The sequence below is a fragment of the Periplaneta americana genome, unplaced genomic scaffold, assembly GCF_040183065.1.
Source record: "Periplaneta americana isolate PAMFEO1 unplaced genomic scaffold, P.americana_PAMFEO1_priV1 scaffold_26, whole genome shotgun sequence".
NCBI lineage: Eukaryota > Metazoa > Arthropoda > Insecta > Blattodea > Blattidae > Periplaneta > Periplaneta americana.
Window position 1 is genome coordinate 3,644 of NW_027185507.1, and position 72,089 is coordinate 75,732.

At 34.9% G+C, this 72,089-nt stretch overlaps 1 protein-coding gene and 1 non-coding gene across 2 annotated transcripts; both read right to left on the reverse strand.

Moving 5' to 3' along the window:
* Nucleotides 1–4,222: 4,222 nt before the first annotated feature.
* On the reverse strand, nucleotides 4,223–48,198 carry LOC138693958 (uncharacterized; the record flags this gene model as incomplete). The annotated part of the gene is made up of 9 exons (XM_069817689.1): nucleotides 48,154–48,198; nucleotides 43,269–43,349; nucleotides 30,522–30,596; nucleotides 28,019–28,063; nucleotides 21,617–21,661; nucleotides 17,416–17,490; nucleotides 14,911–14,955; nucleotides 8,427–8,471; nucleotides 4,223–4,297 (listed from the first exon to the last, which is right to left on the reverse strand). Coding segments are annotated over exons 2-9 (437 nt in total), but the record flags the coding sequence as incomplete, so codon positions are not given.
* TRNAS-GCU (transfer RNA serine (anticodon GCU)) lies at nucleotides 47,758–47,831 on the reverse strand. The gene has a single exon. It is a non-coding gene; the product is annotated as a tRNA-Ser (tRNA).
* Nucleotides 48,199–72,089: the final 23,891 nt, after the last annotated feature.

Consider the following 72,089-nt stretch of genomic DNA (forward strand, 5'->3'; position numbering starts at 1 on the left):
TTTAAATAACACAATACGTTTAAATGAAATAATACTTTATGCTATTTATGATGTTATTCAGTATCCAGCTTGTCGAACTTATTACATCAGTAATGAAAGTATTTAATGAAGCTTAGTAAATAATATGTGATTGCAATAAAATAACAGAGATTTTGTCATGCGTCTCAAATTTATTCAAAAGCAGAGGCAGGGGCAGAGAAGGCCTGGCGGTCATATATCTACCAGGTTAAATAATTAAACACTAACGGTCTTATTAATAAAGACTCTATATGCAGACGTTTAACTGTCTGATACAATGAGCAGCGCCACCGGCGTGGCTCAGTCGGTTAACGCGCTTGCCTGCCGGTCTGAAGTTGCGTTCGGGCGCGGATTCGATCCCCGCTTGGGCCGATTACCTGGTTGGGTTTTTTCCGATCTTTTCCCCAAACGTAATGTGAATACAAGGTAGTCTATGGCGAATCCTCGGCCTCATCTCGCCAAATATCATCTCGACATCACCAATCTCATCGACGCTAAATAACCTAGTAGTTGATACAGCGTCGTTAAATAACCGACTAAAATAAAAAAAAAACAATGAGTAGCTCGTTTATAAGTCGTGTGTAAATTCCTTACTAATATTCACTACATACGTCGTGTATAACAGTATAGCTGTTACACAGCTACGTCATTACTTCATTACGAAAGTAATAGAACATCTGAGGTTCTCTATTGAATCCGGTAGAGCGCTCTAGTGTGCCGTGTTAAGTATCGATAGTACAACTAGCTCTGATCGATTACCACACTATATTTTGGTCAAAGAGTACAAGCTACAGCAATATTATTCCTATTATTCTGTGTTCTTTGGTTTGTTCTTCTGCGGTTACAAGGCAACCATCATCATTAAATGACTGTCGACACGAACAGCTGTTAGAGGGGCGGCCAATTTTTCTCTATATACAACGCTTAATCAAGGGGTTTTCGTGTATATAACTACTGAAAAGGAATTCCCATTGTATAGTTACAGCATGTTTATACATCCATCGCTTATGCAAGGGTTATTAGTAACGTTTTCTGTCTCAATTCTGCATACGCCTAGTTTAGAAACTACACACGGTTTATTAGTAAGACCGTAATACTAATACAAAAACACTAATACTAATACAATCTATAACTTATCTGTCACATTATTTAATAAAAATAAACCAAATCTACACGTTCTCTTCCCTTAACATTTTTACCATAATGTAGGCTATATTAAGAGATGCTTAATAACAGACAATGATTCACGTTAGAGATATTTATGGTAAGGTGGATATACATTCTATTATTCCACATTCAACGATCTTATCAAGAAATATCGAGGATGGAGAAAGCAAAACACGTGCTGAAATTATTCCAAAATTAAAAGAATCAATGGAAAAATTGTCATTTCTTTATAAAATTAATATTTTTTAATCTTATCTAGAATTTACACCTTGGTTTCTTTCATATATTTAAAAAATGAGACAATTACTCATTGTATCCATTGTGGAGACTGAAAAAAAAAATTGAGATTTTTCAAGTAAGGCATATAATCCGAAACCAGTATCAACACCCGTGTTCTAAAATGAAAATAATTTTGAAATTTTTTCTTTCAATAGACCCATTTGGTATGGGAGCCAGTGGTACTAATATTAAGGAAGAGCCTCTAAGCTTTATAATATAATACTGCTTGAATACATATATAGTTACTTACATCTTCGAGCAAGTTTGTTTCTCCTTTTGATCGATGTAATTTAACCTAGAAAAGGAAAAAAAAAACTATTAAAATTAATGTTAAAAACATATTACTGCGTCGGTAATTACCAGCAGTACTTATTGATTTATCACTAATGCTAATAAGAACAAACCAAGGAAACAATGTAGGCTACTGCCATGTTCGTCTGACAAACTGTCAAGAAATCCTTACATCTACGCATATAACATATACATCCAGGATGAATACTAAATGCCGTCTTCGAAGACTAGGTCGTAATAGGCCACATCAAAGCATTCATAAATAAGATAGGAAGGTCTTTTCCACTCCGATCTCACAACTAACACTCTGTATGCATTTGTGGATTCGCCCATACGTGCTACATGACCTGCCCATCTCACACGACTAGATTTAATGTTGCTATTTAAGTCAGGTGAAAATACAATGCGTGCAGTTCTGCGTTGTAACTTCCTGTATTCTCCTGCAACTTCATCCCTCTTAGCCTCAAATATTTTCCTAAACCCTTATTCCCAAACACCCTTAATCTCTGTTTCTCTCTCTAAGCGAGAGTCCAAGTCTGACAATCATACAGAACAGCTGGTAACATAACTGGTTTATAAATACGATGTAAGAGTAATGGAAAGGAGAAAAATTCTCTCCGGCGCCGGGATTTGAACCCAGGTTTTCAGCTCTACGTGCTGATGCTTTATCCAATAAACCACACCGGATACCACACCGACGTCGGAGAGAATCGTCTCAGATTAAGCTCCAACTCTTGGGTTCCCTCTAGTGGCCGCCCTCTGCACTACGTCATAAAGTCTATGAACGTAGGACCGAAGTCCACACATGTGTTGAGGTGCACTCGTTATGAGTGACTAGTTGGCCGGGATCCGACGGAATAAGCGCCGTCTTAAATCACGAAGTGATTTACGCATATCATATATATTATTTTAATGTACCGAAGTGCATATGATATTTCCATGCAGATATTCTGCGTCATCATTCGATGTAAAAGTAATGGAACGGAGAAAAGTTCACCTCAACACATGTGTGGACTTCGGTCCTACGTTCATAGACTCTATGACGTAGTGCAGAGGACGGCTACTAGAGGAAACCCAAAAGTTGGCGCTTAATCTGACGCGGTGGTATCCGGTGTGGCTTAGTGGATCAAGCATCAGCACGTAGAGCTGAAAACCCGGGTTCAAATCCCGACGCCGGAGAGAATTTTTCTCCTTTCCATTAATCTTACATCGCATGATGACGCAGAATATCTGCATGGAAATATCATATGTACTTCGGTACATTAAAATAATACATATGGTTTATAAATGCTAACTTTCAGATTTTTTAGACTCAGACGAGATGACAAAAGCTGCTGAACCGAATAATAACAAACATTTCCTATAATTTATTCTGTGTTTTATTTCCTCTCGAGTGTCATTTAAATTTGTTATTTTCTCTAAGATATTTGAAACTTTCCACCTTTTTCGGAGAATAAATCTCCAAGTTTTATATTTCCATTTCGTGCAATATTCTGGTCACGATACGTATTCATTCCCCTTGTCTTTTCGGGATTTACTTCCACACCTATCGCTTTACTTGCTTCAAGTAAAATTTCCGTGTTTTTCGTAATATTTTGTGGATTTTCTCTTAACATATTCACGTCATTCGAATGGACAAGAAGCTGATGTTACCCGTTCAATTCCAAATCCTGTATGTTATTCTGAACTTTCCTCTTGGAATATTCTAGAGCGAAGGAATATAACGCTTCTATTGCACTCAGATGAATTCTAATCTGCCTTTTTCGTGGCGCACATCGATTTGTTTAGATAGAACTTAATCATCCTTTATCACAAGCTCCAGTTGATTGCAGTAGCGGGGTTTTGAGCAAGTAATCTCAACTAGTTTTATTGATCACTGATATGACTCTGCTTAAAGCTGTGTATTTGGCCTTTGTGGAGGTAATTTTTCGAAGTATTACGAAATCCACGATTTCGTTATTTATACCGTATGTGAAGTACTAGTTCGTTACAATTTATGACATCGATAGAAATAACCCCATACAACTAAAAATTATTCATGCAGTTTTTTTTATAAGGCAAATATATGTCTTAAAATTGCACCTCTTGTTGTAATGATTACGGCATTAAATGTATCTTTTTTCAAATATATCTCCAAAGAGGTTTGCCCTTGAAATCATTACTCATCATCAATATCATCAACAGTATGGCTTTGGCCTTTGGCTCTTCCGGCTTCAAGTATTGTGCTTACATGAAATATTATAGTAATATGGCCTATTATAATTGTACTGAGTTTTTATAAAATGTTAAAATTTACAGTTCAAAAGACTGAAATATTATTCAATATTAATTAAAATTGATCTCTCCATCGTTTACATGGACGTCCTTGGTCTCTTCTGCCCTTCTGCCGCAGGTGAATTCTAAATGATTCTCCCAAACTATACGCATATTCCACGTCAATTCATGTATATATGAAAAATTTACTTACCCCCTGATCACTGGACGTGGACGCTCGCTGGTCAGCGTATTCTGTCGCTTTCTGATGTCGCAAATTGGGGGATTGCTGCAAAACGAAGTGAAGAATATCAGGCATTGTACAAAAACATGAAAAACGTCTTCAGGCCAAACAATTTTCCTGACCGAAATATAAGTACTCATTGTGGTAAAGTGGAATGTAGACTTCAGCGTTCTCAAAAAATATCTAATGACCAGAAAAAAGGTTTTATTGGGAAAGTGCTGGTGCATTCAATTAATGCCATAGTGTTTTCTCGTCAAAACATCTTACGAACAAGATGATATATGCCAATAGTAAACAAAAAGAAACCTCAGTCTCAGCAACGAAACGTGTCATGCAAATTGAAGCAAACACATCACAGAAAATGAAATCATCAAATAGCAAGAAGTCTCACATCATGACTCTCACAGACATTGATCAAATACATAAAACATACTGCATAAAGACTTTCAAGCCATCCTAGCATTATAAACAGATTGTTACTACGTCGAAAGTTGTGCGTAATTGCCTTTATGTGGCACGCGTGCCGATAAAAGCAATGTCGTATTTGCTATAATGTAATACCGGAACGCTTGCTATCTTCGTTTTCCATTCTACGCGCAAAGTAACAGGAAATGAATTGCAGGACAGAAAGTAACGTAACATTTATTTTCAATCTTTAACACTTTTGTATAAATTTTGTAATATCACATAACACAGTTCTGTGGGTCCGACAATTTTTAGTAGCTTATTTTACGACGCTTTATCAACATCTCAGGTTATTTAGCGTCTGAATGAAAATATGATAATGACGATAAAATGAGTGCGGAGTCTCGCACCCAAAGTTACCCAGCATTTGCTCATATTCGGTTGAGGGAAAACACCGGAAAATAAACTCAACGAAGTAACTTGCCTCGACCGGAAGTCGAAACTGGACCACCTGATTTCGTGGCCAGACACGCTAACCGTTACTCCGCGGTTGTGGACGAGAATCTACATTAACAAAATAAAGGAACATTTGTGATGTAACCTACAAGGTCGTCCATTACTCTTTGCTGCATGTAAAAGCGAGGTGTAACTAATCGATAACAATATATTATTTCAATTTGTCAGCTATGGATCCCGAATAGAATATCTTTCATATGTTTTTTCCCACAATTTATAATGCTAAAATGCCTTAAATGTATTGTATCAACTCGTAGATAATCTTATTATGAAATTCATGAATATTGTAGCACTCATTATCGTTCGTGCGACAAACATTCATCATGCCATAAACATCAAGATTACCCATTTGTTGCATAAATAACTATTATATTTTATTGTTCAATATAAGAATCTTCAAATTGAGTAACGTAAAGTGTTTGTTATTGATATTTATATTTTTCAATTACAATTTGCTTAAAATTTACAACTCAGACTATCTCTAAGTATTTCGGTTCAAATAAAGTTGAAGAAAAAGGAAAATCATTCCGCTATAATTATATTGCAGTAACCAATACAAAATACAAATGATATTAATATCCCTAAACACGACAGCATAGGCATATATTGCGTTGTAAAGAAAAACATTGGAACTGGACGAAGGGCTTGAAAATTTGGTTGAAAGCGAGGCAAAAGTGATTACCGGGCTAAAAAGTATCATACTTCAAATTTCTGTCTCAAGATAAAATTGAATAATTCATAAACAACGAGCACCAGCCAAAGAGAATTAAAAAGGAAGCACAGATTTAGTACTGTTATTATTTTATTATTATTATTATTTCTATTATTATTTTTATAATGTATTATTATTATTATTATTACTATTACTATTTTACTTTTTGTTCGTTGAGTGGAAGAGAAGACCTACGGCAGGTATGCTCAAAATTGTAAAAGCGCCGATTACACGGATGATGCTGCACTGCATAACACACACAGCGTACGGACTGGGCTCCGCAACTATATTGCAGCACCGACCGTGGCATAGCTCTCACTGTCTTACAAATACGGATAAGAAACTGAATTTGAAAAAGGAAAGAGTATACACTGCAATATTCAGTTATTACATTATTTATTATATTTTATACAGTTATGATACTATTATATCATGAATAATGTTATTTTCATATTCCACATTCAACATGTGTATTCTTTTCTGCAAGTAATCGGAAATCTATTTCCAACTAATTTACTGCAATGCACAAAAGATTCTCATCTGTTAATCGGGATCTACGTTTGGATTTTTGGATTTAGCAACCTTCATTCTCGAAAATAATTGTTTGCACACATATTTCGAGTGACAGCGAATAAGCTCATCTTGGGATATTGCGTTTTGTTCATTTTTTAACACTTCTATGCTTGGCAAGTCATATTCTCTGCATTTAGTTCAGAATAATTCTGCGTTACTTTGTAGATCAATTAACTCGTCGTGGAACTGCACTCTCACAGATTGTACTAAATTTACTATGAAATATTAACAAAAAGATTAATATCACTTTCCGTACGTCTAAAATCATTAAATCTATGTTCTGTGAATTCACATTTGTGCTGTTCCAGTACAGAGATGTAATTAACTATATTTTGTTCAGGCACCATACATCTCTTTAGAAGTTCACCATCCGTGAAGGCTTTTTAGTGCCTTAGCTAATTCCCAACATACTACATAACTTGCTCCTAAACAAAGACTCTGAACTGTTCGACTCTCTTCAATGTTTGGCCTATCATGAAGTGCTTTCAATTTTTGAAACTTTATTGCACGTTGGACCCCTGAAAAATTATTTTATCATAACATATATTTCTATTGGAATAAAATCACCACAATAACAATAGTTGTAGTAGTAATAACAATAACAATAATAATAATAATAATAATAATAATAATAATAATAATAATAATAATAATAATAATAATAATGTTGATATATGAATAGGCCTACATATTACAGAAAACAGCTTCCCTGTCACTTCGGCATGTTCTGGATGGCAGAGCGTATAATGTTTTATGTTGCTCAGTAGTATTCCTGACAATACCTTACAACATAGTAAACACTTTACGTTTTCACAACAAAAATAGTCTTCCTCCCACACTGTACGGAATGATCGTTTGCTTACAGAAGGTTTTGACTGTGTCATTGTCCCGCACTGTTCGTGCGTTCACTAAGTAATTGAACTGCCTTCCGCAGTCATCCGTCGAGCTTCGAACGGGGAACAGCACGCTCTACATTCGAAGGTTGCGCTTACAGAACGTAATCGGGAGTCAGAGAATGAGCATACCTGGGCTACGGCATTAACACTGCTAGCTAAAATAAATTATTATTATTATTATTATTATTATTTATTGTTGTTATTGGGCACTATAAATTTGTTTTACGCATAATCGAACGGCTATTAGTCAGATTCTTTGTTTTATTCCACAGATCACGAAAATTAGAAAGTAATATTGAACAATGCAACAATAAAATTTAATTTTTAAATAACACAATTCTTTAAATCAAGTAATACCTTATATTATGTATTATGTTATTCAACATCCATCTTGTCGCACTTGTTACATCAGTAATGAAGATATTTAATGAAGCTTAGTAAATATGTGATTGTTTATAAATAACAGAGATTTTGTGATGCGACTCAAATTTATTCAAAAGCAGACAATCTGTATCAGTCACATCGTTTAATAAAAATAACCCAAATCTACATGATCTCTTCCCTTAACATTTTTACCATAATGTAGGCTATTTAAGAGATGCTTAATAACAGACAATGATTGACGTTAGATATATTTATGGTAAGGTGGAAGTACATTCTATTATTCCACATTCAACGATCTTATCAAGAAATATCGAGGATGGAGAAAGCAAAATACGTGCTGAAATTATTCCAAAATTAAAAGAATCAATGGAAAAATTGTCATTTCTTTATAAAATTAATATCTTTTAATCTTATCTAGAATATACACCTTGGTTTCTTTCATATATTTAAAAAAAAGAGACAATTACTCATTGCACTCATTGTAGAGACTGAAAAAAATTGATATTTTTCAAGTAAGGCATATAGTCCGAAACCGGTATCAACACCCGTGTTCTAAAATGAAAACAATTTTGAAAATTTTTCTTTCAATATACCCATTTGGTATGGGAGCCAGTGGTACTAATATTAAGGAAGAGCCTCTAAGCTTTATAATATACTACTACTTGAATACATATATATAGTTACTTACTTCTTCCAACAGGTTCGTCTCCGCTTTTGTGCGGTGAAGATGAATCTAGAAAAGGAAAAATAAAAACTATTAAAATTAATGTTAAAAACATAGTACTGCGTCGGTAATTGCCAGCAGTACTTATTGATTAATCACTAATGCTAATAAGAACAAACCAAGGAAACAATGTAGGCTACTGCCATGTTCTTCTGACAAACTGTCGAGAAATCCTTAGATGTACGCATATAACATATACATCCAGGATGAATAATAAATGCCTTCTTCGAAGACCAGGTCGTAATAGGCCACATCAAAGCATTCATAAATAAGGTAGGAAGCAATACTCTATTTTGCTATTTTCCCCAATTGTCTATAGGATCAAATATTATTTCCGTGTGAAACGCTTTTGTATTGAAGCTTTCAGTTCAGACTGTGACTCCGACTTGTCCATATCAAACATCCCGCACTTCGAAATTACACTTTCTTGCTCCAAGCATGACGCACACAGTTTTACTAGGATTCAGTCCACATCAGAAGCTGATTAAAGTGAGCTATATCTTGAACTTTTCCTATTGTTGGTTTGGAATATATTATTTAATTAAAAAACACATAATGCATAGTATATTGTTTCTACTTTGATAATAGAGACGTAAGTAGTTTAACAAACAGCCATGTCTTCACTCATGTAAAATTGAACAAGCACGTTTAACCATATGTTTGAAAAAGGCATTCCCTGTCAAAACTGGATATGGTATTGAACATTTTTTTAAACAAAAATGAATGATAAAATTGATCTATTATTATTATTTGCGGTTTGTTTAAGAAATAATTCATAAACACACTCTAAATCTGAAAATTTTTAGCAGCACGAAGAGGTTTTTCGGAGCTTGCGTAACTTCCAAAACCTTCTCATGTAAAGACGCAAACTTGCATACATATCAGCTTATGGCTCCCCATCACAGAGAGTGCATGACCTGTTATATCCTCTTCGAGGAGATTCGATTTTGTAAGTTGTAAGTATTATTATTATTATTATTATTATTATTATTATTATTATTATTATTATTATTATTATTATTAAGAAACTAGTGAAGGGCTTTGTGTGGAGTGTGGTATTGTATGGGGCAGAAACATGGACATTACGATTAAGAAACAAATAGAAGCATTTGTTTGAAATTTGAATATCTACAAGAATGAAGAGTGTGAAGTGTGTAGACAGAATAAGAAATGAAGTTGTGTTGGAAAAAGTGGGTGAAGACAGACTGATACTGATACTGATCAGAAAGAGAAAAAGGAATTGGTTGAATCACTGGATGAAAAAAAAAACTGGCTACTGAAGGAAGGAATGGGGAATGGGAAACGGGAAAAGAGTTCGGGGCAAATGAAGATTTCAGATGATAGACGATATTAAAATATATGGATCATTATGCGAAGGCTAAGAGGAAGGGAGAAAATACGAAAGATTGTGGAATGCTGGGATTGCAGTGAAAGACCTGCCCGGAGTCAGAACATGTATGTATGTATGCATGTATGTATGTATGTATGTATGTATGTATGTATGTATGTATGTATGTATGTATGTATGTATGTATGTATGTATGTATGTATGTATGTATGTATGTATGTATGTATCTATATATATATATATGTATATAAGTATGTATGCATGCAGGTATGCATGTATGTATGTACGTATGTATGTATTTATGTATGTAGCCTACGTATATACCATTATCATTGTCAGTTTTATTGTTATTACCGTAAACTGGGGTTACTTTGAACACAGAGAAAACTTTGACCATTTTTTTCAGAAAATCACATTTAGGCTTCTACATGCTGCACTTGTTATAGATGGAGGTAAATTTGGTATGAGAATGATTTTATGATAATTTACCTCCATCTATAACAAATGCAACATGTAGAAACCTAAATATGATTTTCTGAAAAAAAAAAATGGTCAGAGTTTCCTCTGTGTTCAAAGTAACCCCAGTTTACGGTACTTACAAATGGCTTTCAAGGAATCCGCAGCTGCATTGCCGCCCTCATATAAGCCAGCCATCTGTCCCTATCCTGTGCAATGTTAATCAAGTCTCCAACATCACAATACATTTTCATATTATCCTCTCATCTGTGACTCGGATTCCCAAAAGGTGTTTTCCCCTCCGGTCTCACAACTAACACTCTATATGCATTTCTGGATTCGCCCATACGTGCTACATGCCATACCCATCTCAAACGTCTGGATTTAATGTTCCTAATTATGTCAGGTGAAGAATTCAATGCGTGCAGTTCTGCGTTGTGTAACTTTCTCCATTCTCCTGTAACTTCACCCCTCTTAGCCCCAAATATTTTCCTAATAACCTTATTCCCAAACACCCTTAATCTCTGTTTCTCTCTCTAAGTGAGAGTTCAAGTCTCACAACCATACAGAACAACCGGTAATATAACTCGTCTATAAATTCTAGCCTTCAGATTTTTTAACCGCAGACTAGATGACAAAAGCTGCTCAACCGAATAATAACAAGCACTTCCAACATTTCTTCTGCGTTTTATTTCCCCTCGAGTGTCATTTATATTTTTTACTGTTCATTCAAGATATTTGAAATTTTCCTCCTCTTCAGAATATAAATTTCCAAGCTTTATTTTCCATTTTGTACAATATTCTGGTCACGAAACATAATCATATCCTTTGTCTTTCATGGATATACTTCCAAACCAATCGCTTTACTTGCTTCAAGTAAACATTTTCTTGTTTTCCCTAATCCCTTGTGGATTTTCTCTTAACATATTCACGTCTTTCCAATAGACAAGAAGCTGATGGTTACCCTTCCACTCCAAATTCAAAAAATGTCTAATGACAAGAAACAATTTTTTTTGGAAAAGTGCTGGTGCCCTCAATTAATGCCATAGTGTTTTCTCGTCAAAACATCTCACGAACAAGAAGATATATGCCTAATAGTAAACAAAAAGAAACGTCAGTCACAGCAACAAAAAGTGTCATGCAATCATAGAAAATTAAATTATCAAATCGTAAGAAATGTCATATTTTGACTCTCATAGACATTAATCAAATACATGAAACATACTGCATAAAGACTTTTATGCCATCCTAGCATTATAAACAGATTGTTACTACGTCGAAAATTGTGCGTAACTGGCTTATTGTGGCACGCGTGCCGATAAAAGCAATGTCGTAGGCTATATGCTATAATGTAATATCGGAATGTTTGGTGTCTTGGTTATGCATTCTACACGGGAAGTAACAAGAAATTAAATGCAGGACAGAAGGTAACGTATCTTTTATGTCCAATCTTTAACAATTTTGTATCACTTTGGAATATCACATAAAACGGATCTGTGGTTCAGGGATTTTTAGTACCTTATTTTACGACGCTTTATCAACATGTGCGGTGCCTCGCACTGAAAGCTAGCTAGTATTTGCTCATATTCGGTTAAAGAAAAAAAAACGGAAAAAATATCAACGAGGTAATTTGCCTCTACCGGGAATCGAAACTGGGCCATATGATTTCGCGGTCAGACACGCTAACCCTTACTCCTCGGTTGTGGACGAGAATCTATATTAACAATATAAAGGATCATTTATAACGTAACCTACATTACTTTTTACTCAAAGTCAATGCCAAGCACAAATAATCGATAAGAACATATGAATACAATTTGTCATTTGTGGATTCCGAATTGAACTTCTTTAATAATTTTTTCCCACAATTCATAATGATAGAATGCCTTAAAGTGTTGTATCAAACTCTTAGATAATCTTATTATGAAACTCATGAAAATTGCAGCGCTCTTTATCGTTCGTGCGACAAAAAAATATTCATCATGCCATAAACATCAATATTATCCGATAGTTGCATAAATAACAATTATAATTTATTGTTCAATATAAGAATCTTCAAATTCAGTATTGTAAAAAGTTTGTTATTATTATTATTATTATTATTATTATTATTGTTATTATTATTATTATTATTATTATTATTATTATTATTATTATTATTATATTATTATTATTAATATTTTTCAATTATAAATTGCTTAAAATTTATAAGTCAGACTATCTCTAAGTACTTCTGTTCAAATAAAATTGAAGAAAAAGGAAATTCATTCCCCTATATACTGCTGTAACCTGCACAAACTACAAATGATGTTAATGACTCTAAAGACGACAGCAAAGGGATATAGTGCATTGTAAAGAAAAACAGGGGAACAGGACGAAGGCCTTGAAAATTTGGTTGAAAACGAGGCAAAAGTGATTTCAGACAAAACATTGTCATATTTCAAATTTCTGTCTCCAGATAAAATTGAATAACTCATAAATAACGAGCACCAGGCAAATGAGAATTAAAAAGGTGGCACAGTTTATTAATGTTACCACCACCACCACCACCACCACCACCACCACCACCACCACCACCACCGTCTTTTTGCTGGATCAGTAGAAGAGAAGACCTTACGTCCAGCTAAAATAAATGATCATTATTATTATTATTATTATTATTATTATTATTATTATTATTATTATTATTATCAGTAGTAGTAGTAGTAGTAGTAGTAGTAGTAGTAGTAGTAGTAGTAGTAGTAGTAGTAGTAGTATACTATTTTTATTATTTTATTATTATTATATTATTATTAATATTATTATTATTATTGGTACCTATAAATGTGGTTTGAGGTGTAATCGATCGGCTTTTGATAGGATTCTTTGTTTTATTTCACAGAGCACGAAAATTAGAAAGTAAAATTGAACAATTTAACAAGAAAATTTATTTTTTAAATAACACAATAAGTTTAAATGAAATAATACTTTATGCTATTTATGATGTTATTCAGTATCCATCTTGTCGAACTTATTACATCAGTAATGAAAGTATTTAATGAAGCTTAGTAAATAATATGTGATTGCAATAAAATAACAGAGATTTTGTCATGCGTCTCAAATTTATTCAAAAGCAGAGGCAGGGGCAGAGAAGGCCTGGCGGTCATATATCTACCAGGTTAAATAATTAAACACTAACGGTCTTATTAATAAAGACTCTATATGCAGACGTTTAACTGTCTGATACAATGAGCAGCGCCACCGGCGTGGCTCAGTCGGTTAACGCGCTTGCCTGCCGGTCTGAAGTTGCGTTCGGGCGCGGATTCGATCCCCGCTTGGGCCGATTACCTGGTTGGGTTTTTTCCGATCTTTTCCCCAAACGTAATGTGAATACAAGGTAGTCTATGGCGAATCCTCGGCCTCATCTCGCCAAATATCATCTCGACATCACCAATCTCATCGACGCTAAATAACCTAGTAGTTGATACAGCGTCGTTAAATAACCAACTAAAATAAAAAAAAGCAATGAGTAGCTCGTTTATAAGTCGTGTGTAAATTCCTTACTAATATTCACTACATACGTCGTGTATAACAGTATAGCTGTTACACAGCTACGTCATTACTTCATTACGAAAGTAATAGAACATCTGAGGTTCTCTATTGAATCCGGTAGAGCGCTCTAGTGTGCCGTGTTAAGTATCGATAGTACAACTAGCTCTGATCGATTACCACACTATATTTTGGTCAAAGAGTACAAGCTACAGCAATATTATTCCTATTATTCTGTGTTCTTTGGTTTGTTCTTCTGTGGTTACAAGGCAACCATCATCATTAAATGACTGTCGACACGAACAGCTGTTAGAGGGGCGGCCAATTTTTCTCTATATACAACGCTTAATCAAGGGGTTTTCGTGTATATAACTACTGAAAAGGAATTCCCATTGTATACTTACAGCATGTTTATACACCCATCGCTTATGCAAGGGTTATTAGTAACGTTTTCTGTCTCAATTCTGCATACGCCTAGTTTAGAAACTACACACGGTTTATTAGTAAGACCGTAATACTAATACAAAAACACTAATACTAATACAATCTATAACTTATCAGTCACATTATTTAATAAAAATAAACCAAATCTACACGTTCTCTTCCCTTAACATTTTTACCATAATGTAGGCTATATTAAGAGATGCTTAATAACAGACAATGATTCACGTTAGAGATATTTATGGTAAGGTGGATATACATTCTATTATTCCACATTCAACGATCTTATCAAGAAATATCGAGGATGGAGAAAGCAAAACACGTGCTGAAATTATTCCAAAATTAAAAGAATCAATGGAAAAATTGTCATTTCTTTATAAAATTAATATTTTTTAATCTTATCTAGAATTTACACCTTGGTTTCTTTCATATATTTAAAAAATGAGACAATTACTCATTGTATCCATTGTGGAGACTGAAAAAAAAATTGAGATTTTTCAAGTAAGGCATATAATCCGAAACCAGTATCAACACCCGTGTTCTAAAATGAAAATAATTTTGAAATTTTTTCTTTCAATAGACCCATTTGGTATGGGAGCCAGTGGTACTAATATTAAGGAAGAGCCTCTAAGCTTTATAATATAATACTGCTTGAATACATATATAGTTACTTACATCTTCGAGTAAGTTTGTTTCTCCTTTTGATCGATGTAATTTAACCTAGAAAAGGAAAAAAAACTATTAAAATTAATGTTAAAAACATAGTACTGCGTCGGTAATTACCAGCAGTACTTATTGATTTATCACTAATGCTAATAAGAACAAACCAAGGAAACAATGTAGGCTACTGCCATGTTCGTCTGACAAACTGTCAAGAAATCCTTACATCTACGCATATAACATATACATCCAGGATGAATACTAAATGCCGTCTTCGAAGACTAGGTCGTAATAGGCCACATCAAAGCATTCATAAATAAGATAGGAAGGTCTTTTCCACTCCGATCTCACAACTAACACTCTGTATGCATTTGTGGATTCGCCCATACGTGCTACATGACCTGCCCATCTCACACGACTAGATTTAATGTTGCTATTTAAGTCAGGTGAAAATACAATGCGTGCAGTTCTGCGTTGTAACTTCCTGTATTCTCCTGCAACTTCATCCCTCTTAGCCTCAAATATTTTCCTAAACCCTTATTCCCAAACACCCTTAATCTCTGTTTCTCTCTCTAAGCGAGAGTCCAAGTCTGACAATCATACAGAACAGCTGGTAACATAACTGGTTTATAAATACGATGTAAGAGTAATGGAAAGGAGAAAAATTCTCTCCGGCGCCGGGATTTGAACCCAGGTTTTCAGCTCTACGTGCTGATGCTTTATCCAATAAACCACACCGGACACCACACCGACGTCGGAGAGAATCGTCTCAGATTAAGCTCCAACTCTTGGGTTCCCTCTAGTGGCCGCCCTCTGCACTACGTCATAAAGTCTATGAACGTAGGACCGAAGTCCACACATGTGTTGAGGTGCACTCGTTATGAGTGACTAGTTGGCCGGGATCCGACGGAATAAGCGTCGTCTTAAATCACGAATTGATTTACGCATATCATATATATTATTTTAATGTACCGAAGTGCATATGATATTTCCATGCAGATATTCTGCGTCATCATTCGATGTAAAAGTAATGGAACGGAGAAAAGTTCACCTCAACACATGTGTGGACTTCGGTCCTACGTTCATAGACTCTATGACGTAGTGCAGAGGACGGCTACTAGAGGAAACCCAAAAGTTGGCGCTTAATCTGACGCGGTGGTATCCGGTGTGGCTTAGTGGATCAAGCATCAGCACGTAGAGCTGAAAACCCGGGTTCAAATCCCGACGCCGGAGAGAATTTTTCTCCTTTCCATTAATCTTACATCGCATGATGACGCAGAATATCTGCATGGAAATATCATATGTACTTCGGTACATTAAAATAATACATATGGTTTATAAATGCTAACTTTCAGATTTTTTAGACTCAGACGAGATGACAAAAGCTGCTGAACCGAATAATAACAAACATTTCCTATAATTTATTCTGTGTTTTATTTCCTCTCGAGTGTCATTTAAATTTGTTATTTTCTCTAAGATATTTGAAATTTTCCACCTTTTTCGGAGAATAAATCTCCAACTTTTATATTTCCATTTCGTGCAATATTCTGGTCACGATACGTATTCATTCCCCTTGTCTTTTCGGGATTTACTTCCACACCTATCGCTTTACTTGCTTCAAGTAAAATTTCCGTGTTTTTCGTAATATTTTGTGGATTTTCTCTTAACATATTCACGTCATTCGAATGGACAAGAAGCTGATGTTACCCGTTCAATTCCAAATCCTGTATGTTATTCTGAACTTTCCTCTTGGAATATTCTAGAGCGAAGGAATATAACGCTTCTATTGCACTCAGATGAATTCTAATCTGCCTTTTTCGTGGCGCACATCGATTTGTTTAGATAGAACTTAATCATCCTTTATCACAAGCTCCAGTTGATTGCAGTAGCGGGGTTTTGAGCAAGTAATCTCAACTAGTTTTATTGATCACTGATATGACTCTGCTTAAAGCTGTGTATTTGGCCTTTGTGGAGGTAATTTTTCGAAGTATTACGAAATCCACGATTTCGTTATTTATACCGTATGTGAAGTAGTAGTTCGTTACAATTTATGACATCGATAGAAATAACCCCATACAACTAAAAATTATTCATGCAGTTTTTTTTATAAGGCAAATATATGTCTTAAAATTGCACCTCTTGTTGTAATGATTACGGCTTTAAATGTATCTTTTTTCAAATATATCTCCAAAGAGGTTTGCCCTTGAAATCATTACTCATCATCAATATCATCAACAGCATGGCTTTGGCCTTTGGCTCTTCCGGCTTCAAGTATTGTGCTTACATGAAATATTATAGTAATATGGCCTATTATAATTGTACTGAGTTTTTATAAAATGTTAAAATTTACAGTTCAAAAGACTGAAATATTATTCAATATTAATTAAATTGATCTCTCCATCGTTTACATGGACGTCCTTGGTCTCTTCTGCCCTTCTGCCGCAGGTGAATTCTAAATGATTCTCCCAAACTATACGCATATTCCACGTCAATTCATGTATATATGAAAAATTTACTTACCCCCTGATCACTGGACGTGGACGCTCGCTGGTCAGCGTATTCTGTCGCTTTCTGATGTCGCAAATTGGGGGATTGCTGCAAAACGAAGTGAAGAATATCAGGCATTGTACAAAAACATGAAAAACGTCTTCAGGCCAAACAATTTTCCTGACCGAAATATAAGTACTCATTGTGGTAAAGTGGAATGTAGACTTCAGCGTTCTCAAAAAATATCTAATGACCAGAAAAAAGGTTTTATTGGGAAAGTGCTGGTGCATTCAATTAATGCCATAGTGTTTTCTCGTCAAAACATCTTACGAACAAGATGATATATGCCAATAGTAAACAAAAAGAAACCTCAGTCTCAGCAACGAAACGTGTCATGCAAATTGAAGCAAACACATCACAGAAAATGAAATCATCAAATAGCAAGAAGTCTCACATCATGACTCTCACAGACATTGATCAAATACATAAAACATACTGCATAAAGACTTTCAAGCCATCCTAGCATTATAAACAGATTGTTACTACGTCGAAAGTTGTGCGTAATTGCCTTTATGTGGCACGCGTGCCGATAAAAGCAATGTCGTATTTGCTATAATGTAATACCGGAACGCTTGCTATCTTCGTTTTCCATTCTACGCGCAAAGTAACAGGAAATGAATTGCAGGACAGAAAGTAACGTAACATTTATTTTCAATCTTTAACACTTTTGTATAAATTTTGTAATATCACATAACACAGTTCTGTGGGTCCGACAATTTTTAGTAGCTTATTTTACGACGCTTTATCAACATCTCAGGTTATTTAGCGTCTGAATGAAAATATGATAATGACGATAAAATGAGTGCGGAGTCTCGCACCCAAAGTTACCCAGCATTTGCTCATATTCGGTTGAGGGAAAACACCGGAAAATAAACTCAACGAAGTAACTTGCCTCGACCGGAAGTCGAAACTGGACCACCTGATTTCGTGGCCAGACACGCTAACCGTTACTCCGCGGTTGTGGACGAGAATCTACATTAACAAAATAAAGGAACATTTGTGATGTAACCTACAAGGTCGTCCATTACTCTTTGCTGCATGTAAAAGCGAGGTGTAACTAATCGATAACAATATATTATTTCAATTTGTCAGCTATGGATCCCGAATAGAATATCTTTCATATGTTTTTTCCCACAATTTATAATGCTAAAATGCCTTAAATGTATTGTATCAACTCGTAGATAATCTTATTATGAAATTCATGAATATTGTAGCACTCATTATCGTTCGTGCGACAAACATTCATCATGCCATAAACATCAAGATTACCCATTTGTTGCATAAATAACTATTATATTTTATTGTTCAATATAAGAATCTTCAAATTGAGTAACGTAAAGTGTTTGTTATTGATATTTATATTTTTCAATTACAATTTGCTTAAAATTTACAACTCAGACTATCTCTAAGTATTTCGGTTCAAATAAAGTTGAAGAAAAAGGAAAATCATTCCGCTATAATTATATTGCAGTAACCAATACAAAATACAAATGATATTAATATCCCTAAACACGACAGCATAGGCATATATTGCGTTGTAAAGAAAAACATTGGAACTGGACGAAGGGCTTGAAAATTTGGTTGAAAGCGAGGCAAAAGTGATTACCGGGCTAAAAAGTATCATACTTCAAATTTCTGTCTCAAGATAAAATTGAATAATTCATAAACAACGAGCACCAGCCAAAGAGAATTAAAAAGGAAGCACAGATTTAGTACTGTTATTATTTTATTATTATTATTATTTCTATTATTATTTTTATAATGTATTATTATTATTATTATTACTATTACTATTTTACTTTTTGTTCGTTGAGTGGAAGAGAAGACCTACGGCAGGTATGCTCAAAATTGTAAAAGCGCCGATTACACGGATGATGCTGCACTGCATAACACACACAGCGTACGGACTGGGCTCCGCAACTATATTGCAGCACCGACCGTGGCATAGCTCTCACTGTCTTACAAATACGGATAAGAAACTGAATTTGAAAAAGGAAAGAGTATACACTGCAATATTCAGTTATTACATTATTTATTATATTTTATACAGTTATGATACTATTATATCATGAATAATGTTATTTTCATATTCCACATTCAACATGTGTATTCTTTTCTGCAAGTAATCGGAAATCTATTTCCAACTAATTTACTGCAATGCACAAAAGATTCTCATCTGTTAATCGGGATCTACGTTTGGATTTTTGGATTTAGCAACCTTCATTCTCGAAAATAATTGTTTGCACACATATTTCGAGTGACAGCGAATAAGCTCATCTTGGGATATTGCGTTTTGTTCATTTTTTAACACTTCTATGCTTGGCAAGTCATATTCTCTGCATTTAGTTCAGAATAATTCTGCGTTACTTTGTAGATCAATTAACTCGTCGTGGAACTGCACTCTCACAGATTGTACTAAATTTACTATGAAATATTAACAAAAAGATTAATATCACTTTCCGTACGTCTAAAATCATTAAATCTATGTTCTGTGAATTCACATTTGTGCTGTTCCAGTACAGAGATGTAATTAACTATATTTTGTTCAGGCACCATACATCTCTTTAGAAGTTCACCATCCGTGAAGGCTTTTTAGTGCCTTAGCTAATTCCCAACATACTACATAACTTGCTCCTAAACAAAGACTCTGAACTGTTCGACTCTCTTCAATGTTTGGCCTATCATGAAGTGCTTTCAATTTTTGAAACTTTATTGCACGTTGGACCCCTGAAAAATTATTTTATCATAACATATATTTCTATTGGAATAAAATCACCACAATAACAATAGTTGTAGTAGTAATAACAATAACAATAATAATAATAATAATAATAATAATAATAATAATAATAATAATAATAATAATAATAATGTTGATATATGAATAGGCCTACATATTACAGAAAACAGCTTCCCTGTCACTTCGGCATGTTCTGGATGGCAGAGCGTATAATGTTTTATGTTGCTCAGTAGTATTCCTGACAATACCTTACAACATAGTAAACACTTTACGTTTTCACAACAAAAATAGTCTTCCTCCCACACTGTACGGAATGATCGTTTGCTTACAGAAGGTTTTGACTGTGTCATTGTCCCGCACTGTTCGTGCGTTCACTAAGTAATTGAACTGCCTTCCGCAGTCATCCGTCGAGCTTCGAACGGGGAACAGCACGCTCTACATTCGAAGGTTGCGCTTACAGAACGTAATCGGGAGTCAGAGAATGAGCATACCTGGGCTACGGCATTAACACTGCTAGCTAAAATAAATTATTATTATTATTATTATTATTATTTATTGTTGTTATTGGGCACTATAAATTTGTTTTACGCATAATCGAACGGCTATTAGTCAGATTCTTTGTTTTATTCCACAGATCACGAAAATTAGAAAGTAATATTGAACAATGCAACAATAAAATTTAATTTTTAAATAACACAATTCTTTAAATCAAGTAATACCTTATATTATGTATTATGTTATTCAACATCCATCTTGTCGCACTTGTTACATCAGTAATGAAGATATTTAATGAAGCTTAGTAAATATGTGATTGTTTATAAATAACAGAGATTTTGTGATGCGACTCAAATTTATTCAAAAGCAGACAATCTGTATCAGTCACATCGTTTAATAAAAATAACCCAAATCTACATGATCTCTTCCCTTAACATTTTTACCATAATGTAGGCTATTTAAGAGATGCTTAATAACAGACAATGATTGACGTTAGATATATTTATGGTAAGGTGGAAGTACATTCTATTATTCCACATTCAACGATCTTATCAAGAAATATCGAGGATGGAGAAAGCAAAATACGTGCTGAAATTATTCCAAAATTAAAAGAATCAATGGAAAAATTGTCATTTCTTTATAAAATTAATATCTTTTAATCTTATCTAGAATATACACCTTGGTTTCTTTCATATATTTAAAAAAAAGAGACAATTACTCATTGCACTCATTGTAGAGACTGAAAAAAATTGATATTTTTCAAGTAAGGCATATAGTCCGAAACCGGTATCAACACCCGTGTTCTAAAATGAAAACAATTTTGAAAATTTTTCTTTCAATATACCCATTTGGTATGGGAGCCAGTGGTACTAATATTAAGGAAGAGCCTCTAAGCTTTATAATATACTACTACTTGAATACATATATATAGTTACTTACTTCTTCCAACAGGTTCGTCTCCGCTTTTGTGCGGTGAAGATGAATCTAGAAAAGGAAAAATAAAAACTATTAAAATTAATGTTAAAAACATAGTACTGCGTCGGTAATTGCCAGCAGTACTTATTGATTAATCACTAATGCTAATAAGAACAAACCAAGGAAACAATGTAGGCTACTGCCATGTTCTTCTGACAAACTGTCGAGAAATCCTTAGATGTACGCATATAACATATACATCCAGGATGAATAATAAATGCCTTCTTCGAAGACCAGGTCGTAATAGGCCACATCAAAGCATTCATAAATAAGGTAGGAAGCAATACTCTATTTTGCTATTTTCCCCAATTGTCTATAGGATCAAATATTATTTCCGTGTGAAACGCTTTTGTATTGAAGCTTTCAGTTCAGACTGTGACTCCGACTTGTCCATATCAAACATCCCGCACTTCGAAATTACACTTTCTTGCTCCAAGCATGACGCACACAGTTTTACTAGGATTCAGTCCACATCAGAAGCTGATTAAAGTGAGCTATATCTTGAACTTTTCCTATTGTTGGTTTGGAATATATTATTTAATTAAAAAACACATAATGCATAGTATATTGTTTCTACTTTGATAATAGAGACGTAAGTAGTTTAACAAACAGCCATGTCTTCACTCATGTAAAATTGAACAAGCACGTTTAACCATATGTTTGAAAAAGGCATTCCCTGTCAAAACTGGATATGGTATTGAACATTTTTTTAAACAAAAATGAATGATAAAATTGATCTATTATTATTATTTGCGGTTTGTTTAAGAAATAATTCATAAACACACTCTAAATCTGAAAATTTTTAGCAGCACGAAGAGGTTTTTCGGAGCTTGCGTAACTTCCAAAACCTTCTCATGTAAAGACGCAAACTTGCATACATATCAGCTTATGGCTCCCCATCACAGAGAGTGCATGACCTGTTATATCCTCTTCGAGGAGATTCGATTTTGTAAGTTGTAAGTATTATTATTATTATTATTATTATTATTATTATTATTATTATTATTATTAAGAAACTAGTGAAGGGCTTTGTGTGGAGTGTGGTATTGTATGGGGCAGAAACATGGACATTACGATTAAGAAACAAATAGAAGCATTTGTTTGAAATTTGAATATCTACAAGAATGAAGAGTGTGAAGTGTGTAGACAGAATAAGAAATGAAGTTGTGTTGGAAAAAGTGGGTGAAGACAGACTGATACTGATACTGATCAGAAAGAGAAAAAGGAATTGGTTGAATCACTGGATGAAAAAAAAAACTGGCTACTGAAGGAAGGAATGGGGAATGGGAAACGGGAAAAGAGTTCGGGGCAAATGAAGATTTCAGATGATAGACGATATTAAAATATATGGATCATTATGCGAAGGCTAAGAGGAAGGGAGAAAATACGAAAGATTGTGGAATGCTGGGATTGCAGTGAAAGACCTGCCCGGAGTCAGAACATGTATGTTTGTATGCATGTATGTATGTATGTATGTATGTATGTATGTATGTATGTATGTATGTATGTATGTATGTATCTATATATATATATGTATATAAGTATGTATGCATGCAGGTATGCATGTATGTATGTACGTATGTATGTATTTATGTATGTAGCCTACGTATATACCATTATCATTGTCAGTTTTATTGTTATTACCGTAAACTGGGGTTACTTTGAACACAGAGAAAACTTTGACCATTTTTTTCAGAAAATCACATTTAGGCTTCTACATGCTGCACTTGTTATAGATGGAGGTAAATTTGGTATGAGAATGATTTTATGATAATTTACCTCCATCTATAACAAATGCAACATGTAGAAACCTAAATATGATTTTCTGAAAAAAAAAAATGGTCAGAGTTTCCTCTGTGTTCAAAGTAACCCCAGTTTACGGTACTTACAAATGGCTTTCAAGGAATCCGCAGCTGCATTGCCGCCCTCATATAAGCCAGCCATCTGTCCCTATCCTGTGCAATGTTAATCAAGTCTCCAACATCACAATACATTTTCATATTATCCTCTCATCTGTGACTCGGATTCCCAAAAGGTGTTTTCCCCTCCGGTCTCACAACTAACACTCTATATGCATTTCTGGATTCGCCCATACGTGCTACATGCCATACCCATCTCAAACGTCTGGATTTAATGTTCCTAATTATGTCAGGTGAAGAATTCAATGCGTGCAGTTCTGCGTTGTGTAACTTTCTCCATTCTCCTGTAACTTCACCCCTCTTAGCCCCAAATATTTTCCTAATAACCTTATTCCCAAACACCCTTAATCTCTGTTTCTCTCTCTAAGTGAGAGTTCAAGTCTCACAACCATACAGAACAACCGGTAATATAACTCGTCTATAAATTCTAGCCTTCAGATTTTTTAACCGCAGACTAGATGACAAAAGCTGCTCAACCGAATAATAACAAGCACTTCCAACATTTCTTCTGCGTTTTATTTCCCCTCGAGTGTCATTTATATTTTTTACTGTTCATTCAAGATATTTGAAATTTTCCTCCTCTTCAGAATATAAATTTCCAAGCTTTATTTTCCATTTTGTACAATATTCTGGTCACGAAACATAATCATATCCTTTGTCTTTCATGGATATACTTCCAAACCAATCGCTTTACTTGCTTCAAGTAAACATTTTCTTGTTTTCCCTAATCCCTTGTGGATTTTCTCTTAACATATTCACGTCTTTCCAATAGACAAGAAGCTGATGGTTACCCTTCCACTCCAAATTCAAAAAATGTCTAATGACAAGAAACAATTTTTTTTGGAAAAGTGCTGGTGCCCTCAATTAATGCCATAGTGTTTTCTCGTCAAAACATCTCACGAACAAGAAGATATATGCCTAATAGTAAACAAAAAGAAACGTCAGTCACAGCAACAAAAAGTGTCATGCAATCATAGAAAATTAAATTATCAAATCGTAAGAAATGTCATATTTTGACTCTCATAGACATTAATCAAATACATGAAACATACTGCATAAAGACTTTTATGCCATCCTAGCATTATAAACAGATTGTTACTACGTCGAAAATTGTGCGTAACTGGCTTATTGTGGCACGCGTGCCGATAAAAGCAATGTCGTAGGCTATATGCTATAATGTAATATCGGAATGTTTGGTGTCTTGGTTATGCATTCTACACGGGAAGTAACAAGAAATTAAATGCAGGACAGAAGGTAACGTATCTTTTATGTCCAATCTTTAACAATTTTGTATCACTTTGGAATATCACATAAAACGGATCTGTGGTTCAGGGATTTTTAGTACCTTATTTTACGACGCTTTATCAACATGTGCGGTGCCTCGCACTGAAAGCTAGCTAGTATTTGCTCATATTCGGTTAAAGAAAAAAAAAACGGAAAAAATATCAACGAGGTAATTTGCCTCTACCGGGAATCGAAACTGGGCCATATGATTTCGCGGTCAGACACGCTAACCCTTACTCCTCGGTTGTGGACGAGAATCTATATTAACAATATAAAGGATCATTTATAACGTAACCTACATTACTTTTTACTCAAAGTCAATGCCAAGCACAAATAATCGATAAGAACATATGAATACAATTTGTCATTTGTGGATTCCGAATTGAACTTCTTTAATAATTTTTTCCCACAATTCATAATGATAGAATGCCTTAAAGTGTTGTATCAAACTCTTAGATAATCTTATTATGAAACTCATGAAAATTGCAGCGCTCTTTATCGTTCGTGCGACAAAAAAATATTCATCATGCCATAAACATCAATATTATCCGATAGTTGCATAAATAACAATTATAATTTATTGTTCAATATAAGAATCTTCAAATTCAGTATTGTAAAAAGTTTGTTATTATTATTATTATTATTATTATTGTTATTATTATTATTATTATTATATTATTATTATTAATATTTTTCAATTATAAATTGCTTAAAATTTATAAGTCAGACTATCTCTAAGTACTTCTGTTCAAATAAAATTGAAGAAAAAGGAAATTCATTCCTCTATATACTGTATTGCTGTAACCTGCACAAACTACAAATGATGTTAATGACTCTAAAGACGACAGCAAAGGGATATAGTGCATTGTAAAGAAAAACAGGGGAACAGGACGAAGGCCTTGAAAATTTGGTTGAAAACGAGGCAATAGTGATTTCCGACGAAACAGTGTCATATTTCAAATTTCTGTCTCCAGATAAAATTGAATAACTCATAAATAACGAGCACCAGGCAAATGAGAATTAAAAAGGTGGCACAGTTTATTAATGTTACCACCACCACCACCACCACCACCACCACCACCACCACCACCGTCTTTTTGCTGGATCAGTAGAAGAGAAGACCTTACGTCCAGCTAAAATAAATGATCATTATTATTATTATTATTATTATTATTATTATTATTATTATTATTATCAGTAGTAGTAGTAGTAGTAGTAGTAGTAGTAGTAGTAGTAGTAGTAGTAGTAGTAGTAGTAGTAGTAGTAGTAGTAGTATACTATTTTTATTATTTTATTATTATTATATTATTATTAATATTATTATTATTATTGGTACCTATAAATGTGGTTTGAGGTGTAATCGATCGGCTTTTGATAGGATTCTTTGTTTTATTTCACAGAGCACGAAAATTAGAAAGTAAAATTGAACAATTTAACAAGAAAATTTATTTTTTAAATAACACAATAAGTTTAAATGAAATAATACTTTATGCTATTTATGATGTTATTCAGTATCCATCTTGTCGAACTTATTACATCAGTAATGAAAGTATTTAATGAAGCTTAGTAAATAATATGTGATTGCAATAAAATAACAGAGATTTTGTCATGCGTCTCAAATTTATTCAAAAGCAGAGGCAGGGGCAGAGAAGGCCTGGCGGTCATATATCTACCAGGTTAAATAATTAAACACTAACGGTCTTATTAATAAAGACTCTATATGCAGACGTTTAACTGTCTGATACAATGAGCAGCGCCACCGGCGTGGCTCAGTCGGTTAACGCGCTTGCCTGCCGGTCTGAAGTTGCGTTCGGGCGCGGATTCGATCCCCGCTTGGGCCGATTACCTGGTTGGGTTTTTTCCGATCTTTTCCCCAAACGTAATGTGAATACAAGGTAGTCTATGGCGAATCCTCGGCCTCATCTCGCCAAATATCATCTCGACATCACCAATCTCATCGACGCTAAATAACCTAGTAGTTGATACAGCGTCGTTAAATAACCAACTAAAATAAAAAAAAGCAATGAGTAGCTCGTTTATAAGTCGTGTGTAAATTCCTTACTAATATTCACTACATACGTCGTGTATAACAGTATAGCTGTTACACAGCTACGTCATTACTTCATTACGAAAGTAATAGAACATCTGAGGTTCTCTATTGAATCCGGTAGAGCGCTCTAGTGTGCCGTGTTAAGTATCGATAGTACAACTAGCTCTGATCGATTACCACACTATATTTTGGTCAAAGAGTACAAGCTACAGCAATATTATTCCTATTATTCTGTGTTCTTTGGTTTGTTCTTCTGTGGTTACAAGGCAACCATCATCATTAAATGACTGTCGACACGAACAGCTGTTAGAGGGGCGGCCAATTTTTCTCTATATACAACGCTTAATCAAGGGGTTTTCGTGTATATAACTACTGAAAAGGAATTCCCATTGTATACTTACAGCATGTTTATACACCCATCGCTTATGCAAGGGTTATTAGTAACGTTTTCTGTCTCAATTCTGCATACGCCTAGTTTAGAAACTACACACGGTTTATTAGTAAGACCGTAATACTAATACAAAAACACTAATACTAATACAATCTATAACTTATCAGTCACATTATTTAATAAAAATAAACCAAATCTACACGTTCTCTTCCCTTAACATTTTTACCATAATGTAGGCTATATTAAGAGATGCTTAATAACAGACAATGATTCACGTTAGAGATATTTATGGTAAGGTGGATATACATTCTATTATTCCACATTCAACGATCTTATCAAGAAATATCGAGGATGGAGAAAGCAAAACACGTGCTGAAATTATTCCAAAATTAAAAGAATCAATGGAAAAATTGTCATTTCTCTATAAAATTAATATTTTTTAATCTTATCTAGAATTTACACCTTGGTTTCTTTCATATATTTAAAAAATGAGACAATTACTCATTGTATCCATTGTGGAGACTGAAAAAAAAATTGAGATTTTTCAAGTAAGGCATATAGTCCGAAACCAGTATCAACACCCGTGTTCTAAAATGAAAATAATTTTGAAATTTTTTCTTTCAATAGACCCATTTGGTATGGGAGCCAGTGGTACTAATATTAAGGAAGAGCCTCTAAGCTTTATAATATAATACTGCTTGAATACATATATAGTTACTTACATCTTCGAGTAAGTTTGTTTCTCCTTTTGATCGATGTAATTTAACCTAGAAAAGGAAAAAAAACTATTAAAATTAATGTTAAAAACATAGTACTGCGTCGGTAATTACCAGCAGTACTTATTGATTTATCACTAATGCTAATAAGAACAAACCAAGGAAACAATGTAGGCTACTGCCATGTTCGTCTGACAAACTGTCAAGAAATCCTTACATCTACGCATATAACATATACATCCAGGATGAATACTAAATGCCGTCTTCGAAGACTAGGTCGTAATAGGCCACATCAAAGCATTCATAAATAAGATAGGAAGGTCTTTTCCACTCCGATCTCACAACTAACACTCTGTATGCATTTGTGGATTCGCCCATACGTGCTACATGACCTGCCCATCTCACACGACTAGATTTAATGTTGCTATTTAAGTCAGGTGAAAATACAATGCGTGCAGTTCTGCGTTGTAACTTCCTGTATTCTCCTGCAACTTCATCCCTCTTAGCCTCAAATATTTTCCTAAACCCTTATTCCCAAACACCCTTAATCTCTGTTTCTCTCTCTAAGCGAGAGTCCAAGTCTGACAATCATACAGAACAGCTGGTAACATAACTGGTTTATAAATACGATGTAAGAGTAATGGAAAGGAGAAAAATTCTCTCCGGCGCCGGGATTTGAACCCAGGTTTTCAGCTCTACGTGCTGATGCTTTATCCAATAAACCACACCGGATACCACACCGACGTCGGAGAGAATCGTCTCAGATTAAGCTCCAACTCTTGGGTTCCTTCTAGTGGCTGCCCTCTGCACTACGTCATAAAGTCTATGAACGTAGGACCGAAGTCCACACATGTGTTGAGGTGCACTCGTTATGAGTGACCAGTTGGCCGGGATCCGACGGAATAAGCGCCGTCTTAAATCACGAAGTGATTTACGCATATCATATATATTATTTTAATGTACCGAAGTGCATATGATATTTCCATGCAGATATTCTGCGTCATCATTCGATGTAAAAGTAATGGAACGGAGAAAAGTTCACCTCAACACATGTGTGGACTTCGGTCCTACGTTCATAGACTCTATGACGTAGTGCAGAGGACGGCTACTAGAGGAAACCCAAAAGTTGGCGCTTAATCTGACGCGGTGGTATCCGGTGTGGCTTAGTGGATCAAGCATCAGCACGTAGAGCTGAAAACCCGGGTTCAAATCCCGACGCCGGAGAGAATTTTTCTCCTTTCCATTAATCTTACATCGCATGATGACGCAGAATATCTGCATGGAAATATCATATGTACTTCGGTACATTAAAATAATACATATGGTTTATAAATGCTAACTTTCAGATTTTTTAGACTCAGACGAGATGACAAAAGCTGCTGAACCGAATAATAACAAACATTTCCTATAATTTATTCTGTGTTTTATTTCCTCTCGAGTGTCATTTAAATTTGTTATTTTCTCTAAGATATTTGAAATTTTCCACCTTTTTCGGAGAATAAATCTCCAACTTTTATATTTCCATTTCGTGCAATATTCTGGTCACGATACGTATTCATTCCCCTTGTCTTTTCGGGATTTACTTCCACACCTATCGCTTTACTTGCTTCAAGTAAAATTTCCGTGTTTTTCGTAATATTTTGTGGATTTTCTCTTAACATATTCACGTCATTCGAATGGACAAGAAGCTGATGTTACCCGTTCAATTCCAAATCCTGTATGTTATTCTGAACTTTCCTCTTGGAATATTCTAGAGCGAAGGAATATAACGCTTCTATTGCACTCAGATGAGTTCTAACCTGCTTTCTTGCTTGGCTCAAATCGATTTGTTTAGATAGAACTTAATCATCCTCTATCACAAGCTCCAGTTGATTGCTGCTGGGTTTTGAGCAAGTAATCTCAACTAGTTTTATTGATCACTGATATGACTCTGCTTAAAGCTGTGTATTTGGCCTTTGTGGAGGTAATTTTTCGAAGTATTACGAAATCCACGTATTCGTTATTTATACCGTATGTGAAGTAGTAGTTCGTTACAATTTATGACATCGATAGAAATAACCCCATACAACTAAAAATTATTCATGCAGTTTTTTTTATAAGGCAAATATATGTCTTAAAATTGCACCTCTTGTTGTAATGATTACGGCATTAAATGTATCCTTTTTCAAATATATCTCCAAAGAGGTTTGCCCTTGAAATCATTACTCATCATCAATATCATCAACAGTATGGCTTTGGCCTTTGGCTCTTCCGGCTTCAAGTATTGTGCTTACATGAAATATTATAGTAATATGGCCTATTATAATTGTACTGAGTTTTTATAAAATGTTAAAATTTACAGTTCAAAAGACTGAAATATTATTCAATATTAATTAAATTGATCTCTCCATCGTTTACATGGACGTCCTTGGTCTCTTCTGCCCTTCTGCCGCAGGTGAATTCTAAATGATTCTCCCAAACTATACGCATATTCCACGTCAATTCATGTATATATGAAAAATTTACTTACCCCCTGATCACTGGACGTGGACGCTCGCTGGTCAGCGTATTCTGTCGCTTTCTGATGTCGCAAATTGGGGGATTGCTGCAAAACGAAGTGAAGAATATCAGGCATTGTACAAAAACATGAAAAACGTCTTCAGGCCAAACAATTTTCCTGACCGAAATATAAGTACTCATTGTGGTAAAGTGGAATGTAGACTTCAGCGTTCTCAAAAAATATCTAATGACCAGAAAAAAGGTTTTATTGGGAAAGTGCTGGTGCATTCAATTAATGCCATAGTGTTTTCTCGTCAAAACATCTTACGAACAAGATGATATATGCCAATAGTAAACAAAAAGAAACCTCAGTCTCAGCAACGAAACGTGTCATGCAAATTGAAGCAAACACATCACAGAAAATGAAATCATCAAATAGCAAGAAGTCTCACATCATGACTCTCATAGACATTGATCAAATACATAAAACATACTGCATAAAGACTTTCAAGCCATCCTAGCATTATAAACAGATTGTTACTACGTCGAAAGTTGTGCGTAATTGCCTTTATGTGGCACGCGTGCCGATAAAAGCAATGTCGTATTTGTAATGATGTAATACCGGAACGCTTGCTATCTTCGTTTTCCATTCTACGCGCAAAGTAACAGGAAATGAAATGCAGGACAGAAAGTAACGTATCATTTATTTTCAATCTTTAACACTTTTGTATCAATTTTGTAATATCACATAACACAGTTGTGTGGGTTCAACAATTTTTTAATAGCTTATTTTACGACATTTTATCTACATCTCAGGTTATTTAGCGTCTAAATGAAAAGATGATAATGCCGGTAAAATGAGTGCGGAGTCTCGCACCCAAAGTTACCCAGCATTTGCTCATATTCGGTTGAGGGAAAACACCGGAAAATAAACTCAACGAAGTAACTTGCCTCGACCGGAAGTCGAAACCGGGCCACCTGATTTCGCGGCCAGACACGCTAACCGTTACTCCGCGGTTGTGGACGAGAATCTACATTAACAAAATAAAGGAACATTTGTGATGTAACCTTCAAGGTCGTCCATTACTCTTTGCTGCATGTAAAAGCGAGGTGTAACTAATCGATAACAATATATTATTTCAATTTGTCAGCTATGGATCCCGAATAGAATATCTTTCATAAATTTTTCCCACAATTTATAATGCTAAAATGCCATAAAGTGTTGTATCAACTCGTAGATAATCTTATTATGAAATTCATGAAAATTGTAGCACTCATTATCGTTCGTGCGACAAACATTCATCATGCCATAAACATCAAGATTACCCACTTGTTGCATAAATAACTATTATATTTTATTGTTCAATATAAGAATCTTCAAATTGAGTAACGTAAAGTGTTTGTTATTGTTATTTATATTTTTCAATTACAATTTGCTTAAAATTTATAACTCAGACTATCTCTAAATATTTCGTTTCAAATAAAATTGAAAAAAAAAGGAAAATCATTCCGCTATAATTATATTGCAGTAACCAATACAAACTACAAATGATATTAATAACCCTAAACACGACAGCAAAGGCATATATTGTATTGTAAAGAAAAACATTGGAACTGGACGAAGGGCTTGAAAATTTGGTTGAAAGCGATGCAAAAGTGATTTCCGACGAAAAAGTATCATATTTCAAATTTCTGTCTCCAAATAAAATTGAATAATTCATAAATAACGAGCACCAGCCAAAGAGAATTAAAAAGGAGGCACAGATTTATTACAGTTATTATTTTATTATTATTATTATTATTATTATTTTATAATGTATTATTATTATTACTATTACTATTTTACTTTTTGTTCGTTGAATGGAAGAGAAGGCCTACGGCATTAACAATGCCAGCTAAAATAAATCATTATGATTATTATTATTATTATTATTATTATTACTATTACTATTATTATTATTATTATTATTATTATTATTATTATTATTATTATTATTATTATTATTTATTGTTGGTATTGGGCACTATAAATGTGTTTAAGCGTAATCGAACGGCTATTAATCAGATTCTTTTTTTTATTTCACAGTGCGCGAAAATTGGAAAGTAATATTGAACAATTAAACATGAAAATTTAATTTTTAAATAACAGAATTCTTTAAATGAAGTAATACCTTTTGTTATTTATTATGTTATTCAACATCCATCTTGTCGCACTTGTTACATTAGTAATGAAGATATTTAATGAATCTTTGTAAATATGTGATTGTATATAAATAACAGAGATTTTGTGATGTGTGTCAAATTTATTCCAAAGCAGACAATCTATATCAGTCACATCGTTTAATAAAAATAAACCAAATATACATGTTCTCTTCCCTTAAAATTTTTACCATAACGTAGGCCAGTCTTGCGATGGTGACTAATAATTTCGAGCTAGAACTCTTTTATGCCAGCTGCGCGCGCGCGGAGCTCTTTTACCTGTAAACATTGCTAAAGGATGTACAGATCTTAAAATGCAGCGCATCATGACGGAACGGAAGCGCTTAAAGCTTTCAAGGAATATTTATGCTTCGAACATGGTGATGAAGTCCAGTGTTTGTTGTGTAAAAAAAATATCATTTGCAAAAAAAAGCAACATAAAACGGCATTATGAGACGCAACATGAAAAAAATAGCTTTATTCAGGAGAAGAGAGAAATAAATTGATGTCGTAATTGTCATCGAAGATAAATTAATTTACATTAAGATCAATAGTTTGTATCTAGATTCCTTTTATTTCTTTATTTTAAATGTATTGTTGATGTTTTATTTGTTGCTCGTTTCTGGATATTTACTTTTATTGGACTACGTGTATCTTTAATTTAGAAATAATATTTTATCTTTGATTGCACCTTAACTTATATTATTACTAAGCTCAAAAAGCTAATTCACTTTTATTCCAATAACTATTTTCAAGATTTTGAGCAAATATGAACTAAACTTTTTGAAAACTTTGATGCAAGAAACTTTTTTAGTAACGTCAATATAAAATATACTTAAAAATATAATTTCAAAACTATTAGACCTAATTGTATCAAATTTTGTACCGATGATATTATTATAGATCTGTTGATATAGTTTAAATTTCACAAATTTAGGCTGAAATTGTGGAAGTTTTCAAAGTCATACATATCCATACATATCCCCTTAAATTATTGACCCCAAAAATTATGATGTCTCTCAATATCTTAATTTAATCAATTTGTTTTTTCGTGTTACGTGCATCTCACAAATCACTCTAAGAAAACTCATTACGTAATTACGACTGGAGAGTGAGGACTACATTTTCATAATCACACAATCGATATACTCTATTTCAATCAATATTGCCATTAATATTTTTTCAATGAATACTCAAAAATACTTAGAGATCACACACGTCGAGCAGGCAGACCCTATTAGTTTCTCCTAACCAATGAAGTGAAGTATTTGCATAATAAATAAATGCTTTTAACAAGAAAATGGTTTACATACAATTAACTTTTCCTATTTCTCTTTTTGTTCCTAAAAAACCTTTCCCTTTGCGATTGGTTTATATATACACATGTATATTAAATAACTGAATAATATGCCCTATTACATAGTTGAAATTTAGTAGCCCAAGTTATTGTAATAATTGCTGGCTTTATTCGCTGCATGTGCATGTACATGCCGGATGTCTACTTTACGATGTTATATAGTGGCTGCGCTATGCGCTCGTGATCAAGGTCGTGCTCTTCTATGGTCATTGGGAGCTAATATCGTCTCACCCCTGATATAGGCTATATTAAGAGATGCTTAATCACAGACAATGGTTGACGTTAGAGATATTTATGGTAAGGTGGATGTACATTCTATTATTCCAAATTCAGCGATCTTATCATGAAATATCGAGGATGGAGAAAGCAAAATACGTGCTGAAATTATTCCAAAATTAAAAGAATCAATGGAATAATTGTCATTTTTTTATGAAATCAATGTTTTTTATCTTATCTAGAATTTCCACCTTGGTTCCTTTAATAAATTAAAAAAGAGACAATTGCTCGTTTTATCCATTGTGGAGATTAAACAAAATTAATATTTTTAAGTTAAGGCATATAGTTCGAAACCAGTATCAACACCTGTTCTCTAAAATGAAATCAATTCTTGAATTTTTTTTTTTTCAATATACAGTTTGACATGGGAGCCAGTGATACTAATATTAAGGAAGAGCTTTATAATATACTACTACTTGTATACACATATAGTTATTTACATTTTCCAAAAGATTAATGTCACCGAATTCACGATGGATGAGACTCTAGAAAAGGAAAAGAAACTATTAAAAATCATGTTAAAAACATAGTACTGCGTCGGTAATTGTCAGCAGTACCTTCTGATTTATTACTAATGCTAATAAGAACAAACCAAGGAAACAATGTACGCTACTGCCATGTTCGTCAGACAAACTGTGACTAAATCCTTAGATCTACGCATATAACATATACATGCAGTGTAAGTACTAAATGCCGTCTTCGAAGACCAGGTCGTAATAGGCCACATCAATGCATGCATAAATAAGATAGGAACAAATACTCTATTTTGCAATGTTCCCCAATTGTCTACAGGACCAAATATTATTTCTGTGTGAAACGCTTTTGTATTGAAGATTTCAGTTCAGACTGTGACTCCGATTTGTCCATATCAAACATCCCGCACTTCCAAATTACACTCTCTTACTCCAAGCATGACCCACACAGGTTTGATAGAAATTAATCCAACGCCGATTTTTTTGTTTTATTGGGTTATTTTACGACGCTGTATCAACATCTAGGTTATTTAGCGTCTGAATTATATGAAGGTGGTAATGCCGGTGAAATGAGTCATGGGTCCTGCACCGAAAGTTACCCAGCATTTGCTCGTATTGGGTTGAGAGAAAACCCCGGATAAAACCTCAACCAAGTAACTTGCCCCGACCGAGATTCGAACCCGGGCCACACGGTTTCTCACCCATACGCGCTGACCGTTACTCTACAGGTGTGGACTCCAACGCTGAACAACGGGTGAATCGCGCACCACATTTTGAAAACCGGCGTCTGCAAGACGTATGCAATGTAAACATGACATGCTTACCTTACTTCAAAATGAGAAACAGCTACGTATCGTAATGTCAATTTAAACTGTGACATTGCACAGAGAACTCGCTGTGCAGTACTTGAAAACAAATCAACTACAGTTATTTTCTTCGCAGTTCTTGCGCTTAAACGAAGAATTCCGATTCTTTCAGGGACAGATAGATACATGTCGCACACATCACATTGTTGTCGTATTTTTGACATTTAATTCCAAATACTACGCGCTTTGGGTCAAAAGTAACTAATACTCCATTTGACTTCTCGGTATTGCCTCCAATATCTCCATAACTATTCATCATAACATGACGGTTCTTATCTCGAATTTCATCGCCACCGATCGTTTGGTGTGCCTTAGGAAGTGATCCGTCGTTTGTCGGTACATCAAAGAAAGTTGTTATTCGTTGTGGACGGAATTTGCCACTAGTTTGTAGTTCGTAGCGGAACGCAGCGCTTAGTTTCACCAACAGGATGTCGAAACTGGAGTGGACGGAAGAAGAGTGTTATAAATCTTATTAATGCATATAAGCAGCAGGAAACTTTATGGAATCCCTAGTATCCTCTTACCACACACTAAAGTAAGAAAACATGTTTGGAAAGCTATTGGAAAGATGTTTAGCAGCAAGTTAGACGAGTCAAACACTTGCTCCATTTGAAAATTATTTTTGTTTATTTATTTCCAGTGGATACATATTTGTTGTTTATTGTAAGGAAAAGAAAATTGAGTCCCTAGTCCCTACTGACATCATTCCGGAGGGAAAGACAGAAGTTCATAAAAAGATCTGGAATGGGGAGTTATGAAGTGTACGAGTCAACTTGGTTCGCGTATAAACATATGTCGTTGCTTTTGGACAAATTCACGCCCAGAAAAAACAAAGTTCCAACCTTGTGCACACAAAATAATTCATTGGAACTGAAAAATGCCTTTTCGTAAGCATGATGTGAATTCGACAAACACAGAGAAATCTTTCTTTTTAATATTTTAAGATAATTATTGTCAGTGAGGTATCCGTATATTGAAACTTTCCCCTGTATTGCAGTCGTAACTTAATAAAATCTTCCAGTTCCTCAATTATAGCTGTATATATTTCTGGAACAATCCTGGTATCAACTGTTTCGACACTTTCAATTAAGACATTAAACTTGTATACGAATCTCCTGTAGCGAGATTTCGAAGTGTTAATGCTAGCCTTTCCTGAATAGATATTGCTTCTCGCCAGCTTGGAAATTGTTGACCCTATTTTGCACAGTAATATTTCGAAGTCAGTTTCTGAAATGCGACAGAAGTTGTGAAACTGTCCCGATTCCATTCGACGTAAATCATGAAGCAAGTCAGTGCCTCTATACTGATTGCGACTTTCGTAGAGTGGCGTCTGACACCATCGCCTTTTGTTTTTTAACTTTCTCTTTGTTAAACTGCCTATAATAATAACGGCTGCACTTGCTATAATTATATTTTCGTCTACCATTATTGCGGATAATCAGCGAACGTGAATGTTTTCTGACCATTTGCGAATGATTTGTACGTTGCTCCAAACAGCGAACGAACAACGAAGTGTCGCTTCATCATTCGTTCGTTGTTCGTTCGCTAAGTGAGTACCCACCTTAACACGCTCCTGTCTTCGAAGACGACGTTTAGTAATCAGCCTGTATACATACAGAGTGTCCCAATTAACGTTTCACCTCCAATAGCAAGATAAATATTTCAAATATGCACAAACCGACAATTACAAGTTAAATAAAGTTACATCGAAGGACACATCTGATACATGAAAAGGGTTTTTGTACCTGATATAATTTTCAAGATATTAGAGTCATCTTTGTTTTTTTTAAATGGGACCAACTATGTTTTGTATTACAAATGATGCGTTAGCTCTGTCTAATAACAACTGGCTATTTTATTGGCTTTTTGAATGTCATAGGTAAGAATACACATTACCAATGTCTGACCAAGATTCGAATACGAGGAGGATAATTCTGGTTAGATTTGTGCGTCAATTAAACCACAATCACAATGTAGGTCCTGTATATTTTAATACTAGTATGTGTTGCACATGGTGAAGTGAGACATAATAGTAGTGTACAATAAAAAATAAATAATTATTCACAAAAACAAAACACAAAATCTCCGGTGTGCAATCAGATTTCTCGCCGATGCCTAATCTTTATATTTTCCAGTACAGAACTGAAGAAATAAGGGTTGTATTGGGTAGTATACAGAATTATAGGTGTGTTCGATCTTCAATTAAATCAACATGATAAGGGTGCGACACACGTTATTTATCTTTGCTCTTACCGGTGACATTCAAACAGTCTGTAAATTAATCAGTTGTTATTAGATAGAGCTAATGGAACAACTGCAATACAAAAGTTAATTCGTTTCCTTTTAAAAATGACATTTATTTCTCATACATTGAATATTATTTCTTTTACAAAAAATATATTAAGGGAAGCTGTTGTCCCTAGGCTGGGGACGCCTCGTTTATTTTCAAACTTATGTGGTGTAATTTTTGTTTTAGCAGTTGATCACTTTAATTTCATCATTCAGCTGTTCTGTGAATGATTTAGTTTTTGTTGAAGCAATGTGTTTTTTAATCTAAAACGTAAGTAATTTTCAAACTAATGAATTATTTTAATTCATTCTTTAGTTACATGATTAAAAACTTAGATTTTTATTTTTAAAACCTGGTATTTTCGCTACGTATCCATGTGGTTATTGGTTTATTTTCGGTACCTGAGACTTGAAAACTTGCTGAGATATATTCTACTAATTTCTGATGTACTTAGCGACGGTGTACCTGGGGAGAACTGTTTTCAGAAGGACTCGTTATATTTTAAATAATTTCGTAAATAAGTTACTCTTATGAGTAATCAAGAACAGTATTTAGTAATGGCTTTTGTGGGGTTTCAGCTTCGGAGGATTTGCCACGAAGCAAATGAAAATTCAAGAGGCAAACCCCGGCAAAACTAAATTATGTTCTTTCCAGAAAAATAAAACTCATAATCATAAAAACGAAAGGCACTTGTTCTAATAGATACGCCAGAGAAAACCGAGATAGAAGAAAGAAAAAAGATAGTTGTGTGAAAAGAGAAATATGACGGATAAAGTTCAGAAATGGAAGAAGTTGAAACCAATGCCATTTTAAGTGTAAATGACACTGAGTTGATTGCTCGAGCGAATTTAGAACAATCAAGAGAAGAAAATTTTGTTCTCATTTTTGTGGAAGGAAAGAGAGCCTAATTGTAATTTTTTGTTTGCAGAATTTGTAAAATGATTTGTGAAACAGAATTCGAAGTTCAGTATCTAAAGAAGACGAAATGGAAATATAAAAAATAAAGAAATTAAGCCTTCGAAGAGGTGGATCAATTCAAACATCTTGGAGCAACAGTAACAAATACAAATGATACTCGGGAGGAAATTAAATGCAGAATAACTATGGGCATTGTCTGTTAATGTTCGTTTGAGAAGCTTTTGTCATCAAGTCTGCTGTCAAAAAATCTGAAAGTAAGAATTTATAAAACAGTTCTATTACCGTCGTGTTCTAATGGTTGTGAAACTTAGAATCTCACTTTGACAGAACAGAGATTAAGGGTTTTTGAGAATAAGGTTCCTAGGAAAAACATTTGGGCTAAGATGAAGTTACAGGAGAATGAAAAAGTTACACAACGCAGAACGCACGTAATAATTCACATCACTTAATTAGGAACATTAATTCCAGACGTCTGAGAATGGCAGGACATGTAGCAAGTATGGGCGAATCGAGAAATGTATATACAGTGTTAGTGTGGAGGCCGGAGGACGAAAGACCTTTGGGCAGGCCGAGAGGTAGGTGACAGGATAATATTAAAATGAATTTGAGGTATGTGATGATAGGGACTGGATTAATCTTGCTCAGGATAGGGACCGATGGTGGGCTTACGTATGGAGGCAATGAATCTCCAGATTGCTTAAAAGCCATAAGTAAGTAAGGAAGTAAGTATCAAAAGAAGTTTACTAAATTTGATAATTTATTTTTTTTTTTTTACATGATGAGCAATCAGATATTTTTGACCTTCCTTCAGAGGATATTGTGATCAAACTTCCCCCTTGATAGATAAACGAAGACATACGAGTATAGCAGACATTCCAACATTCGGGGGGGGGCAGAATGTAATATCTTACCATTGTTTTTAATTGGAGAATTAAGAGAAAGACTACCAGTAGCTAAGCGAGTAGAGCATCAAGTTAATATTAGTAAATTCATTATTCTGAAATTAAAGGATGAGTTAACTAAGCAAAATTATCAGGTCGAAATTTCGAATAGTTTTGCCACTTTAGGAAGTTCCGACGAAGTTGAGGAAGAGTTTGATTTTAATAGCGTTGGGAAAATATCAGAGATAATATCATAATTACAGCTGAGCAGAGCATAAGTTATTATGAAACGAAGAATAAGAAACCGTGGTTTGTTGAAGATTGTTACATGGTAGTAGAAAGAAGGAAACGGCCAAAATTGAAATTCTTACTGGATCCAGTTGAGGAAAATAGAGTTAATTATTTCAATGAAAGACGGAAAGTAAGTCGTCCAATTGGGAATAAAAAGAGAGGTTACTTGAAGAAGAAACTGATTGAGATAAAAACAAATAGCAAGAATAAAAACATTCGAGAATTATATAAGACTATAAAGAAATTTAAAAACGAATATCAGGCAAGGGTAAACATGATCAAGGATGAGAATGGTGACTTGCTTTTATACTCTCTTTCAATCCTGAAGAGATGGAAAAACTATTTTGGGCAAGTACTAAATGTACATACGCCAAACAGAAATGATTGGAACGAAATTAAAATATAAATTTGAGCCATTTATACCGGAACCCACACATTCTGAGGTCGAAATTGTGATATATATTATAAAAAAGTACAAGTCTCCAGGTATCGATCAAATTCCTGCATCATTAGTACAAGAGGGTGGAAGCGCTTTATCTAGCGAAATTTATAAACTTGTACTTGCTATTTGGGAAACGTAAATTGTACCAAAACAATGGGAGGAGTCCATAATTGTACCTATTTTTAAGAAGGGCACAAGACTAACCGTGGTAACGTTCGAGGAATATAATTTTTATTAACGTCGTGCAATATTTTGTCCAATGTTCTTTTGAGAAGATTAACTCCGTACGTAGATGAAATAATTGGGGATAATCAGTTCGGTTTGAGGCGTAATAGAACATTTTTTTTATTCAACAGATATTGGAGAAAAATGGGAGTATAAGTGTACAGTACATCAGTTATTCACAGATTTCAAAAGGGCGTATGACTCGGTTAAGAGAGACGATTTATACTGTGTGAACAGTATAGAGCAGAACACGTTTCACGGCAGGCCGGCTTTGCGCACAGAGGTGAGGGACTCAAGGTCATGCGAGTTGTAAAACCTGTTCTGCTCTATACTGTCCACCCAGTACAATATTCTTACTTAATTTGATATTCACAAGAAACTAGTTCGATTAATTAAAATATATCTCGCTGAAAATTACAGCCGAGTCCGTATAGGCCAGTTTCTATCTCATGCTTTTCCAATTCACTGCGGGCTAAAGCAAGGAGATGCACTATCACCTTTACTTTTTAATTTCGCTCTAGAATATGCCATTGGAAAAGTTCAGGACAACAGATAGGGTTTGAAATTGAACGGGTTACATCAGTTTCTTTCCTATGCGAATGCCGCGAATATGTTAGGAGAAAATCCACAAACGATTAGCGAAAACACGAAAATTTTACTTGAGCCAAGTAAAGCGATAGGTTTGGAAGTAAATCCCGAAAAGACAAAGTATATGATTATGTCTCGTGACCAGAATATTGTACGAAATGAGAATATAAATTTTCGACATTTATCCCTCGAAGACGTGGAAAAATTCAAATATCTTGGAGCAACAGTAACAAATATAAATTATACTCGGGAGGAAATTAAACGCGGAATCAATATGGAAAATGCCTATTAATATTCGGTTAAGAAGCTTTTGTTATCCAGTCTGCTGTCAAAAAGTCTGAAAGTTAAAATTTATGAAACAATTATATTACCAGCTGTTCTGTATGGTTGTGAAACTTGGACTCTCACTTTGAGAGAGAAACAGAGATTAAGGGTGTTTGAGAATAAGGTTCGTAGGAAATCATTTGAGGCCAAGAGGGATGGAGTTACAGGAGAATGGATAAAGTTACAAAACGCAAAACTGCACGCTTTGTATTCTTCGCCTGACTTAAGTAGGAACATTAAAGCCAGACGTTTGAAATGGGCAGGCATGTAGCACAAATGGGCGAATCCAGTAATGAATGTAGACTGTTAGTTGGGAGATGGGAGGGATAAAGACCTTCGGGGAAGCGGAAACGTAGATAGGAGGATAATATTAAAATGAATTTGAGGGTGGTGGGATACGATGGTAGAGAGTGGATTAATATTGTACAGGATAGGAACGGTTGGAGGGCTTATGTGAGGGCGGCAATGATCTGCGGGTTCCTTAATAGTAATATTATTATTATTATCATTATCATTATTATTATTATTATTATTATTATTATTATTATTATTATTATTACTAAGGTCTCTGTGTACTTAACTTCGTTGTAGAAAAAAGACTGGACATTATATTTGCCCTGAAACAGTAATATTTTAGATTAATAATCTATACCTAATTATTATAATCTGTAGCAAGCTTTCATGAATATTCCAACATAAATGCAAGGATAAATATGTTCTTTGGGTACCTTCCTTTAAATAATATTAAATCACTACGAAATAATTTAATTCAAACATTCATCCTTTGACAGTTTAGTCTAAAAGCAGAACTCCATTTTTTCTTATTGATTATTTTTTGTACGAGTATCTGATAGTCAATTTGCACATTTGATGGAGTTCAATAATTCATTCGTTAATTCTGTATGGTATTGAATTGATTAAAACTGTTTAAAATAAGTATATTATCTTTTAATATAATTGCAATGAATTGTTATTTAATAATTTTTTCTATAACAAAGGAACATAACGCACTCACATGACTTCTCGTCAGCTTTCTTGTCTGGCATACACCGATTTGTTTAGATGAAACTTCCTCATCCTTTATCACAAGCTTCAACTGATTGCAGTAGCAGGGTTTTGACCATGTAATCTTAAACTAGTTATATTGATCACTTGTAATTGGTATGGCTTAGCTTAAAACTGTACATTTGGCATTTGTGGGTTTATTTTATTCGAAGTATTATGAAATCCACGATCTTGTTATTTATCCCATATGTGAAGTAGTAGTTCGTTACAGTTTATGAAATGGATAGAAAGAACCCCATACAACTAAAAAATATTCATGCACTTTTTTATAAAGCAAATATGTTTATCGCAAAATTATACCTCTTGTTATAATGATCATAGCTTCAAATTTATATTTTTAAAATATATCTCCAAAGTAGTTATCTCTTGAAATATTTAGTAAAATATTAATAAGTGAATAAGTTGTGTACACTTTACTTATTTACAGTGTCCAATTCGACACCAGCACTAAGAAAAGAAAACTATATTGGTTATGAAATATGGAAATCTCTTAGACAAAAATAGACGCAGGTGAATTCTAAACACCCGTCCCTACCTGTAAGCAACTTCCATTTTAATTCATATATACGAGAAAATTACTCACCCAGTGACTATCACGTGACTTAAGGGTCTCATAACTGCTTATTTGTTCTCGTGTAGCTCCATTCTCAGAGTAACTTGATCCCTGCAAAACGAAGTGATTTGAAGAATATCAGGCATTGTACAAAAACATGAAATCGTCTTTAGGCCAAACAATTTTCCAGAACGAAATATAAGTACACATTGTGATAGGGTGGAATGTAGACTTCAGTGTTCTCAAAAATGTCTGATGACCAGAAAAAGTTTTATTGGAAAAGTGCTGGTGCCTCCAATTAATGCCATAGTGTTTTCTCGTCAAAACATCTTACGAACAAGAATATATATGTCTAATAGTAAAAGAAAAGAAACGTCAGTACCAGCAACGAAAATGCCTTGCAAATTGAAGCAAACACATCATAGAAAATTAAATTATCAAATCGTAAGAAATGTCACATTATGACTCTCATAGACATTAATCAGATACATAAAACATACTGTATAAATACTTTTATGCCATCTTAGCATTGTAAACAGATTGTTACTACGTCGAAAATCGTGCGTAATTGGCTTATTATGGCACGCGTGCCGATAAAAGCAATGACGTATTTGCAATGACGTAATACCGGAACTCTTGCTGTCTTGGTTTCTCTTCTACGCGCGGCCTAACAAGAAATGGAATGCAGGACAGAAGGTAACGTATCATTTATTTTCAATCTTTAACAATTTTTGTATCACTTTTGTAATATCACATAAAACAGTTCTGTGGTGCAGAGAAACTATATTAACAAAATAAAGGAACAGTTGTTACATAACCTGCAAGGTCAGCCATTACTCTTTACTCAATGTCAATGCCAGGCGCAAGTCATCGATCAGAATGTATTATGAATATAATTTGTCAGTTATTGATCCTGAATTGAATTTCTTTCATTATTTCTTTCCTACAATGTATAATGCTAAGATGCCATAAATTGTTGTATTAACTTGTGGATAATCTTATTATGACACTCATGAAAATTGTAGCACTCGTTATCGATCATGCGACAAACATTCATCATGCAATAAACATCAGTTATCCACTTGTTGCATAAATAACTATTATACTTCATTGTTTAATATAAAGATCTCCAAATTGAGTAACGTAAAAGAGTTTTGATATTATTATTAATATTTTAATTACATCACTACGTACTTCTATTCAAATAAAATCGAAGAATTAGGAAATATATTTCTCTATACATAGCTCTAACCAACACAAATTACAAATGATATTAATAATCCTAAAAATGACAGCAAATGAATAGATTGTAAAGAAAAGACAGTGGAACAGGACGAAGGGTTTGAAAATTCGGATGTAAACGAGGGAAAAGTGATTTCTGACGAAACAGGTATTTTGTTCTCCTGAAAAATTATGTTTTATGAGTTACACTACTTATCTATATCATGTGCATTATACTGGCTCATTCGAAATCAGTTACTTAATAGGTCTTATACAGTTTTGTAGCGCATTTCCAATCTTATAGTCCTGTTGCTCTAATTTCCTGCAGTCAATCACGTTGCAGGTCGGCTACATTTAAACGTGTGCGTCTTATGATTCGCTGATGAAGACGTTATGCATATCCTAAGGCTCGATAAATACTTAATATAATCGCCCACCATTTTAGCTCTTTCGTTGGCGTTCGCAGAAACCACAGGAGGTCGTCATTTGCCGTTCAATTATTTGCTCAATTACAGTGCGTTTGATTTATTATCATAGGAGCTACGACATGATAATGTTTAACGGTACGGCAAATAGATTCCTCGTCTAGTAGCTCGGCAATGAAAGAACAAAAATAGCGAACGATACTACCTACCTAGACTTTATAGAGCCTTCATTTCTTAAGACGTAAGCAAAGAGGAGGAGTCACGCAGGGAATAACAGCTTCGTGTCTATAGCTATGCATAAGAAGTATTCTCCCTTTCTACACATATACTCACTATTGTCATCTATTATTCACAACTTCCTTATAACGTAGGCCTATATTCAAGTATTCGTTCAGTATATATAATGTTTCGGAATATGTATGATGAGACTTTGTGTTAAATTTTAACATACCTTGTTAACATATCCCACACAGTACAACATTAGCAACTTTCGACATAATTAACCTATACACAAACATGCCCATAAAAGATACACCACAGATACTAGAACAAATGCTCAAAAACAACACACCACAAGAACAAATGCAAGAAATCATCCACACCACAGACATCATCACAAAACAAAACTACTTCACATACAATAACATATATTACACACAAACCGAAGGCCTACCCATGGGATCACCCATTTCCAGCATACTAGCAGAAATATTCTTACACCACGTAGAACAGACATACATACAAAACAAAGGCAATAACAAACACGGAGACAACATATATGGCACAGATACGTAGATGACATAGGCCTACTAATAATACTATACAAAGGAAACAAAAGACAGATCCAAAACCTACATCAACACATAAACAAAATACACCCAAAACTACACTACACATTAGAAATTGAAAACAACAAACCCATAAATTTTCAAGTCATTACAATAACAAAAGTAGACAACAAACACACATTCAAAGTATATAGAAAACCCACAACAACAACAACACACATACATACACAACACATCCAACCACCCCACACAACACAAGCTGCATTCCGAACAATGGTACACAGACTAATCAACATACCAATGAACCAACAGGATTACAAAGAAGAACTAAACACAATCAAATACATAGCACAAGAAAACGGATACAACCCCAACATAATAGAGAACATAATACGTAAGACAAAACAAAACCTCAAAAAACAGAAGAATACAACACAAACACAAGAACACAAAAAAAATACATCATACTAACACACGAACACAAAATCGTACATAAAATTGCAACCTCATTCAAGAAATTAAATTACAACATCGCATACGGAACAAATAACACTCTACAAAAACATCTCAACACCAAACAAATACAACCACAAAGGCGTATACAAACTCAAATGCAACACCTGCAACAACTTCTACATAGGACAGACAGGCAGATCATTTCAAACACGTTACAAAGAACACATCACAGCCATAACAAAATTACAAAACACCTCCACATATGCAGAACACAACACAAATTCCAACCACACCTACAGAGACATCAACACAGACATGGAAATACTGCACATCTAATCAAAAAGAAAGAAACTCAACACACTAGAACAATATGAAATATACAGACACACGAAAACACACCCCAACGATATTCTCAACACACAACTCAATTTCAAAATACATACACTCTTTGACTCTACACTACGAACGCACACTCACAGGAAACAACAGGCGCCAACACCAACAACGACCAGTTCTGAAGATAACCCAAAATAGGTCGAAACATGTTCACAAGGTATGTTACAATTTAACACAAGAAAGTCTCATCATACATACTCCGAAGTGATACAGTGTTAAAAGTTGTGTAATCAAAATGTGTGTGTGTGTGTGTGTGTGTGTATATATATATATATATATATATATATATATATATATATATATATATATATATATATATATATATAATGTATTGGATAGGTATACTATATTGTAAATGAAGGTGGCAGTTTCGAGCCGAAAACATTTATCTCTTAATATGTGCAAATATAATTTTTAAAGAACTCGGAGGTTCATTGCCGCCCTCACATAAGCTCGCTATCGGTCCCTAGCCTGAGCAAGGTTAAACCAGTCTCTACAATCATATCCCACCTCCCTCAAATTTATTTTAATATTATCCTCCCATCTATGTCTCGGTCTCCCCAAAGGTCTCTTCCACTCCGGCCTCTCTCTTAACACACTACATGCATTTATGGATTCGCCCATACGAGCTACATGCCCTGCCCGTGCTTAACTTCATAGCAGAAAAAACCGCGGAAAACGATATTAGTCATGAAGCCTAAATATTTCAAATTATGATGATGATGATGATGATGATGATGATGATGATGATGATGATGATGGTGATAGTGATGGTGATGATGATGATGACGACGACGACGAAAATATGGATTAAAGACCACCGATGAGATATCGTATAAAGTTGGAACATTGACTGAATTAAAGAATTATCAAAGTATTGTAAAACACGATGTGAATATTGTGCGCGCACATATAAAATTATTTACTGAAGGTCTATGGGTCGTTTGCAATATGAATGATGAGAAGTGTTCTCTTTCTTGTAGCATTTATTTTTATATCTAAAGACAGTAAGTCCTAGAGAAACTTGATTAATTACGAAGCTACTTGCCTATTTCATCAAACAAAATTCAATTACCGATAATGAAGGAAGGTATGTAGTTCGAAACTGGTATTAATATCTCTGTCCTGAAATTAAATTTAATTTTGAAAATAAATAAACAAATAAACACGTATCATAAGAAATACACTGCACACAATATACTACACTGTTGAATAATTTTAAAGGAAAAACTTTTCCGGAGCCGGGTATCGATCCCGGGACCATTCGCTTAGCGCGCGAACGCTCTACCGACTGAGCTACCCCAGGAACTATACACGACACCGTCACAATTTTTCCTTTTACATCCACACAACTCAAATGAGCTGACAAGATGCCAGAACTCAACTATGAGTGCACACAAAATACTGTGTGACTTAATTTGTGGCACTCACAGTTGAGTTCTGGCGTCTTGTCAGCTCATTTGAGTTCTGTGGATATAAAAGGAAAAATTGTGACGGTGTCGTGTATAGTTCCTGGGGTAGCTCAGTCGGTAGCGCGTTATTCAAACCTGCTTTACAGGGAGCTCCTACCTGAAAGCCAGATTTGTATATTACTACACTGTTACTTATGTACATCCATGAGTTACTTACATTTGGTTCTTTCCTGAAGTAGATTCTACCGTCTGGATTGGCTTCCTGTAACAAGAAAATAAACCAGAAAAATTATAACAAAATATGTATTGGTCAGACAAAAGAAATTTCAGAACCAGGTAGAGTGAACATGTAGATTTTCATAACAATCGAAAAAAATAATTTGCAACCCGTTTAATCTTAGAGGGCCGCGAACTGACTAACTTTAATAACACACTTAAAATTTTGAAAGTAATAGCTAGGGCTAGGATTTTGATGACGTATAAATCATGAAAAAATGACCTAAAACAATGCATTTATGACCTAAAAATCTTTCAAAAATGCCCTTAAAATACCCTAAAAATTGTTCTTACATAATTGGCTTAGTAGGAAAAGAGGTTTTGTACTACTTAATATTTAAACTAGTAATTAAAATTAAATTCTAATGGCCGGGTTGTCGAAGTATTGTTAGAAGACTTAACGACTGTTAAACCTTCAACAGTTTGTTAAATACAGTTTTTCCATTTGTTCAACACCAGTTTGGCTTAACAGATTCTTAACCGTCTGTTAACTTTAAATGTAGGATTTCAGGCCGTTAACTCATTTAACAAACAGTTAAACATGGCGGATAACACCACAGCTGTTCAGACAAAAGTTGTGAAAGTAACATGTTATGTTTCTCTTTGAGGAATGTTTAGAGTAAGGGACGGTTTCACCAAGCTTCAGTAAATCAGTCCAAATGAAACATTAACTAGTACTGAACATTGAATTATTTACACGGTCCGTAGACTTCAAGCCTAGCATCTATATGTGCCTCGTCGCGCTGATTACGTCATGGTACCCAGATGGAGTAGTCAGTAGCTTGTTGGTTTGCCATCCCACGGGCCCGTGTTCGGTTCTCGGCGATAACTTTTTTTTAACGTAATTAATTTTTATACATGTTACCTTTCTTCATTTTTATAATTTTGTGTAGTGGAACTTATTATTTCGCAACTTTGGCTCCACTAGGAGAATTTAAGAAACTCTTGGGAGATCAATTTTCTTCCCGAAATAAAACAAAGATAAACAAACAAATTAAAGAAAAATAAAAGAAATACACATGTGGATCTAATACATTGTCCACATGCCATCGGCGTTTATCACTGCCTGGCATTTTCGGGGCATTGAGTCCACCAGGTCGCGGAAATAGTTCTGGTCCTTAGCGAAATCTTCCCAGGTAACCAGAACTTGATCCCAGAACTGATCTGGATTTTGAGGTGGGATGTCTCGATATTTGTCAATCCTCTTTTTCATGCTTTTCCGTGAACCGTCTTTGAACGTTTATGGCGGTGTGCGCGGGGTGATTACCCTGCTGGAAAATTAAATTTCCATCGGAAAGAAAACGATTATAAATTCCAAGAATCCAGCTCTTTCGCTTCTGTTTTAAAGCCAGTGCAAACGTATCTTATCGCTAGCTACAATATAATTCTAATAAATGAAAGTTAATATACCTATTAAGTTTTGTTATGTTTGAATGCACATTATGTATTAATTTACTAATATTTCTTAGGAACCGGTATGTAGTTATAATAATCACTTTCATGTCTTAAAATAAAACTCAGTTGTATGTTACCTAGTTGAAATAGGCCACTTGTTCCAATTCACTAGCTACTATTAACTCTAGATTCTATGTTACTAGCTCTTCAACTATAGCCGATGTCAATAGTGCTTCAAAATACGCAGTGAGTAAACAATAAAATGTTTCAGCAGCAATTGCTTCTTTAGGACGAAATTACATATAATTTATGCATGAACCTAAATTAGAGAATTTTATATGATACGGAATTCTCCTCGGGGTTTTCTGTACAGTTGACTACACACACATTCGTGTAATTATTGTCACCTGGTGGTCATAATGCTGAGATTTTTCTAAACAGAAATTCATATTTAGCATTATAAAATGTAACCATACATAATAATTATTATTATTCAATAGCAGTCAATGCAACTTTCATTTATCAATTCTCTGTACTGTATGAATGAATCATGGCTACTGTAATAGGTTACGATTTTACACATGTTTCATGACTTACTCCATAGTACAGAATTTAAATAATAATATCAGCCAATAAGAAGTTGTCTTATATATGCAAAATCATTACCAACTGCTGTTGAGTAGTTAGAATAGTATTAACGACAGTTAAAGTTAAGTGTTGGTTATTTTAAACAAAATTATGTTGGAAAAATGGAAAACATCTTAACAAAACGTTAAAAATAAACCAGCTGTTAATTTAACATTTGTTAAGCCAAATTAAACATTACTTGGAAAAACTGGCCATAAGAGTAGTACCAACATTTAAGTTTATTTAATTTTACATAATTTTTTCTAAGTGGTACACTTTAATTAATTATTTTACCTTATGTAATTTCCATGTAGCTCACCACAAGGCCACTCTTACCCAGAATTAGCAGGAATAGAGGAGTCTATATTGGAGGGGTGGTTGGAGTGTACTACGTTAAAATGGCAATATTTGTGTAGAAAAACGATTAAAATATTAAACAAAATAATGGGTATTAGCCATCGACGTAGCTTGGTCGGTTAAGGCGCTTGCCTGCCGATCCGGAGTTGCACTCGGTCGCGGGTTCGACTCCCGCTTGGGCTGATTACCTGGTTGGGTTTTTTTCCGAGGTTTTTCCCAACTGTAAAACAAAGGTCAGGTAATCTATGGCGAATCATCGGCCTCATCTCGTCAAATATAATATCGCTATCACCAATTCCATCGACACTAAATAACCTCGTAGTTGATATAGCGTCGTTAAATAACCAAGTAAAAAAATAATGGATATTAATGGACAAAATATGTAGACAAATATTAAAGGAAATAAAAACATTATTTTATATTAATAATGGAGATTTATGGCCAAAATTAAATGAAAATTCCTCAAAAATGTCCGAATAAAACAAAAGCTGCTCTTATGAGTTGAAACAGGCAAAAAATGCAAAAAAAAAAAAATGCCCTAACAAATATGTCTTAAAACACTCAGTTTATCACATAACATATAAATACTAAAGCAGCTATGTTTCTGGCTTACTAGAAAAAAAGATGCAATGTCATCAAAATCCTAGCCCTAGTAATAGCAGTAAAATTATAATCACCGCTGAAAAGTGTCATATTGCTAAATACTATAATAAGAAACTGTATTGCTTAATGAACTTATTCTGAACCAGTTATACGATTGCATCACATATGCAGAATAGCAAGCAGTTCCTCCCGGCAAAGTCAGTTGCGTGTCAGAAGATATATTTCTGTAAACTTCATTCAGTACGTGGGTAACGTTCCAGTCTTCACCATCCTTCTTTGGAGAATGTAATATGTAAGTAACAGTGCAACAGATAATTCCGCATAAAAGATATATCACTTCAAATTTAAATTTTAAATAGAAATTAATTTTCCAGACTTCCTCATCTTACTGCCACGTCGAGGCTACATCGTCAGCACAGTGCACATTATTTTACATAGAATTTGTCACAACATATCGAATTCCAAAACATGTAATCTACTGGAACACATTTCCAATAAATTACTCAAAATTAAGTAAATTATACAAAAGTCTTGATTTTAACTACATACAGCAGGCATGTCAAAACCCTGCACATTGTGCACTAGTCTGCGAGCAACGTGCAGTTCCTATTCCCCTACCTGGAGGGAGCGAATCGGCTTGGAGGGGAACGCGACAGGGCTGTACAGTACCTATAGTAGCAGATCAGCTTTTGTTTCAGTAACACAGATCAGTACTGGTGCTCATTGAGCTGTGATTGTGAATACGTTATGGAAAATAAAGTGAGGAGTCCACAGATATAACAAAGAGACATCATATAACATAAATGTTATGATGTTTTCCTCAGCCAATAGTAATTATTTTAAAATGAAAGGCTTTCATCATATCATGTGGACCTAATAGTGATATGAGAATTTAAATCATATTAGTAAAGTTCTCAAAATATGATATTCGCCAGCTCTTATTTCTTAATTAGTACTCTCACGGCAAGACAAACATGAAAATGATGTTGTTTTGGAGTCTGTACTAAGACAGCCATAAATGGTTAGACGACTTACAACTTTTATTTGATAAGCTGATAAGTGATGAGGATATAGTGAGTAATACATGTGAGGCTCTTGAGGTTGTAAAGGAAGGAAGAAAGCAACTATTTGTAAGGCGGAAAAATTTTCTGGAAAAATAATACATAATGGCGAATTTTCCATCTCACGTTACTATATTTTCTAATATACTTACGTTAATAAATCTTTAAACCTGACATAAAGAAAATGACCTCGCTTCACAGCTTGTGAAGTACTCTTTTAACTCAATTCAGTAACGCTCCCAACTTGCTAATACTTGCTCTCAACGTTTTCCAAATAAACTATATATAAATTTAAATTCAAGCTTAATTTATCCAATTTATTAATAATAATGTGAATTTATATTAATATACAGCAAGGAAATGATTCCGTCCCGCGCCGTGGCGTCGCGGTCTAAGGCATCCTGCCTAGGACTCGGGTTACGGAATGCGCGCTGGTTCGAATCCTCATGGGGAAAGAAATTTTCTCATGAAATTTCGGCCAGTGTATGGGACCGGTGCCCACCCAGCATCGTGATGCACTTGGGGAGCTACGATAGGTAGCGAAATCCGGTTACGCAAACCAGCTATAACGGCTGGGGGGCTCATCGTGCTAACCACACGGTACCTCCATTCTGGTTGGATGATCGTCCACCTCTGCTTCGGCATGTGGCCGTGAGGCCAGCAGTGTAAAAGCCTCACAATGTCCTATTGCATGTAACTGGGAGTAAAATAGTTTCTTTCTTAGCATTTGTGCACCAATAGTCCCAATAATGCTTGAGGAACAATGAAGAGTATTACTTTGAAATAATCAGTACCTACTATGTAAAATTAAATATTGTGTTCGTTTTTTGTTGTTTCGAAATTACTGTAATATTTATATTTTCTTCAAATACTGAATACAAATCATGTAAATAAATGATTCTTTACAAACGACTGCATTGTGAATTGTAACTGAGTAAGTCTATTCTTTCTTGTGTTACAATTATTGTCAAATATAGACATTGACAATAATTGTGTTTTTTCCTTCTCCTAAATATGTTCATAATGTCCAAATGTCAATTTAATTGAACACTAGAAGCGCAGAATAGATTCTTGTACATCCCTCCCGCTAAGAACTGGTAAGAGCAACACGTGAATGGCGCAATCTGCACAGACCGGCGTTCCGCGCACATACACTGCACTTTCAGTGTCTGATTTTTAACATGCCTGACATACAGGGTGGAATTGAAATAACCCTGCATATTTTCAAATCGAACAGATCATGATTTCTCTAATAAAAAAAGTGTGCAATATATTGGAAAGTTCATAGATTTCTCAGAAAAAATGTTTTTTTATTTTCCCAAATGTTTAATACCCTCTTATTCGTTAACTATTGCGATAGGATAGTGACTTTTCTCCATATCGATAGAAAATCTAATAAAAAATCATATATCCCCCTGGTGTATTTCAATATTGTGGACGCTTTTCCTGTAAATTTAATTTAAACCACTAATTTTCAGCCACTGAACGCTGCGAACAGATTGTAACGTCGTAGTGAGAAAGTCTCGCGTACAGAGACAGACCTGAGTTCTTTGACCTTTTACATCTTTATTACTAGAAAAAAAATTACTCTGTTAGTGGCGATGTTGCCGGACTGCTGAAACTTCAAACTTAATTTTGTAATTAACCGTGCATTTTATTGCTAAACGAATATGTCTTCTATTCCTTCAAATGTACTTATCGTCCCTGTCAATCTACAGGGTTATTTCACTTCTACCCTGTATTATTGATATTAACCACCGTAATTGGGTGACCCCAATTTTGCATGCTGTGTGTTTTAAACAAATCTTTGATATAATATTTTCAAACTGTTTTTAAAATTTATAACTGAATTTTATTTCAAATAGGTCATAAAATTGTAAATGCTGATGTGATATCATATGATATATATTATTTTAATGTACCGAAGTACATATCGTCGTTTAAGAAACAATACCGCGTAACTGACATGTTTGGTCAAAACTGTTTTTTTGCACAGATGGTGCCTCCACTGTCACTGCATGCATTGACAAGCTCGGGAATTTAATTACATGTATGGTCTGCGTGCGAAGGAGGGGGGTACAATACCGCGTATCTGAAGTCACGAGAAGTCTGTTGGAAATACCGCGTATCTGACTGACAACAGATAGGCTGTTATGTCTACTCCCTGCGCGCCCTCAGTACGGAAGCTGGTTCTCGTTACTGCCTTGTGAAATTGTATCAACAGTGTGTAATATTCTGAGAAGATTAAAGAAGTGTTCAGTTTCAATTATTTAAAAGGTAAATATAATAGAATTATTTCACTAATTGAATGTTAATTGAGCTGAATTCCCGCAGAATATTACTGCAATTTCATTCACTGAAATATAGTACATTTATTATTTTATTATTATATAGGCCTACAGATAAAAGAAAAGAAGAGGATAATGAATCAGACGACAGTCAGTTCAGCGAGAACGAAATCCTATCTGTGCTATGTTCTGCATTCAAGACGGGAGAAACTTCTGTGAACATTAACGAAGGTATGGCATAAGAAATATCACAGTTATTAAACGTTTATTTTTCTTCCGTTACGGAATCATAACAACAAACTTAATTTAAGTACTTTATGTAAATAATCATGAATGGGCCGCTAAAATAATTTACGCTACATTCAGTGGTGCTGAGCTTGTTCCTTCCATTTCCTCCGGTAGGAGGAAGATCTAAATTGATGATAATATTTACTACACATATTTTTAATCCATTTATATCACATTTATAAACACTAGTAATCTCATCTTATTCGTAGGTGTACTGCCTGATAATTCAAATGCAAAAGAAAACCGTCCTTCTGAAAATGGCTGCTGCAGATCAGGCATTGTCCGTCCAGTGTTAACGGTAAGGTTATGATCGTATTATGCAGTCTGGTATGATTTAAAGCACACTATTAAAATAATACCGCTAGAAATAGGATAGAGAAACTGAAGACAATACCCCGTCAATGAAGGATCTACACCAAATTTCGGATGCGTCTTCAGATGTAGACGACCCCGAAGAATTCGTGAGTGCTACTTATTCTACATCTTTACATTCGTCAGAAAAAGGTAAAGAGAAGAATCTACAAGTGTTTCATGGAAATTTGACAGAAAAGAAAAAGTAGTTCAAAGCCACAAAAGGGTAAGTGGAAGAAAATGGAAAATAGAAAACTTAGAATGGAAGAGGAAGCTTATCTTAGCTACAAGAGGTGGAAAGATGGCAAAGTGACACATGATACGGAAAGAGATGCAAGGAATTTGGGGCCAGAGTGTAGTTATAAAATGTGCCAAAATTCGAAAGTAAGGGGCTCTAATTTAATTTCTAATGAGAGAAGACACATCTTTCAGGCATTCTGGAAAACTATGACTTGGGAACAGAAGATCCTTTACGTATCAAATCTTTCAGTTGGATTTCACTCCTACGAAAAGACCTGGTAGTACAAGTTCTGAATCGAGAAGAAAGGGAACATTTGTCTACAACCTAAAAGTTGCTGAGAAAAAAAATTCAGGTTTGCAAAAAGATGTTCCTGTGTACATTGGGAATTAAAGAATGAACTGTGCGATATAGGTTAGCTAATAGTACTGATGGCGTCCCTTCAGTATGAAAAAAAAAATCTCGTGCAAAAGCACAGAAAAAAAGAGCATTAGTAGCCTACCTAAATTACCGTGACATTATTGTATATAGAACCAATTGTGCCATAGTTTTTATTATAGTATTCCACACTAGGGTTACTCAAGGACTACTTTTTGTGATTTCAGCATAGACCTATAATTATTTCTTTATTATGTTTAACAAATATTGTGCCTGAAAAATTATCATCATTATTACATTTTTATATGATTTTCTTTTCATTATTCGCAAGTCAGTCAAGTCCATTGTCAATAATAATAATAATAATAATAATAATAATAATAATAATAATAATAATAATAATAATAATAATAATAATATTGTTATTATTCATTATTTTATTATAAAATTATATTTGTTAGCAACATTTTTAGTAACAATTCTACTTATCTATTCAAATACGTAGTGTAAAAATAAAGTACCTGGTATCAGATTATTATTATTATTATTATTATTATTATTATTATTATTATTATTATTATTATTATTATATTTTTATTATTATTGTTCTTATTATTATAACAATAAGCATTGAACTGTGTCTTCTTTTTCCTTTCCCAGTTTCAGCATTTGACTGACTAAGAATGTAGCAATCATTGTCTGGAACGTAATCTAGTGCTGATTCAAGCTACAGCCTACCGACCTTGACCTCAAATCAGATGGTAGGACAACAATTCAGATAACACATTGACATATACAAGAGCACGAATAATATTTCCAGAAGGCAGTTTACACGCAAAGAAAACGCTTGTCGGCATGTGTCCTGAAGCTGCTAAAGTTGTCTCACAATACCGCGTAACTAACAAAATGTAGTCAACGGCAGAATTCCAATACCGCGTAAGTGACATGGCCAAATGTCTACGGCCGTGATCATCCATTTTCACTTAGTTACAAATTAGTTATGCTATTTCATAGCCATACACCAATTTTCAAGACTATTGCGTTATATTTATGGTTTTTATTCGGTTTTTTCCTTCTCCTGTAAAATTTACATTTTGTCAGTTACGTGGTATTGGTTCTTAAGCGACGATATGATGTTTTCTTGCAGATATTCTGTGTCATCGTATGATGAAACAGTAGTGGAACGGAGAAAAATATTCTATCCGGCACTGGGATTTGAACCCGGGTTTTCAGCTATACTTGCTGATGCTTTATCCACTAAGCCACACCGGATTCCCATCCCGGTGTCGGATCGAATCCTCTCAGTTTAAGTTCCACCTCTTGAGTTCCCTCTGGTGGCCGCCCTCTTCACTACGTCATAGATGTCTATGAACGTAGGACTAATGTCCACATATGTGCGGAGGTGCACTCGTTATGAGTTAATGGTTGGCCGGGATCCGACGGAATAAGCGCCGTCTTAAATCACGAAGTGATTTACGCATATGATATATATATATATATATATATATGTATATATGTATATATATAATTTTAATGTACCGAAGTACATATATATGATCTTTCCTTGCAGATATTCTGTGTCATCGTACGACGAAAGAGTAGTGGAACGGAGAAAAATTCTCTCCGGCACCGGGATTTAAACCCGGGTTTTCAGCTCTAGGTGCTGATGCTTTATCCACTAAACCAACGTCTCTCAAACTTTTTTGAAGGGGACCACTTTTTAAAGTCAGAACAGTTCCGCAGACCACCTTACTCTTGTTCACTCCGAAAGCAAATTTATCATTTTTATAGTATTTTAATACCAGTTTATTTGTATTTTAAAGTAGAATTAATTAATTAATTACAATACTTTTGTAATTATATTTTTTGTAGCCAATCACAAGTAACTTATAAAAAATTCTGTGCAGTATTGATTCCTCCCTTGCCTGATAGCAATCAGTTGTTTGAAATCCTTCTTATGTGGTACACGCTAGTAGTTGTCCATGACTCAGTTAAATAGTGCCCATTATAAATAATGGAAATCTGCCTTCGACCCGGATTTTTTTATAAGAAAGTAACATGATGATACGCTTAATTTAGGCAGTGCTAATAGTTCGGAAGCTGTGTGTGAAGAAATATATTAATTACAGTGCCATTATAGAAATATCTAGTCCTAGTGGTAGCTATTGAATGTATGTATGTATGTATGTATGTATGTATGTATGTATGTATGTATGTATGTATGTATGTATGTATGTATGTATGTATGTATGTATGTATTTATTTATTTACACTGCAAGTGGGCAAGCACCCGGTGGCAGTGGTATATACAATATTAAATACTTTCGTAAATATGACAAGAGTTATTTGGAACTTGGATTTACTTTCTTGTGGCAATGAGAGTGAGTGCGTTGTTTGTTACGAAGTGCTTTCAAACGAGTGTATGAGACCCGAGAAATTTAAACGGCACTTAGAGACGAAACACGCAATTGTAGAAAGAAAACCTGTCGGATTTTAAAATAGGCGGAGTCTAAAATTTCTTATCGTCATCTGGAAAAACAAATAAAAAAATTAATACATAAACATGATCGATTTTCAACAAGTAAAGATGCAATTTGACACGTTCTATTATTGGTGTACGACGTACAGTACGTGCCCATTTCAATGTGCAGACTCAGTGTCGGTACTTTGGTCCTCTGTTATGAATTCGGGTGGTCCCTGGCTGGGTTACAGGCTCGGTGCCAGATATGCAGGAAAAGATGGCGAGAATCGCCACGTTCATAGTGCTTTAAATCCCTCTTTTGTTGCTGAGAGTATAGTGGGAAGTGGGTAGAAGGATAGAGTAAGAAATTTCATAAAATATTAGTACTGGGAGAGAAAGTGAAAGGCGATTGCCATGTGCCATTTCCTAACTCTGAGATTTTCTGCTATAGTGTGATACGCAATTCGTTTGAATTTTATTTTTTCTTCTGTCTTTTTCGAAGGACCACAAGGGCAGAACTCGAGGACCACAGGTGGTCCGCGGACCATAGTTTGAGAAACGCTGCCGCTAAGCCACACCGGATTCCCATCCCGGTGTCGGATCGAATCCTCTAGTTAAGCATTACTTCCGGCAAGTTGGTAATTCACATATCCCATTTTGTATACAAGTACTGTACTCCAACCAAGAGAAAGTCTCCAGAGAATGAGACGGGGTGATGCTGTGAATGAATTTGTATGTCATAAGATGACATAAGGTCACACACGTGGGTACTCGTATCTCTATTGGCTAACTCTCACAGCACAAACAATAACATTGTTACACACATATTTACACTACCCCAGTTACAAAATTAGATCACTCTTAATCTCCTGATCTTTTAATCCCTCCATACAGGAAATAACATATGCAGGAGAGCGCATGGTTCTGAAACTGACGTTATAACGGTAATATTATCTATCTACTTCGCTCCAATAGATGACGCAATAGTAAACACATTCCTTTCACGGTTGATCTCCTGGTTGGAGAACAGTACAGTGCCAATTTTAAATATTATATATTATAATTCCTGTAAATTACTCAAACATTAACCATTGTCCGAGTAAATTGAAACACGAACTAAATGGTAGCACCGATTTTGGCTACCTTGAGTAGAAAGTTAAAAGACGTTATAAACCAAGCAGTGTGCCATTAGACAACAATAACAAAAACAACATATATCAGTGCCTAATTGCTCAAAGTTGCAGCCTTCTAATCAAGGGGTGCCTTTTGGTGAAAACCTGGTTGAAAAGATATTAATAATTTCAAATCTGCAACATGTTCAACGCACAAACATTCTGATAATGATAACCTAGGGATTACTAGAGTTAGTCTAGGCCTATATACAGGAATATAGGAAAGAGAGGATGTGGGAAAATGGGAACCCATGATGCGCTCCTGGTTGCTACTCTCTTTCCAGCTAAAGATTGATGCAAATGTAAATAAATGCACGTGGCGTAATGGTTCCTGATTGGCTATTGGACGCATAATGTCTCCAAACTCATACTTGTCATCTTCTTCCTCACATTAATATAGTTCCTTCTAAAATAATAAAATGTATAATATACATGGAATACGAGTGAATTAAACATGCTTATAAGAACACTTTCTTACGATTTAAACAACATGTTTATATTAGTAGTTTCAGACATTGCGTGTTAAATCATTGTAACGTTTATTATGGCAACACGCATGCGTAATAGGCATTAAATCCCTCCCAAGGTGACTTGCAGCTTCACAGAGCACATCAGCACAACTGGTATAACACAGTGCGAGATTCAGTGTTGCCAACCTCAAATAAATTTCTGTAGAATTAAAGAAATTCTCCACTCTTCAAAGACTAACATTCAATCACGAATCTACAGAAAAAGAAAATCCACTATTCCCAGTAGAGAAATAATAAATATTAACCCTCTGTGAGCATTTTACAGGTTAGTTCAATGAATGCGTTGAAATGGCTGCCCTGCGTGCTCACTTGCTGAAAATAATGCGCCCTGGTGGCTGCTTTGGTAGCTAGCTTGCGATTGCGGAGTAATACATTTCGGTTTTGTTTACGTCTACTTCAATCTTTAGTTGGAAATAGTTTAGTGGAGTTAAAGTTCATCCAAGTGGGAAAACAGTCTGCTGGTTGAGTAAAGCTTGCATCACAGCAGATTATATTATTATCAGGCGCGTTGAGTTTTGTTTACCTCTGCGTTAGTGTACAATCCGGATCGTGATCATAGGTACAGTATTCTTCCGTCTCTCCCTACGATACGAACTCAGGCCATCACAGTGTATTTTCAATATTGTATAGTGAATAGTTTTTTCCAACTAATTGCAAGTATGTACTACATGGATATTCACTGTAACACTGTAATGCCGCTGAGGGACATGAAAACTTGTAATGTATGTATGCTATTTCATTTTCCACCTTCACTAGATTGTAATATTAAAAGTAGAATATAACACAGCACATTGACGTCGTTGTTTACATTCACAGTATGTCTCTCTACTATGCTCAAGGAACTCTATAGTCAAATTGTACGCACATTGGTTGCTAAAGTGTACCGGACCCTAAGCCTGATTATTATTGTTAATCATAGCGCATTTAAGTACAATTTGAAATACCTATGCAATTTTATCATTTTCTTTGAATTGGAGTCACTTGGAAAGATTAGTCTCGATTTGTACAGAGAAACAAAACATCACGATGAAAAATCTCTTTGCCAAAAAAAAAAAAAAAAAAAGACGGATTTCCATATTAGGGGGAACAAAATTACATTTCTTAAAGGGAAGTACAGTATAATTGATACAGTCAAAATTAAAACTGACCAAGTGCAAAAAAACAAAGTTGAGGAAGCTAACAAGCTGACCCATACATCTAAATGTGAGAAAATAGGAATTAATTCAACTTTATTATAGTAAATTGTATGCCAATAAGTTGTACTTGTAACATTTTCAGGTCATTATTCACATGAAACTGAATAATATAGTTTTTTTTTTTTTTTTTAGTTTTCTCAAAACTTTCCTTTTTGCACTTGGTCAGTTTTCATTTTGACTGTATCAATTATAATAAAAAATTAATATCAACATCTCTTTCTTCTAAAAGGTAAATCTATTTTTAATTGAAGAGTCCACTGCAAGAATGATGGATGTCATTTGGAATACATTTTGCAGGAGAAGCAATTGAAAGTTTGAAATGCTTAGTGCTCAAAGCTTAACTGAGATATTCCGACCATTACTGGACAATGACTATCAGTGTTAATGCCATATAACTCTCTATGTACATTCTATATGTCTTAAGCTATGCATTGACAGTCTAGGTTTATTTTCGATAAGAAACTGACATCCATCATTCTTGCCGTGGACTCTTCAATTCTTTTAACAAGAAAATGGTTTACATACAAATTAACTTTTCCTATTTCTCTTTTTGTTCCTAAAAACCCTTCTCTCTGCGATTTGTTTATATAATTATGTAAGTTAGATGTACATTAACTGAATAATTAGCCCTATTATATAGCCAGAAATTTAGTAAAACAAGTTATTGTAATAATTCCTGCCTTTATTCCAGGGCTGGGCATCGGGAGCGGAACCAGTCTCTAAACGGGGACGCTTAATATTCATCCGTCACTCAATCAACGCTGCGCGGTTTTCGGCGGGGAAGAAAGGCGATGAAGAGAAATCATAGAGCTCCCCGTGAGAGAGTAGAATCCGCTCTTGGTGCCCAGCCCTGCTTTATTCGCTACACGTGCATGTACTTCCCTGATGTCTACTTTACGACGCTATGTACTGGATGCGCTATGCACTCGTGATCAAGGTCGATGTTTTCTACAATGATTGGGAGCTAACATCGTCTTATCCTTGCCCTAGAGGATTTCTATGAAAACTGCTGTCACATACCTTTTCACAAAACATAATTCAATTATCGAAAATGGACGCGAATAACAAAGTCCATCTGACGGAAATATGACATGTGCCTATGAATGATTATGAATTAAGAGAGGTGGATAAAAATAGTACATTATGCAACGAGCCTATAATGATAGTAATTTAGACGCAAGTATGGATGTTTATGAAACGAGCGCAAGCTCGTTTCATAACATTCATATGAACGTCTTAATTACCATTATAGGCAAGTTTCATACGACTTTTTATGCTCGACCATATTTCTAACTTGAAATTATTCAGATGTATACATTTTATTTGTATCTGACAAGATCGGAAGTGACCTTGTTCTAGGTCGCGAATTGTGAGATTTGCGCAGACGCGAAATTATTGATTTTTCCCGAGGAACAATAATATCACTGACCTTGATGTAATCCCGTTAAACTAGATATAACCTTGATTATTGAATTCTACATTGAAAAACGAGATGACAAATTTAATTTATTTGAATATTATTTAGAATTAACGCTAATTATTATAGTAACAGAACATAACCTTCTGCGACACTATTGCATTTCGAGCCTCCGTGACTTTTAGCTAATTCTCTTTCGATTGCATATCCGAGAATAATCGATACTTGCGGTTTTATAACGGTACAAAGCTGACATGTCATTGGCTGAACACCTGTACTTTAATGAGTAGTGTACTTTAATGACATGCATTAAAGGACCGCTACCAGGTGTATAATTAGTACATTTCGGCATGGTGGAGCATAAAGAGACAATTACTCGTATCCATTGTGGAGATTGAACATAATTAATATTTTTAAAGTAAGGCATATAGTCCGAAACCGGTATCAACACTTGTGTTCTAAAATGAAATCAATTCTCGAATTTTGTTCAATAAACACATTAGATATGGGATCAAGTGGTACTAATATTAAGGATGAGCATCTGAGTAATATAATATATTATAAACATATAGTTACTTACTAGTTTGAAGATATTTGTGTGGGCTTCCACGCGGTGCAACATGTGCTAGAAAAGGAAAATAAAATATTAAAAATCATGTTAAAAACATAGTACTGCGTCGGTAATTGTCAGCAGTACCTTCTGATTTATTACTAATGCCAATGACAGCAAACCAAAGGAACAATGTAGCCTGCTGACATGTTCGTCAGAATAACTGCCACGAAATCCTTAGAATTACACATATAACGTATACATACAGGATGAATACTAAATGCCGTCTTCGAAGACCAGGGCGTAATAGACCACATCAAAACATGCATACATAAGATAGGAACCAATACTCTATCTTGCAAGGTTTCCCAATTGTCTTTTGGGCCAAATATTATTTCCGTGTTAAACGCTTTTGTATGCAAGATTTCAGTTCAGAGTGTGACTCCGACTTGTCCATATCAAACATCCCGCACTTCCAAATTACACTTCCTTACTCCAAGCATGACGCACACAGGTTTGCTAGGATTTAGTCCAAGACCGTACAACGGGCGACTCGCGCACCACACTTTGAAAACCGGCGCCTGTTTGACGTAGGCAATGTAAACATCACGTGCTCACCTTACTTCAAAATGACAAACAGATACGTATTGTAATGCCAGTTTAAACTGTCACATTGGACAGAGAACTCACTGTACAGTTAGGTCCGAAAGTATTGTCAACCCCTTTGTTTGTATGTTGATTTGCATCCATTTTGAACATATCATAGCAGATCTGTGACGTTTCAGCTTGTTAGGTGATCCAGAACATAATATGTGGACCTTCATTATTACGGAACATGTGATGCGGCGCCAAGTCCTGTGTGAAATTTTCCGCAGCAAAGGCGTGTGATTTCCCTTTGGGGAATAATTAAGCAGCATGTCTCGAAACATGGATACCAGACAATTCAAGATTTGAAGCAAGCTGTGAGGGAGGCATTCAGGGAAATCACAACGAATTTTCCTCCGGAAAATTTCGCACAGGACATGGCGCCTCATCATTTTGTGCAGCGACAATGATGGTGCCCATGCTGATGTTCTGGATCACTAAACAAGCTGGAACGTAAAGCATCAACCATTGCAACATAATAAAAATGGATGCACAGCAACATACAAATAAGTTGGTGGGGGTGACGAGACTTACGCACCTTACTGTACAGTACTTCAAACAAACCAACTAGCCTACTGTTATTTTCTTCGCAGTTCTTGCGATTAAACGAAGAATTCCGATCATTTCAGAGACAGACAAGTAATGCGAGCTTAAACAGTGTTATTGTACAGAGAACTCACTGTATAGTACTTTAAAACAAACCAACTAGACTACTGTTATTTTCTTCGCAGTTCTTACGCCTAAACGAAGAATTCGGATCATATCAGGGACAGACAGGTACACGTCGCACACATCACATAGTTATTGTGTTTTTGACATTTAACTCCAAATACTACAGGCTGTGGGACGAATGTAACTAACACTCCATTTGATTTTGAGTATTGCCTCTAATATTTCCGTAGCTAATCATCATAATATGACGGATATTATCTCGAATTTCAGCAACACAATATCCTCTAACACACTCCTGTCTTCCAAGACGACATTTAGTAATCAGCCTGTATATACACAGTGTGTCCCATTTAACTTTTCATTTCCAATAGCGTGTGAAATATTTCAAATATGCACAAACCGACAATTAAAAGTTAAATTAACTTACATCTGATACATGTAAAGCAGAGGACTGCATCGGACGTTTTCGCTCGAGCGCCAAGTAGTTCATAGCATAATCCGATAGGTACCGCACATGCATGATGGGTAAAATTGTCGCGAGCGATAAATCCTCGAACGACATAAGCCGAGCGTTAGACATCCGTTCTTGTTACAGTGATGAACTGTGTAGTAACATCATAGATGTTTATCATTTCGAAACTTTGCAGTGTTTAACTAACCTCTCCATAGCACTACTACAGAACTTGCTTTAAAATGTAATATAAATATTGTAGGTAAACTTTTTTTTTTTTTTTTTTTTTTTTTTCCCACACGGGAGTGTTTTTTTTTTTTTGCCACATCTGATAGATGTTATTGTATGAAAATGTAATTATTATAAACGAAGAACACAATCACGATAATTCAAGAATCGTATCAAGTTTTCTAGCAACAACAATAATCTCTAATAATAAGGTATCAATCGTTGCGTCTGTACATTTGTCCCGCATGATTATTCGTTTTATTATATTTTCTGTGATGTTATCTCTGTACTAATATTGTTATTAATCTACTGCTATATCCATAATATTTTGTAAAACGTTTCTACATTGTCGCAGTATATAGGCGGAACACTATAGGCCTATATGCACCTATCATATTATATAATATGTGGTACTTCAAATATTGAATAATTATTAATTGACAATAATAACTATATATCGGAGTTTTTCGTACTATTTTATTTACAACTTCATGTTACTGTTTTGGTACGTTCCATTAAACGTTTGTCATAAACGCAGAAAATAAAGCCTTATTTTTACCGTGTGAGCAAAACATATGTGCATCTTATATGTCGCCTTCCATACAAGATAATGCATGTCGGTGAGGTGACCTTGTATTGTGCTTCTATTCATTACGAGCGTATCACGACCGATCTTATCTCACTCGAGGGTGCGACATTCGACCGAGTTCAAGCGAGCGATTTAACTCCAATGCAGCACTGTGATGTAAAGTAATTTTTGTACCTGATATAATTTTCAAGATATTAGAGTCATCTTTCTTCTTTTAAATGGGAACCAACTATGTTTTGTATTGCAAATGATACGTTAGCTCTGTGTAATAAGATATGGCTGCTTTATTGGCTGTTTGAATGTCACCGATAAGAGTAAACATTAACAATGTCTGACCAAGATTCCAATATGAGGAGGACAAATCTGGTTACATTTGTGCGTCAATTAAATCACAATTTGTAGTTACTGTACATTTTAATACTACGTATGTGTTGCACATGTTGAAGTGAGACATAAAAGTAGTGTAGAATAAAAAATAAACAATTATTCTCAAAAAACAAAACAAAATCTCTGATGTACAATGACATTTCTCGCCGATGGCTAATCTTTCACTTGTCCAGTACAGAACTGAAGAAATAACGGTTGTACTGAGTAGTGTACAGTATTATAGTGTGTTCGGTCTTCAATTAAGTCGACATGATAAGGTTGCGTCAGACATTGTTTATGTTTACTCTACTAGGTGACAATCAAACAGTCTGTAAAGTAATCAGTTGTTATTAGACAGAGTTAATGGAACATTTGCAATACTTACATTCTTACTTACTGGCTTTTAAGGAACCTGGAGGTTCATTACCGCCCTCACATAAGCCCGCCTTTGGTCCGTACCCTGAGTAAGATTAATACATTCTCTATCATCATATCCCACCTCCCTCAAATCTATTTTAATATTCTCCTCCCATCTACTTCTCGGCCTCCCTAAAGGTCTTTTTCCCTCCGGCCTCCCAACTAACACTCTATATGCATTTCTGGATTCGCCCATACGTGCTACATGCCATGCCCATCTCAGATGTCTGGATTTAATGTTCCTAATTATGTCAGGTGAATACAATGCGTGCAGTTCTGTGTTGTGTAACTTTCTCCATTCTCCTGTCACTTCATCTCTCTTAGTCCCAAATATTTTTCTAAGCACCTTAATTTCAAACACCCTTAATCTATGTTCCTCTCTCAAAGTGAGAGTCCAAGTTTCACAACCATACAGAACATCCGGTAATATAACTGTTTTATAAATTCTAACTTTCAGATTTTTTGACAGCAGACTGGATGATAAAATCTTCTCAACCGAATAATAACAGGCATTTCCCATATTTATTCTGCGTTTAATTTCCTCCCGAGTATCATTTGTATTTGTTACTGTTGCTCCCAGATATTTGAACTTCTCTACCTCTTCAAAAGATAAATTTCTAATTTTTATATTTCCATTTCGTACAATATTCTCGTCACGAGACATAATTATATACTTTGTCAATGTTTTCTACAATGATTGGGAGCTAACATCGTCTTATCCTTGTCCTAGAGGATTTCTATGAAAACTGCTGTCACATAACTTTTCACAAAACATAATTCAATTATCGAAAATGGACGCGAATAACAAAGTCCATCTGACGGAAATATGACATGTGCCTATGAATGATTATGAATTAAGAGAGGTGGATAAAAATAGTACATTATGCAACGAGCCTATAACGATAGTAATTAAGACGCAAGTATGGATGTTTATGAAACGAGCGCAAGCTCGTTTCATAATATTCATACGAACGTCTTAATTACCATTATAGGCAAGTTTCATACGACTTTTTATGCTCGACCATATTTCTAACTTGAAATTATTCAGATGTATACATTTTATTTGTATCTGACAAGATCGGAAGTGACCTTGTTCTAGGTCGCGAATTGCGAGATGTGCGCAGACGCGAAATTATTGATTTTTTCCGAAGAACAATAATGTCACTGACCTTGATGTAATTCCGTTAAACTTGATATAACCTTGATTATTGAATTCGACATTGAAAAACGAGATGACAAATTGAATTTACTTGAATATTATTTACAATTTACGCTAATTATTATAGTAACAGAACATAACCTTCTGCGACAGTATTGCATTTCCAGCCTCCGTGACTTTTAGCTAATTCTCTTTCGACTGCATATCCGAGAATAATCGATACTTGCGGTTTTATAACGGTACAAAGCTGACTTGTCATTGGCTGAACACCTGTACTTTAATGAGTAGTGTACTTTAATGACATGCATTAAAGGACCGCTACCAGGTGTATAATTAGTACATTTCGGCATGGTCGAGCATAAAGAGACAATTACTCGTATCCATTGTGCAGATTGAACAAAATTAATATTTTTAAAGTAAGGCATATAGTCCGAAACCGGTATCAACACTTGTGTTCTAAAATGAAATCAATTCTCGAATTTTGTTCAATAAACACATTAGATATGGGATCCAGTGGTACTAATATTAAGGAAGAGCACCTGAGTAATATAATATATTATACACATATAGTTACCTCAGGGGTGAAGACGTTTGTCTGAGCCCACACACGGTGCAACTTGCGCTGGAAAAGGTAAAAAGAAACTATTAAAAAATCATGTTAAAAACATAGTACTGCGTCGGTAATTGTCAGCAGTACCTTCTGATTTATTACTAATGCCAATGACAGCAAACCAAAGGAACAATGTAGCCTGCTGACATGTTCGTCAGAATAACTGCCACGAAATCTTAGATGTACACATATAACATATACATACAGGATGAATACTAAATGCCGTCTTCGAAGACCAGGGCGTAATAGACCACATCAAAACATGCATAAATAAGGTAGGAACCAATACTCTATCTTGCAATGTTTCCCGATTGTCTTTTGGGCCAAATATTATTTCCGTGTTAAACGCTTTTGTATGCAAGGTTTCAGTTCAGACTGTGACTCCGACTTGTCCATATCAAACATCCCGCACTTCCAAATTACACTTTCTTGCTCCAAGCATGACGCACACAGGTTTGCTAGGCCGTACAACGGGCCACTCGCGCACCACACTTTGAAAACCGGCGCCAGTTTGACGTAGGCAATGTAAACATCACGTGCTTACTTTACTTCAAAATGACAAACACATACGTATTGTAATGCCAGTTTAAACTGTCACAGTGGACAGAGAACTCACTGTACAGATAGGTCCGAAAGTATTGTCAACCCCTTTGTTTGTATGTTGATTTGCATCCATTTTGAACATATCATAGCAGATGTGTGACGTTTCAGCTTGTTGGGTGATCCAGACCTTCATTATTACGGAACATGTGATGCGGCGCCAAGTCCTGTGTGAAGTTTTCAGCAGCAAAGGCGTGTGATTTCCCTTTGGGGAATAATTAAGCAGCATGTCTCGAAACATGGATACCAGACAATTCAAGATTTGAAGCAAGCTGTTAGGGAGGCATTCAGAGAAATCACAACGAATTTTCCTCCGGAAAATTTCGCACAGGACATGGCGCCTCGTCATTTTGTGCAGCGACAATGATGGTGCCCATGCTGATGTTCTGGATCACTAAACAAGCTGGAACGTAAAGCATCAACCATTGCAACATAATAAAAATGGATGCACAGCAACATACAAATAAGTTGGTGGGGGTGACGAGACTTACGCACCTTACTGTACAGTACTTCAAACAAACCAACTAGCCTACTGTTATTTTCTTCGCAGTTCTTGCGATTAAACGAAGAATTCCGATCATTTCAGAGACAGACAAGTAATGCGAGCTTAAACAGTGTTATTGTACAGAGAACTCACTGTATAGTACTTTAAAACAAACCAACTAGACTACTGTTATTTTCTTCGCAGTTCTTACGCCTAAACGAAGAATTCGGATCATATCAGGGACAGACAGGTACACGTCGCACACATCACATAGTTATTGTGTTTTTGACATTTAACTCCAAATACTACAGGCTGTGGGACGAAAGTAACTAATACTCCATTTGATTTTGAGTATTGCCCCTAATATGTCCGTAACTAATCATCATAAAATGACGGTTCTTATCTCGAATTTCAGCAACACAATATCCTCTAACACACTCCTGTCTTCCAAGACGACGTTTAGTAATCAGCCTGTATATACACAGTGTGTCCCATTTAACTTTTCATTTCCAATAGCGTGTGAAATATTTCAAATATGCACAAACCGACAATTAAAAGTTAAATTAACTTACATCTGATACATGTAAAGCAGAGGTCTGCATAGCACGTTTTCGCTCGAGGGCCAAGTAGTTCATAGCATAATCCGATAGGTAGCGCACATGCATGATGGGTAAAATTGTCGCGAGCGATAAATCCTCGAACGACATAAGCCGAGCGTTAGGCCTCCGTGCTTGTTACAGTGATGAACTGTGTAGTAACATCATAGATGTTTATCATTTCGAAACTTTGCAGTGTTTAACTAACCTCTCCATAGCACTACTACAGAACTTGCTTTAAAATGTAATATAAATATTGTAGGTAAACGTTTTTTTTTTTCTTTTCCCCCACACGGGAGTGATTTTGTTTTTGCCTCTTCTGATAGATGTTATTGTATGTAAATGTAATTATTATAAACGAAGAACACAATCACGATAATGCAAGAACTGTATCAAGTTTTCTAGCAACAACAATAATCTCTAATTAATAAGGTATCAATCGTTGCGTCTGTACATTTGTCCCGCATGATTATTCGTTTTATTATATTTTCTGTGACGTTATCTCTGTACTAATATTGTTATTAATCTACTGCTATATCAATAATATTTTGTAAAACGTTTCTACATTGTCGCAGTATATAGGCGGAACACTATAGGCCTATATGCACCTATCATATTATATAATATGTGGTACATCAAATATTGAATAATTATTAATTGGCAATAATAACTATACATCGGAGTTTTTCGTACTATTTTATTTACAACTTCACGTTACTGTTTTGGTACGTTCCATTAAACGTTTGTCATAAACGCAGAAAATAAAGCCTTATTTTTACCGTGTGAGCAAAACATATGTGCATCTTATCTGTCGCCTCCCATACAAGATAACACATGTCGGTGAGATGACCTTGTATTGTGCTTCTATTCATTACGAGCGTATCACGACCGATCTTATCTCACTCGAGGGTGCGACACTCGACCGAGTTCAAGCGAGCGATTTAACTCCAATGCAGCACTGTGATGTAAAGTAATTTTTGTACCTGATATAATTTTCAAGATATTAGAGTCACCTTTCTTTTTTTAAATGGGAACCAACTATGTTTTGTATTGCAAATGATACGTTAGCTCTGTGTAATAAGATATGGCTGCTTTATTGGCTGTTTGAATGTCACCGGTAAGAGTAAACATTAACAATGTCTGACCAAGATTCGAATAAGAGGAGGACAAATCTGGTTACATTTGTGCGTCAATTAAATCACAATTTGTAGGTACATTTTAATACTACGTATGTGTTGCACATGTTGAAGTGAGACATAAAAGTAGTGTAGAATAAAAAATAAACAATTATTCTCAAAAAACAAAACAAAATCTCCGGTGTGCAATGATATTTCTCGCCGATGGCTAATCTTTCACTTGTCCAGTACAGAACTGAAGAAATAAGGGTTGTACTGAGTAGTGTAGCCTACAGTATTATAGTGTGTTCGGTCTTCAATTAAGTCAACATGATGAGGTTGCGTCAGACATTGTTTATGTTTACTCTGCTAGGTGACATTCAAACAGTCTGTAAAGTAATCAGTTGTTATTAGACAGAGTTAATGGAACATTTGCAGTACTTACTTACTTAATTACTTACTGGCTTTTAAGGAACCTGGAGGTTCATTACCGCCCTCACATAAGCCCGCCTTTGGTCCGTACCCTGAGCAAGATTAATACATTCTCTATCATCATATCCCTCCTCCCTCAAATCTATTTTAATATTCTCCTCCCACCTACTTCTCGGCCTCCCTAAAGGTCTTTTTCCCTCCGGCCTCCCAACTAACACTCTATATGCATTTCTGGATTCGCCCATACGTGCTACATGCCATGCCCATCTCAGATGTCTGGATTTAATGTTCCTAATTATGTCAGGTGAATACAATGCGTGCAGTTCTGTGTTGTGTAACTTTCTCCATTCTCCTGTCACTTCATCTCTCTTAGTCCCAAATATTTTTCTAAGCACCTTAATTTCAAACATCCTTAATCTATGTTCCTCTCTCAAAGTGAGAGTCCAAGTTTCACAACCATACAGAACATCCGGTAATATAACTGTTTTATAAATTCTAACTTTCAGATTTTTTGACAGCAGACTGGATGATAAAATCTTCTCAACCGAATAATAACAGGCATTTCCCATATTTATTCTGCGTTTAATTTCCTCCCGAGTAT